Below are 71,721 nucleotides of genomic sequence, written 5' to 3'. Positions count from 1 at the left end.
AATACAATCGTATCTGCAATGTCCCTCTTGCCATATAGGGTAACATATTCAGCGGTTTGGGGGATACGGTTGTGAGTCTCCTTGGGGAGAGGGGCATTGTTCTGCCTACCATAGTTGTGCTTTTGCCTTTTTTCATGGGTCAGTATAAGAGGAGCCTCCTAACAGAAAATAAAAAGTGTTAGCCGGGATGTGGAGAAATTAGAACCCTTGTGCCCTGCTGGTGGGAATGTAGAATGGCACGGCAGCTATGGAAAACAATATGGCAGTGCCTCAAAAAATTAAAGATAGGATTTCTATATGATCTGGCAATTCCACCTCTGGGTATACACCCAAATGAGACGGAAGCAGGGACTTAGTCAGATGACCTGTAACCCCATGTTCACAGCAGCATTCTTCACAATAGCCGAAAGGAGGAATCAACCCAAGTGTCTATCAACAGATGATGGATAAACAAATGTGGAATACACAGACAGTGGAATGCTTGAAAAGAAGGAAATCCTGACAAATGCTACAACATGGCTAAACCTTGAGGACATTATGCTGAATGAAATAAGGCAGACACAAAAGAAGAGCTATTGTAAGATTCTACTTATATGAGATTCCTAGAGCAGTTAATTTCATAGAGACGGAAAGTAGAATGGTGGGCCTAGGGTAGTGGCTTGTGCCTATAATCTCAGCCCTTTGAGAGGCCAAGGGAAGAGGATTGCTTGAGGCTGAGAGTTTGAGGCCAGCATGGGCAACATAGTGAGAACCTCTCTCTACAAAAAATAAATTAAATTAAAAAAAAAGAAGTAGAATGGTGGTTGCCAGAGGCTAGGATAAGAGGAGAATAATCCTTTCCTCTTATCTCTATTTAGAGAATAGTCAAATCTCTAAAGTTACTGTTTAATGGGTAGAGTTTTTGTTTCCCAAGATGGAGGTGGAGTTCTGTAGATAGATGGAGAGTCTGGGTTTCCTAAGATGGGGAGAATTCTGTAGATAGATGGTGGTGATGGTTGCATAGTAATGTGAATGTGGCCAGGCGTGGTGGCTTATGTCTGTAATCCCAGCACTTTGGGAGGCCGAGGCAGGTGGATCACCTGAGGTCAAGGGTTTGAGACCAACATGGAGAAACCCCGTGTCTACAAAAAATACAAAAATTAGCCAGGCATGGTGGCACACGCCTATAATCCCAGCTATTCAGGAGGCTGAGGTGGGAGAATCGCTTGAACCCAGGAGGCAGAGGTTACAGTGAGCCAAGATCACATCACTGCACTCCAGCCTGGGCGACAGAGTGAGACTCTGTCTCAAAAAAAAAAAAAAAAGTGAATGTACTTAACGCTGCTGAACTGTACACTCAAAAGTGGTTGAGATAGTAAATTTTATGTTATGTATATTTTTTACCGCAATTAAAAAATGAAGAGTGACATATCAGCATTTGCATGTGCAGTATTGTTCATTTTTTTTGTTCAGTAAACTCTTTTTTAAAAACAATTATTTATTTACTATCATTTTTTAAGAGCTGGGGTCTTGCTTTGTTGCCCAGGCTGCAGTGCAGTGGCATGATCATAGTTCACGCTAGTCTAAAACTCCTGGACTCAAGTGATTCTCCTGCCTCAACCTCTCAAGTAGCTAGGACTACAGGCGTGCCACCATGCCCAGCACATTTTTCCTTTTCCAGTAGAGACAGAGACTCACTATGTTGCCCAGGGTGGTCTACAAACTCTGGGGCTGAAGCAATTGTCCCACCTCAGCCTCCCAGAGTGCTGGGATTACAAGCATGAGCTACCATACCTGGCCTCAATAAACTCTTATTAGTGAATAAACATTCTCCAGATCCTGTGTCAGGCACTGGGGCTCCCAAGAAGAATAAGACACTGTCCCTGTCCTCAGAGCTCATGGTTTCAGAGAGATGAGGCGCACAGCTAAGCAATGTATGCAACAGAGTGCTCTAGAGTATTCTGGGTGATAAAAGCCTATAGGTGACCCGAGGAATACAGGGGAGGGAGTGGCCGGTTCTTCTAGCGGGCTACAGGGCAAGTCCGAAGCCTTTCTGGAAAGTGTAACATGTGACCTGATTTCTCAAGCCTGAACAAGTAGTCACCAAGCTTTGGGGGTTGGGGAGGGAGAAATTTGAGCAATGCAGGGGCCTGACATGTCGTGGTGTGTTCATGGCTCTGCACTTGGTTCTTTGGGGCTCGAGGTGACAGAGGAAGCCTGGGCCAGCAGCGGATAGTGTAGAGAAGGAAGCAGAGGCCAGACCACAGGCGTCTCTGGCTGGATGAGGTGCTGGACACTCCCTGTAGGCCATGGGAATGGCCTGTAGGACAGATTCTGAGCAGGAGGGTGACAGGATCGCCTTCAAGTTAGAACCATCAATCGGCAACGCAAGACTACTTATCCGATTTATTCATTCTTGCTTCTAGACTATGTAGAAACTAGCAGAAAGCCTAAAAGTCTAGCGTTTTCAGGCCTATTTGGAGAGAATGATGGACATGGGTTTGTGAAATATCAAATGCTTATTCTGACCCAAATTGCTCATAATCAGAAGGGGTACTTTTTTATTTGTTTATTTTTTGTTTTGCGATAGGGTCTTACTCTGTTGCCCAGGCTGAGGTGCAGTGGCATGATCATAGCTCACCGCAGCCTTGAACTCCTGGGTTCAAGGGATCCTCCCAACTCAGCCTACTGAGCAGCTGGGACTACACTGCATGCCACCACACTTAGCTAATTTTGTATTTTTTAGTAGAGAGAGAGTCTCGCTATGTTGCCCAGACTGGTCTTGAACTCCCTGCCCCAAAGGATCCTCCCACCTTGGCCTCCCAGTGTGTTAGGATTATAGGCACGAGCCACTGCACTCAGTCAGAGGAGTATGAGTACTTAGATATTTGCACACAAATCTCAGTCTGACATAAGTCTGTAACTCCAGCAGCAAAAAAAAGTCTCTATTCTCTTTTCTTAGCAGTGTTTCAAATTGAGCCTTATTGATTATGACCTTGTAGTTTATCTTTCACATGTAGCTTTCTAATAAAAAATACTTATGTAATTGTCTTTACTTAATGTTCAAGAGTCTAGCATATTCTCCGTGAATCAGGAGACTAATATTTTATGCTGGCAGTGACGCAGAAACCTAGAGTTCATTGTCTGAGACTACAGCTTGTCCCAAAGATCTCCATGGAACATGAAGTAATCCCTATCAGCTACAACCAGAAAATCAGTTTCCCATGAAGTTAGAACAATACGGCTGGGTTCCAGGAGGTAAAGCATCCTGCAGCTTTGCTGGATGGTATTATTTCTGGTTTTCATCAGGCTGCAATGAATTTTCACTTGTTATAATAGGGAAGCCCATTTCCTGCAAAGAAATATCTTTCCTAGGGGTCTGTCTACTCTCTAGCTCACCACGTTCAGAAAGAACAAGAACTTTACAAGTGTTTACAAACATCGTCTTGTGTTAGGCAAGTATCAAAAAATCTTGTCTCTCACAGACATTTCGGGGAATCCACACAAATAACTCAGAAAGTCTGTTCATTGCAGAAAAGCCAGTATGAGTTTGCCTTTTTTTTTTTTTTTTTGAGACAAGGTCTTGCTCTGTCACCCAGGCTGGGGCTGGAGTGCAATGGCGCGATCACGGCTCACTGCAGCCTCGAATTCCTGGGCTCCAGTGATTCTCCCTCCTCAGCCTCCTGAGTAGCTGAGACCACAGGGACATGCCACCACATCCAGGTACTTTTTTAAAATTTATTTTTATTTTTATTTTTTTTGAGACAGAGTCTCGCTCTGTTGCCCAGGCTGGAGTTCAGTGGTGTGATCTCAGCCCACTGCAACTTTTGCCTCCTGGGTTCAAGCAATTCTCCTGCCTCAGCCTCTCGAGTAGCTGGGACTACAGGCGCACGCCACCTCGCCCAGCTAATCTTTGTATTTTTAGTAGAGACGAGGTTTCACCATGTTGGCCAGGCTGGTCTCGAACTCCTGACCTCAGGTGATCCACCTGCCTCGGCCTCCCAAAATGATGGGATTACAGGTGTGAGCCACCACGCCTGGCGAATACCCAGCTAATTTTTAAATTTTTTTGTAGAGACAGGGTCTCACCACGTTGCCCAGACTGGTCTCGAACTCCTGCGCTCAAGCCATCCTCCTGTCTTGGCTTCCCAAAGTGTTGGGATTACTGGTATAAGCCACTGCACCTGACCTATTCTGACTTTTGTGTGGCAGGAAGTGAAAAAGCTTAACAGGGCATTTCCTTTCGTGCTGCTCTGGCTGTGATGAGCATTTGCAGAATCCCTGGGCATTATTCTCATGGCGTTACTCTCTCACTAAAGAGCCTGAGGGCTCGAAGTCATTATCACTCAGTTCTCCCTGAAACTTCAAGTCAGCATCTCAGCTATTCTGTCAATATTGTGAGCAAAAACTAGTAGCCACACTTTCCAAGTGACAGAGAGGAAGTGTGAGCATGCCACTTCATTACATTTCGTCTCCGGTTGACAGAAGATTCTGACCATCCCTCTTGTTGTCTAGAACACTGGAGGGTGATTTTGTGTCTAAAGCACATGTGGCAATGTTTGAAGACATTTTCCATTGTCATGACTGGGGTTGAGGGAGCTACTGGCATCAGGTGAGTAGAGGCCAGGGATGTTGCTAAACATCCTACAATGCCCGGACAGCCTCCTTTCTGCAACAAAGAATTTTCCAGTCTAAAATGCCAGTGGTGTGAAGATTAAGAAATCCTGGTCTAGAACTAGAATCCAAATGCCCCAGTGCCGGCCATTTAGTTCTCTCAGAAAGCAGACTTTTCTGCCCACCCCAGTCATGTTCTCCTTTTGTAGTGATGGAAGTTACAACAAGATGCAAGACCAGATTACATTTTCCAGCCTTCTTTGCAGTTTAGTATGGCCATTTCACTAGTTCCCACCAATGGAACAAGACCTAAAGTGATGTGCGACACTCTGGCCAAGGCTTCTGAAAATTCCCTTTCTCCTTCTGCTGGCAAGATGTAGATGACAACTAGGCTTTATAGGAGAGCCATGATGGGAGCCTGGATCCCTGCATCACCTTATGGCAGAGAGCTGCCCACCAGCTGAAAACACATACTGCAGTCTCTTATGTGAGTGAGAAGTAAACTCCCGTGTTTGAGCCAATATACATCTTTAGGTCTACTTGTCACAGCAGCTTAGCTCACCCTAGCCAGTAAACAGCCAATCCCCAAAAGCCTATTTTGATGCTAGGAGCCTCAGGAAGCAGAGAGAGCTCTGAATGAGGCAAACATGGCAGGAATCTTTGCCCCTGAGGTTAGCTTGGGTCCCCTCTGCTAACTGGTAGGAGCAGTGCAAGCTCAAGCCTGCCATCGAGGGGCTCTTGCTTTGTTGAGTACAGCCTTGACTGCAGGAGTAGGTGGTGATGTGATCCCCACTCTGTGTGATTTCAGCTACGTCATCACGATTAGACACTTAGGCTACTCTGATGGTCCATTTTATGTGTCAGCTCAACTGGGCCACTAAAGGCCCAGATATCTGGTCAAACATTATTCTGCTGTGTCTGTGAAGGTGTTTCTGGATGAGGTTAGAATTTGAATCTGTAGACTGAGTGAGGCCAATTGTTCTCTCTGATGTGGGTGGGCTGCATCCCGTCAGTTGAAGGCCTGGGTAGTACATAAAGGCTGATTAATAGGAAACCCCTTCCTGCCTGACTGTGGGGACCAGGACATTGGTCTTTTTCTGTCTTTGGTCTCAAACAGAAACATCTGCTCTTCTTGGGTTTTGAGCCTGTGGCTTTCAGACTGGAATGTACACTCCTGGGTCTTCAACTTGCTGACTGCAGATCTGGGGAAGTTTCAGCCTCCATAATTGCACAGGCGAATTCCTTATAATAAATCTCTCTCTGTCTCTGGCTCTTTCTTTCTCTCCACACACACACACACACACACACACACACACACACACACACACACACACACGTACCCTGTTGGTTCTTTTCCTCTGGAGAACCCTAATATAGTTGCAAATTGCAGAAACTCACCTGAAAGCAGTTTAGGCAGAAAAGGAAGAGGCTCAGAGAACCAAAGCATAGGAAGTGATGGGGTGCAGCTGGCCACAGGGACAGCCGGACCAGCAGGGCACATTTTCTCCACCTCTTATCCCTACTGCTTTGGGTGTGTTGGCTTCATTCTCTCTTTCTGCAGTTAAGCCTCTTCACACAGCAGGGAAAAAGCATCGTCATCTCTGAGCTCGTATCCTCACAGCTGCTGGGTCAAAGAGGAAGCGTCCTCCCTGTCTCCCATTTGAAAATCCTGGGAGGGACTCGGGTTGAGCTTCCCTGCTGTGGCTGGAGCAGGCTGTGTTATCAGGAGAAATAAGGAATGGGCATAAACAACGGCTGTACATTGTTTCTTGTGTGTGCTCTGTGACATTGGGATATGGTCACTGTCCCCTTCCACTTCTGCTGGCTCATCTTTGCCTCCCATCCCTGCTACTTTGACCCAGGGACTCAAAGTGTAGCCTCAGGGAGCAAATCACAGAATTTTTTCCCAACAACCCCTCCCCCACCACTCCTACAGTGGCAGTGGTGGCTGTCCAAAACGTGACAGGAGAAAATTCTAACTGCAAAATGTGACAGATCCTACAACACGATGATACATGAGATCTGTCATTTAACTCAAGCTAGAAAATTTCAGAAGATACACTGACTGCCATACATCTTAACTAGTCCCTGTCCAGTTTCTATTGGCTACTGCTAGTTTATTTCTTTTATGTTTTTGAGACGGAGTCTCACTCTGTCACACAGGCTGGAGTGCAGTGGCACAATCTCAGCTCATTGCAACCCCCGCCTCATGGGTTCAAGGGGTCCTGCTCCCTCAGCCTCCTGAGTAGCTGGGATTACAGGTGTGTGCCACCATGTCCAGTTAATTTTTGTATATTTTTAGTAGAGATGGGGTTTCACCATGTTGGCCAGGCTGGTCTTGAACTCCTGACCTCAGGTCATCCACCTGCCTCAGCCTCCCAAAGTGTTGGGATTACAGGCATGAGCCACTGTGCCCGGCCCATACTAGTTTATTTCATTCATCATACTTATCATACTCTGTGATTCCTTGCTTGATGTGTTTACTTGTTTACTGTCCACCTCTCCTACCAGAATTAAGCTCCCTTAATTCTGGGCCAGGTTCCATCTGTCTTGGTTCTTGCAGTGTTTCCACACCTGGCACAGTGGTTGGCATACCCCTACTTGTGATGTGTGCAACAGAATATGCCTTTTGCCAATGCTTGGGATGTTGCTGGGGTTTTGCTGAGGTTTTCCACTTTTCTCTGCGCATGGTGACTTAAAGGTCTGCAGGCACTTCTCGGAATCTACTCTTACTTCCGCCATGCCTTGCAGAAGTTCCTTGAGGTCTCTGAGGCCTGAGCAGCTGTTTTCTTCTTATGTCTAGTGTAATCGTCCTCTACTTTCATATTCTTTTAGTCATTTCAGTGACAACTTGGAAGAGGGGATTCCTGGTACAATATCGGAAAGTCATAAAATGATACAGCAGTGATCGCTCTTTGGAGATGGTGCTCATAGTCTCACCTTCCAGGGGTTTTTCATTCATTCTACAAATATTTATTTATTGGCAGGGGCTCAGTTCACTCTCTTGGGCCACTCTCTTGGGCAAGTTCCAAGTCTTCATGTTGACCTGTCTACCGCATTTGCCATTGCGACTGCTCTTTCCTGTCTGGGGTTTTCTCCACCCTCTTGTTTCTCAATGCAGTAGGGGTCAAGACCCTGTTCTTTCCTAGTTTGCCTTCTTCCTCTTTGACATCACCTCTCTGTCTTCCTCAGAGATTCCCCGCCTTCCTTCGGTATACCACATGGCACATTGGCCCACTGATCTGCCCTTGTCCAGCTTCTTGTCCCAGGTGGTCTCCTTCAAGGCCTTTGGTTCAGTTTCCTTCCGCAGGGGCTGGTTCTCAATTGCGCGTGTGGAGTCAGAGCACACCCCTGTGCTTTAGCAATCACACCTCAAACTCAACACGTGCAGAGTGGAGGTTGCTTCCTCCCCACACCCTTGCTCCTCTCGCTTCTCTTTTCCTCAGCATTTCCCTGCTCCTCATCCAACTTGCAGCCAACTCTTGTGGATTCCACATTCCCAGCATCTCTGTGGGACCCTACCTCTCCATCCTGGCTACTCTTGCCTTAGTCCCAGTCAGAATCATGTTTTTTTTTTTTTTTCCCCAAGACAAAGTCTTGCTCTGTCACCCAGGCTGGAATGCAGTGGCGTGATCTTGGCTCACTACAACTTCCGCATCCTGGGTTCAAGCGATTCTCCTGCCCCAGCCTCCTGAGTAGCTGGGATTACAGGTGCGTGCCATCATGCTTGGCTAATTTTTGTATTTTTAGTAGAGACAGGGTTTCATCATGTTGGCCAGGCTGGTCTTGAACTCCTGACCTCATGATCCACCCACCTCGGCTCCCATTAGTGTTGGGATTACGGGCATGAGCCACCGTGTCTGACCCATGTTTAATGTCTGTCAGTGTGACCCCTATCTTCTTGCCTCCAGTTCTTCTCTCCTTTTAGCTCCTCCTTGCCTCCTTTAAATGATCTCTCTATAATACAGCATTGTATTATATCTGCAATACAGCATTGTATCTGACTTCATCCTTTATTTATTTTTTGAGATAGAGTCTTGCTTTTGTTGCCCAGGCTGGAGTGCAATGGCATACTCTAGGCTCACCGCAACCTCTGCCTCCCGAGTTCAAGTGATTCTCCTCCCTTAGTCTCCTGATGGCTGGGATTACAGGTGTCTGCCACCACCCCAGGCTAATTTTCATATTTTTAGTAGAGACAGGGTTTCGCCATGTTGGCCAGGCTGGTCTCGAACTCTTGACCTTGTGATCTGCCTGCCTCGGCTTCTCAAAGTGCTGGGATTACAGGTATGAGCTGCTGCGCCCAGCCTGACTTCATTCTTTCAATACCTCAATACCTTGAACGCTGGATTAAGTTCCAAATCCTTGTCACCAGAGGCCCTTCATGCCGGGCTGCTGCCCATCTCTCCAGCCTGCCCTCCATCCCTTGCACCCCTTACTCCAAGTCTGCAGAACTGTTTGAATGTGCCCAGTGTGCACTACTCTACCCTACCACACTGTGCTGCTTCCTTTTCACAAACACCTCTGTATTCGTTTGCTAGAACTGTCATAACAAAGTACCACAGCCCGGGTGGTTTAAACAACAGAAAGTTGTTTCTTCCCAATTCCAGAGGCTAGAAGTTCAACATCAAGGTGTTGGCAGGGTTGGTTCCTTCAGAGGCCTCTCTCCTTGCTTGTGGATGGCATCTTCGGCAGGGTTGGTTCCTTCAGAGGCCTCTCTCCTTGCTTGTGGATGGCATCTTCTCCCTGCATCTTCTCATGGTCATCCCTTTGTGGGTGTCTCTGTGGGTGTCTGTGTCCTAATCGTGTCTTATAAGGACACCAGTCCTACTGGACTAGGGCCCACCCTAATGACCTCATTTTGACTTAGTTACTTCTTTAAAGACCTATCTCCAAATACGGTCCTATTCTGAGGTTGTGGGTATTAGACTTCAATGAATAATTTTGGGGGGACCATAAGTCAGCCCATAACACTTCTCCCTCTGGCTAAAAATGAATGTCATTCTCACATGCAAAATACACTCACCCCATCCCAACAGTATCCAAATCTTAACTATTTGCAGCACCAACTTTTAAGTTCAAAATCTCATCTAAATCTCATCTCAACCCAGTATGGGTGAGACTCCAAGTATACTTCCTGGGGCAAAGTTTCTCTCCAGCTATGAAACTGAAACCGGACAACAAGCTACGTACCTACAAGACCTAGGGTTGGGGCCAGCATAGAAAGAAATTGGAAAGGAGAAAGGGGTCATATGTTAGGATACTTCAATGTATGCATTTTTGGGGTCAACTCAATGGAGAACAGCCTCCCTTGAGTGAACCTGGAAGACGCCGCTCACCATTTAATGTCCACTTATCAGGCTGCCCATTTGGGAGCCTCCTTCTCCCCTGTGCTCCTCCATATGCCACCCAATATATCTCTCCATCTCAGTGCCATAACACTCACCACATCCGTTTGATGGCTGACTCTCTTCCCTGCCAGACTACACATCTCACGACTTTCGGTACACGCTCCACGAGTGACTATTACGCACATAAACCCCATGACAGGGGCTTTGTTGTTTGGTACATGCTGTGTCCTCAGAGCCTAAAACAAGTCTGATAGATGGCAGTTATTCAACAAATATTTGTTGAATCGCGAGTGAATACAAATAAACACACACACCAAATGTGTATCATGCACACATTCTGGATTCTGATTTTCCAGGAGTCTGTGAATCTATGCAGTTTCTTCAAGGAGAGTCCAAGGGGACACCAACACACTCCTCCTTCCCCTCAATGGCCGGATACCAGCTGAGCAACCGTCAGATGTCTCCGGGTCTCCCGATGACTCACCGAGTGCTTTCTTTGGGAGGAGTGGGAGGAGAGGATGGCTGACAAAAATAACTGCGGGCACTTGAAGCGGCATCAAGCCTCTGTCGGCGGGGGAACAACGGGGGCGCATCTGAAGGTTTCTCCCAGGCAGGGCGGGCAGCTCTCTATTCTCCAGCACTGGAGGTTCTCCTATGTGTTTAGAGAATTAGACAGACGTAGAGTGAATGGAATAAAACAGGCATTGCTCCCAAGCAGTCAGCTGCTAGTGTCATATGTGAAATTCTGTACCAGCTGTGAAGGAAGCACACAGGAAGGGGGCTTAGTGAGCACTGTTAAAGTGATCATTCTGTGTGTCTGTCTTTTTTGTTCTTTAAAAAGGGCTTTATGCTTTGTACTTTATCTCATCTAATGATTACATCAATCAGGTCAGAAGGGCACTTTCACAGAAGAAAAAGGCTCAGAGAGAATCACTGACTTGCTGGAGAGGATCATTACAGCATGGTTCCCAACATGTGGTCCAAGGACCAGCAGTGTCACCACCACCTGTGAACTTGGTAGACACGCAAACTCTGGGCCCTTTCCAGGTTAGAAACTCTGGGGTGGGGCCCAGGAGCCCATTGTACAAGATCTCCAGGTGACTCAGATGCATACCTGAGTTTGAGAACCCCTGGCTTAGAGTCACACAGGCAGCAATTACAGATCCTGGATGAGAACCCAAGGACATCCTTGGGTACTATCCTTTAGCAAGTGACTTGCATGTTAGTAGCTGACAATATCTCTCTGGACAATCTATTGCGATATTAATTTACATTTTGCTTTTGCTTCTACTTCAGTTTATGAAGCCCTGCACAGTCCGGTGCTGGCTGCATCTCCAGTTCCCCTCCCGCTCACTGTGCTGGGGCCACACTGGCCTTCTCTCTGTTCTTTAGACACGGCATGCCCTTTTCTGTCAGGACCTTATCCTTGCTGGCTTGATTCTTCTCACTTTAAGTCTCAAGGCAGTCATCCCCTCTTCAGAGAGAACTTTAGGACATGCCTTAGTCGCATCATAGCACTCGACACCTCCCAAAGTTAACTTGTTTATTTTATTTTATTTTACTTTATTTTTGGAGACAGTCTCACTCTGTTGCCCAGCTGGAGTGCAGTGGCTCAATCTCGGCTCACTGCAACCTCTGCCTCTCGGATTCAAGCAGTTCTCCTGCCTCAGCCTCCCGAGTAGCTGAGACTACAGGCATATGCCTCTATGCCTGGCTATTTTTTTTTTTTTTTTGTATTTTAGTAGAGACGGGGTTTCATCTTGTTGCCCAGGCTGGTCTCAAACTCCTGAGCTCAGGCAATCCGCTCGCCTCCCAAAGTGCTAGGATTACAGGTGTGAGCCACCACGCCCGGCCACCTTCGTTGTTTATTAGAAAATAAATTCCCTGAGAGCAGGGTCCTGCTGGTCCTATCCAATATTGTGTTTCCAAAGTCTACTGCAGTACTTGGCATATAGTAGACACTCAACAAACACTTCCTGAAAAAATAAACCATGAACTAGAGGCAACTTGAAAGAAGGAAAAAGCCCTTTCCTCCATTCTTGAATCCTGTAAGAATGGCCAGTCTAGGCTGGCTCTCCTTTGGGGAAGAGGGCAGGAAGAAAAATTAACAGTTTCTTGGTTATCAGGGATGCCTAATGGAAGCTGCAGTTGCCACAGATGGCACGGGAGGGAAGTTGGGCTTAGATGGGAAGAGTGTGGCTTCCTTAAGACTTGCAAGGGGACAGCTCTCTCGGTTTTTTTTTTTTTTTTTTGGAGACAGAGTCTTGCTCTGTCACCCAGGCTAGAGTACAATGGTGTGATCTCGGCTCACCACAACCTCCGCCTCCCGGGTTCAAGCGATTCTCCTGCCTCAGCCTCCCAAGTAGCTGGGATTACAGGCATGAGCCACCACACTTGGCTAATTTTGTATTTTTAGTAGAGATGGGGTTTCTCCATGTTGGTCAGGCTGGTCTTGAACTCCTGACCTCAGATGATCTGCCCACCTTGGCCTCCCAAAGTGCTAGAATTACAGGCATGAGCCACCGCTCCTGGCCTCAGTCTTTTTTTTTATTGTGGTGAAAAACATGTAAGATAAAATCTACCCTCTTAACAAATTTGTAAGTGTAGAGTACAGGCTTGTTAACTTTAAAACTTTCTTATATTGTGTGACTGAAACTCCACATGCATTGAGCAGCAGCTCCCCATCAATCCCCCCCAAGGCCTGGTAACCGCCATTCGCCTTTCAACTTCTATGAGTTTTGTTTGTTTGTTTGTTTTGCTTTAGATACCTCATATAAATGGAATCATGCAGTATTTGTCCTTGTATGACTGGCTTATTTGACAACATAATGTCTTCAAGGTCCATCCATGCTATAGTATGTGTCAGAATTTATTTCCTTTTTAAGGCTGAATTATAGTCCTTTGAATGCATGAACCACACTTTCTTTGCCCATTCATCTATTAATGGACACGTGGGTCGCTTCTGGCTTTTGTCTACTGTGAATGATCCTATTTTGAACGTGGATATACAAATGTTTCATTAAGGCTTTGCTTTCTATTTTTTTGGGTATATACTCAGAAGTGGGAATGCTAGATCATTTGGTAATTCTATTTTTAATTTTTTGAAGAACCTCCGCTTTTTTATTTATGAGACAAGGTCTCACTCTGTTGCCCAATGACTTGATCATAGCTCAATATAGCCTTAAATTCCCAGGCTCAAGCCATCCTCCTACCTCAGATCCCCAAGTAGCTGGGACTACAGGTGTGTGCCACTACAACTGGCTAATTTTTTATTTTTTGTAAAGATATTTTTTGTAAAGATTCAGTCCAAGCTGGTCCTGAACTCCTGGGCTCAAGCAATCCTCCCACTTCAGCCTCCCAAAGTGCTGGGATTATAGACTGAGCCACCGTACCCAGTCCATACTGTTTTTATAGTGGCTGGGCCATATTGCAGTCTTACCAATGGTGCACAAGGGCTTCGATTTCTCCACATCCTCATTAACACTCATTTTATGATTTTTGTTTTGTTTTTTGATAATGGCTATCCTAACAGGTATGAGGTGATTTCTCATTGTCATCTTGATTTGCATTTCCCTGCTGATTAGTGATGTTGAGTATCTTTGGAGAAATGTCTGTTAAAGGTCTTTCCTCTTTTTTTTTTCTTTTTTGAGGTGAAATTTCACTCTTGTTGCCCAGGCTGGAGTGCAGTGGTGCAATCTCAGCTCACTGGAAGCCCCACCTCCTGGGTTCAAGCGATTCCTCTGCCTCTCTCCTGAGTAGCTGGGACTACAAGCACGTGCCACCATGCCTGGCTAATTTTTTTGTATTTTAGTGGAGACTGGGTTTCACCATGTTGGCCAGGATGGTCTTGATCTCCTGACCTCGTGATCTGCCCGCCTCGGCCTCCCAAAGTGCTGGGATTCTAGGCATGAGCCACCGCGCCCAGCCAGGTCTTTCCTCATTTTTAAGTTGGGTTGTTTGTTTTTGTGGCTATCTATTAAATTTTCTATCTGGCTTTCGATTCTGCCATTTACAGAGCACTGTACCTCAGGTACTATGGGAAGCCCTTAACACACACAATCTCATTTTATCCTTATAACAGCCTTGAAACATACATACAATAAGAATTCACATTTTAGAGATGAGGTATCAAAGCACAGGTAGGTTAAACTACATGCCCAAGGTCACATAGCTAGTAAGTGTCCAAGAGGGTCATCAGATCAGACCTATCTGATCCTAGCCCGGGTCATAATGTAGAAGCCGTCACCGCATCTCACCACCGTGCATGTTGATAGGGAGGCTGGGGCAGGGCCCTGTGGCAAGCCACAAGAGTCTCTTCTCTACAATCCAGTGTGCTGGGAAGACAACAGGTTGGAGGGTAGGATCCTGGGATCTGCTGATCTCAGTGCTGCTCCGACTAGCTGGGGAGATTCTGGCATAGTCGTCTCGTGACGCTTGGCCTTAGTGACAGCATTGAGTCAAGGGATGAGAAGATGTTTTGAAAAATTAGTGTGTCAGAAAGGAAGTACTGCTAGGAGTCCCAAGGCTGGTGCATACATCATGCCTGCATCTTCCCCCATCTCAGAACCCAGAGCCTGTCTCCTGGCTGGGGGCTGACAGAGGGTCCTGGCTGGCCAAAGTCTTGCTTTCTGGTGTGTCAAACACCCACAGGGTTGGAGCAGAGAGGATGGGGAGCCCGGTGCTGGCCTCCTTGTTGGGACTGGCCTCTGCTGTTCAGGGGTCTTCAGGAGGCAGAGGGATGGGGTGGAGGGGTTATGTGGATATAGGGAGTTGATGCTTCCAGGCCCCACTTCGCCATGGTAACCCATGAGACCGCAGGCAAGTTAAGCTCCAGGACATCTGATTAGCAGCAATTCTTTCCCTTCCCTGGATCCCTCTCCGCTTTGCCCCGTCTCACTCCACGTGAGTGCAACCCTTATCGCACCTCAGGAGAACACCTGTCTGCCTTGGAGGAGGCTCAACCTGAATCTGAGCCTGTCTGCTCTCTGAGTCCAAACTCTGAGTCCAAACTAATGTTTAACCAGGAAGTACATTTCAGTTAGGAAGACTCTTTACTTCACTGAAGATGTGGACATCGAAGTTCAGGGAGGGGAGAGAGATTTGCCAGACTTGACTGTTCTGCCATCTAGTGGTAGGATAAGAGGATTAGCTAGCATCCCCTTCAGCTGTGGCTGCCCTGGAGAGAACAGCAATTTTTTGGAGGATAAAAGAGGGAAGAGTGGTTTGGTAAATGCACCGTCATTATTTTAAGGCAGAACGCGTGGCAGTACACTGTCAGTTGCTTGAGATATCTAACCAATTGTTGGGCAAAAAGCAGTATAATGTTGGCACCTGTGAGAACGCTATAAGTTTTCTCTAAGGGGTCACCTTCAAATGCCATCAGAAGCGGGACTTTGGAAATGTTGAAGTTTGGAATTCATATCCTCATAAGTCACTGGTTCTTGCTAACTTATGTTGATGCATCACAGTAGAGGTGGATTCTAACGATTCACTCTAGGCCAGGCGCGGTAATTCACACCTGTAATCCTAGCAGTCTGGGAGGCCAAAGTGGGAGGATAACGTGACCCCAGGAGTCTGAGACCAGCCTGAGCAACATAGTGAGACCTCCTCTGTACTATTAAATAAAATTAGCTTGACGTGATGGCATGCACCTGTAGTCCCAGCTACTCAGAAGCCTGGGTGCTTGAGCCCAGGAGTTCAAGGTTGTGGTGAGCCGTGATTGCGCCACTGCACTCCAGCTGGGGCGACAGTGAGATACCCTGTCTTAAAAAAAATTAATTCTAGAGATGTGCTTTCTCTGATTTGATTTATTTGGGGGAAACAAGTAGCTCTGAAACTAAAAAACAGTTACAGTGAGGACTCTAGAAATTCCAAAAATGATTACTGAGATTGTTCTACTGTTTTCATGTATTGGGAGCTGTATTCCTGAAATTGATGCAATACGGAGATGTAGTGGAGAAGGGAAGCTGGGAGAGGGGGAAAGAGAAAGAGCTCAGGCTCCTCCAGAAATAATATTAATAATAATATTATCCTTCAGAGATGATAATAAAAACAGTAAGAATGACAGCTAACTATCAGTCAGGAGAGGTTAGGTTTTGTTATGACGCTATCCAAGATAAACAATGCTGACCGACACTGGTCAAAGTGGTGAGGACAGGTTTTATTCAGCAATACTATGGCAGCAAGGAATAGAGACCAGTGTGGATTGAACTCAACTTCTCCAAAACAAAAGGCTGGAAACTTTTAATCGTGGGGTGTGCTCAGGGAAAGGCACTAAATGTGTGAATGGGGTTCAGCCATGTCAGGCCACCTGGGTTTGTTGGCTGCTGTCTATCTGAAGGACACACACACTTCTCATGTCTTCGTGACCGGGGCAGTGGTGTAGGTTGAAGTGAGGTGCCCACAGTTAGGCCCTCAGCCTCCCCTAGAGACTACGAGAGACATAATTATCCCCCTGAAGCCTCACATTTTAAAGAGAAGACTCTCAGGTCCTGGAGGAAACAGTTTTGGGTGGTAGTTTTACATCCCAAAGAGCAGAGAAAGGCTTTATAATTGCAAGCTTTCTAGAGTGACGGCTCTACAGGCAGTTGAGGGGTGGTGGTGCAGAGCTCTATTTGCCTATTTCTTGGTACTGGCTAGATCAAACAGTCAATTCTCCTGGCAGCCTTGAGCTTTCTCAGGAAGGCCTTTCTTTTAATTAAAAAAAAAATTTGTTTGAGACAAGGTCTCACTCTGTTACCCAGCCTGAAGTGCAGTGGCATGATCATAGCTCACTGAAACCTTGACCTCCTGGGCTCAAGTGATCCTCCCTCCTCAGTCTCCCAAGTAGCTGAGACTAAAGGTGTGCATCACCACATCCATCTAATTAAATATTTTTTGGTAGACATAGGCTCTCCGTAGGTTGCCCAGGCTGGTCTTGAACTCCTGGGCTCAATGGCTCCTCCCATCTTGGCCTCACAAAGTGTTGGAATTAGAGGTGTGAGCCACCATGCCCGGCCATAGGCAGGCCTTTAGCTGGGGTTAGGGTCATCCTAGAGACAGGGCCTTATGCTTCTAGAAGCCATGCTAGAGTTCAGTCGTCTATTAGTGCAGAAGTTAGGATGGAGCCATTATATGCTGGGAGTTCCGCAGTTTTTGTTTGTTTCAGGGAAAACTTTTTAAAATTGTTTCAAAATATACAAGTCATAAAATTGATCATTTTAACCATTTTTAAACGCACAGTTCAGTGGCATTAAGTGCATTCACATTGTTGGGCAACCAACACCATCCTCCACCTTCAGAATGTTTTCATCTTCTCCAACTGAAACTACCCCTCAAATAATAACTCCCCATTCCTCTCTCCTGCCAGCCCCTAGTAAACAACATTTTATTTTTTGTTTTTATGAATTTCATTCCTCTATCTACCTTGTCTAAGTGGAATTACACAATATTTATCCTTTTGCAACTGGTTTATTGAACTCAGCATAATGTCCTCAAGTTTCATCCTCGTAGCACTTTCTTCAGTAGGCTAAGATTCCACTGTATGGGCTGGGCTCACGCCTGTAATCCCAGCACTTTGGAAGGCTGAGGTGGGCGAACTGCCTGTGGTCAGGAGTTTGAGACCAACCTGGCCAACATGGTGAAACCCCATCTCTATTAAAAATACAAAAATTAGCCAGATGTGGTGGCAGGTGCCTGTAGTCTCAGCTACTCAGGAGGCTGAGGCAGGAGAATTGCTTGAAAACGGAAGGCGGAGATTGTGCCACTGCAAGGAGATGTGACAGTTTCAGATTTGACTATGTTGGGATGATTCACCAAAGTGACTGGTTGTAGAGAACCGATCTCAAGACTGCAGGGAACCCACACTGGAAGATTAGATGATTAAAATGGCCAAAAAGGTAATGAGCAGAGGGACAGTGTTATAAGGAAATACAGACTAGGTAGAATAACAGAGTAGGAAAAGGTACAGAATTAGAGCAGAGAACAAACTCTCATCACTCTAAGCTTTGATTAGCGGGGTTAGGGTCATCCTAGAGACAGGGCCTTATGCTTCTAGAAGCCATGCTAGAGTTCAGTCGTCTATTAGTGTAGAAGTTAGGATGGAACCATTATATGCTAGGAGTTCTGCAGTTTTTGTTTGAAACCTTAATGAGCATCTTGCCTTTCAGTTGCTTTCCTGATTCATTTGTAGCAGCATTGCACACTGCTATAAAACTATTCTTTCTAGAGTACCAATTTCATTCCCAGGCACAGGGGATCATGCCTGTAATCCCAGCTACTTGGGAGGCCAAGGCAGGAGGATCGTTTGAGGCCAGGGATTAAAGACCAGTGTTGGTAACATAGTGAGACTCTGTCTTAAAAAAAAAAAGTGAAAAAAAAAGTTGCCATGTCTTTAGCTAAAACTTAAAGATTTTTAGGATAAAGAGTACTATATGTTGCATAAAGAATCAGTCATGGCTGGGCGCAGTGGCTCACGCCTGTAGTGCCAGCATTTTGGGAGGCCAAGGTGAGTGGATCACCTGAGGTTAGGAGTTTGAGACCATCCTGGCCAACATGGTGAAACCCCGTCTCTACTAAAAAATACAAAAATTAGCCAGGCGTGATGGCACGCTCCTGTAGTCCCAGCTACTCGGGAGGCTGAGGCAGGAGAATTACTTGAATCCGAGAGGCGGGGTTTGCAGTGAGCCGAGATTGCACCACTGCATTCCAGCCTGGGCAACAGAGTGAGACTCCGTCAAAAAAAAAAGAAAAAAGAAAGAAAGAAAGAGTCATAATACTTGAGTAGACATCTCTCCAAGGCATACAAATGGCCAAGAAACACATGAAAAGATGCCCAACATCATTAGTCATTAGAGAAAATGCAAATCAAAACCACAATGAGGAACCATTTTACACCCACAAGGATGGCTATAATAATTTTTTTAAAACAGTGCGAAATAACAAGTATTGGCAAGGTTGTTGAGAAATTGGAACCAGAAATGCATTGCTGGTGAGAATGTAAAATGGTGCAGCCACTGTGGAAATCGGTTTGGCATTTCCCCAGTAAGTTAAGCATAGTTATATGTCCCAGCAATTCTACTTGTAGGTATGTACCCAACAGAATTGAGAACACGTATCCAAACTAATTTTTTTTTTTTTGAGATAGAATCTCGCTCTGTCTACCAGGCTGGAGTACAGTGGCATTATCACTGTTCACTGCAGCCTTGACCTCCTAGTCTTCTTTTTTTTTTTTTTTTGAGATGGGGTTTTGCTCTTGTTGCCCAGACTGGAGTGCAATGGCGCAATCTCAGCTCACTACAACCTCCGCCTCCCGGGTTCAAGCTATTCTCCTGCCTCAGCCCCCAAGTAGCCTGGGTTTACAGGCATGCACCACCACTCCCGGCTAATTTTGTATTTTTAGTAGAGATGGGGTTTCTCCATGTTGGTCAGGCTGGTCTCCAACTCCCGACCTCAGGTGATCTGCCCACCTCGGCCTCCCAAAGTGCTGGGATTACAGGTGGGACCTCCTAGTCTTAAGCTATCCTTCCATCTCAGTCTCCCAAGTACTTGGGACTACAGACAGATGCCACCATGCCTGGCCAATTAATTTTTTTTTTTTGTAGATACAAGATCTTGCTATACTGCCAGGACTGGTCTCAAACTCCTGGGCTCAAGCAATCCTCCTGCCTCAGCCTCCTAGAGTACTGAGATTAGAGACATGAGCCACCATGCCCAGCCTGAACAAAAATTTGAATGTGAATTTTCATAGCAACGTTACTCATGATAGCCAAAAGGTGGAAAAACCCAAATGCTCACAAACTGATGGATAGATATAAGTAAAACACGGCATGTTCATACAATGGAATATTACTCAACAATAAAAAGGAATGAAGTGCTGATACATGTCACAACATGGATGAAGCTAAAAAATGTGCTAAGAGAATTAAGCTGGTCACAAAAAGCCACATATAATATGATTCCATATATATGAGATTCCCAGAATAGGTAAATTCATAGCGACAGAAAGCAGATTAGTGGTTGCCAGGGTCTGGGGGAGGGGAGACTAGGTAGTGACTCTCTAGTGTGTATGAGCCTTCTTTATGGGGTAATGAAAATGCTGTGGAACTAGGTAGTGGCAATGGTTGTTCAATATTGTGACTACACCAAAAACCACTTCATGGTATACCATTAAAATGGTTAAAGTGGTGCATTTTATGGTAGATGTATATAAACACACACACACACACACACACACACACACAAAGAAATAGTCATAACAGGTTTTTTTGAGCAGTTATCACCCGATAGATGATATCAGAAAAAATTAACATCACAGTATGATGGAAACTGGGACAGTTTCCTATTCTGGTTGATTGATTTCTGAGCACAGTTTTGATTACAAAACATTTCAAACATACAGAAACCTACAGAAAATAAGACACCCACACATCTGTCACATAGATGTAGCAGAGGTTAACATTTTGTCAGATTTGTTTTTGGTTAAAAAAATCGAACATTACAAATACAAGTTTAACCTGACACAGATACACACACATATAATAGATGCTAACAGCAGGATTATTTATCATAGTAAACTAAACAGTTGGCGACAAGCTAAGCAACCACTGGTAGGAGACGGGAATCTGTGATCCAAGTTGTTAAATAGGTTTCCTTAAGTGGGGGTGACAAGAAGCTGTGATGGTGAAATCACCGAGGGACTTTTATCTCTGGTTGGTTTGTTGGTTTGTTTGTTTGTTTGTTTTGAGACAGAGTCTTACTGTCACCCAGGCTGGAGTGCAGTGGTGTGATCTCGGCTCACTGCAACCTTTGCCTCTTGGTTTCAAGCTATTCTCCTGCCTCAGCCTCCTGAGTAGCTGGGATTACAGGTGCCCGCCACCACTCCTGGCTAATTTTTTTGGTATTTTTAGTAGAGATGGGGTTTCACCATGTTGTCCAGGCTGTTCTCGAACTCCTGACCTTTGGTAATCTGCCTGCCTCAGCCTCCCAAAGTGCTGGGATTACAGACGTGAGCCGCCACGCCCGGCCTGTCACTGTTTTGCTTTAAAAATTTCAATGATCATCCTTGACTACAAACTCCCACTTGTGTTGGTTTTCTAGGGCTGCAGCAACAAAGTGCCATAAACTGGGTGACTTAAAACAATAGAAATTTCTTCTCCCACCGTTTGGAAGCCAGAAGTCTGAAATCAAGGTATCAGCAGGGTTGGTTCTTCTGGAGGCTCCAAGGGAGAGGCTGCTCCATGCCTCCCTTCCAGCTTCTTGGGCTGCTAGCAACCCTTGGTGTGCCCAGGCTTGCTCCCCGGTCTTTGATCTCTGCTTCCATCCTTGCCTGGCCTTCTTTCTGCATGTCTTCATAGGGTGTTCTCATCTCTGTGCGTCTCTGTCCAAGTTCCCCTCATCTTACATGGACACTAGCCATTGGATTAGAGCCTACCCTAATTCAGCAAGACCTCATCTTAACTAGATTACGTCTCAAAGACCTGATTTCCAAGTAAGATCTGATTCACAGGTAAGGGGATCAGGACTGCAACATCATGTATCTTTTTGGGAGGACACAATTCAACCCACAGCAATCAGGTACAAACAGAAACAATAAAGATACTTCCGCGGATTAAATGTTAAAAAAGTCATTAGAAAATAGAGAGAAAAGAGAATGCAAGCAAAGCCAATTCAAAGAAAGAAATAAAAACGGAGAGGAGATGCAACGGGGAGATGTCGGTCACAGGGTGCAAACTGAGTCACAAAAGGAACCAGCTCTGGATCTCAGGTACAGCAAGGGCAGTGAGGGGTGTGTTCCTTAATTGGATTCTGGTAATCATGATACAATGTATATTGATCATCACATTGTACACTTTGGATATATGCAATCTTCATTTGACAATTAAATATTTTAAAATTAAAAAATTTAAAAAACAAGGCACATTCTGGACACTAAAATCCTGTTCCAGTAGGTACCATTCTTTCTGAATCCAGCTCCTTGAATTCCTTCCTGAATCCAGGAACGCCATGATCACAAGGTAGATTTTCCCGCAAATTTCTGTTTTCTGTTAAACTGACATGTGCCGTTTAAAGTTTCTCAAACTAGTCCTTCCTTGCTGGAAAGTCTCTTGTGCTTAAAACACTGGGAGGAGAGGAGCTATGGGAAATGAGAAAGGGGAGGGGACAATATATTAACGGTGAGACAGTTCTCTCTACATTGGGTGGACTATCAAGTGACGTCATCCCCTAGGCAGGTGGGAAGGACGGGAGTAGAGCCTAGAAGAGGCCACAGGACAAACACTGGGAGCTGCCCGCAGAGAACTGAGGACTGAAGCAGCCGTAAACGCTGAGTTCTGCAAGGGAGCGACCACAGAGTGAAAAGCGCAGAGGGTGCACCACAAAATCCTCAGGAGAACCTCGGAAAGGGGAACAGGGAAGAACTGACGTGAAGATGCCATACAAGGGGTGGAGATCAGAACTGGGCAGGTCTCCAAAGTGAGTGAAGGCAGGAGTGTCAGGGGAAGGGAAGTCCACACCGCATCCTACACACACGATGTCAACAAAGTCAGAGGGGAGGTGAGGAGGCAAAGACCCTAAAATGCCACTGGCTTCATCTGGAAGTTGGTGTTGATTAGAAGAGAGTACTTGGGTGGACTGAAGGAATTAGTGTTGAAAAGTAGAAAGAACTCCTATAATTTGATAAAGACTCTCTGCTTGACCAAACTTTTAGTCAGGCTCCTGAACCTTGTCCCGGGCTCATCTGTGCGCTTCCTTGTAAATCTAGTTTTAGCAAAGAACCCGGTCAAGTCAGTTTAGCCAGTGCCGCCGGCCTCTATGCTCTGATCACCTGGATGTCTGATCAGATTCCTCACTCTGCACCATCTCCCAGGTAATGTTGGGTCACCCTGGCCTGTCTTTAGCAAGAGTCCCGTTAGGTGCGGTTAGCCAGAATTCTCATTACCTGTAATGTTTCCTTTTAGTAATTTTCCACCCACTGACTGCCATCCTGCTCCTTGGTTATAAACTCCCGCTTGCCCAGGCAGTATTCAGAGTTGAGCCCAATCTCTCTCTCTCACCCACTCCAAGACCCCATCGAGTGGTCTCTATGCTCATCCAGATGGTCCTGAATAAAGTCTTCCTTACTGTGCGTTAACAAGTGTCATTGAATTATTTTTCCTTAACAACTTCAATATGAAAAAGACGACTCAATAGAAAGTTGGGCAAAGTATATAAAACAACACCTACAATAGACTTCTTTACAGAAGTTACAGTGAATAAACAGGAGCTATAGGAATCCACATGGATAAATCTGAAAAAGACAAGATAAGACAAATTGCAGAAAGAAATGTACAATCTGGTACTTAAAATGTTTTAATTTTCATTTTTTACTTAACAGGTGAAATTTCACATATTATTTGTATATACATACACATGTAGAAAAAGTATAAATACATTTTAAAAAATGGTTATACATACAGTAGAAGACAAGGGAATGAGATTCAGGAGAGGTTCACAGGGGATTTTAATTGTATCTACCATGTTTCAAAAACATTTGACATTTTATTAAGGATATTAGACATCATAAAATAAGCCAGCCTGCTATTGTTGGTATCTAATGAAAATCTCTTTCTTGGTCAGGCACGGTGGCTCATGCCTATAATCCCAGCACTTTGGGAGGCCGAGGGGGGCCGATCACTTGAGGCCAGGAGTTTGAGACCAGCCTGGCCAACATGACGAAACCCTGTCTCTACTAAAAATACAAAACTTAGCCAGGCAGCCGGGCATGGTGGTGCAGGCCTGTAAATCCCAGCTACTTGGAAGGCTGAGGGACAAGAATCGCTCGAACCTGGGAGGCAGACGTTGCAGTGAGCTGATATTGCACCACTGCACTTCAGCCTGGGCAGCAGAGAGAGACTCTGTCTCAAACAACAAACAAACAAACAAAAGAACTCTGTGCTGTGCCCCTTGAGCATTGCGTTGCTGCATTGCACCCCACCGACTCCACTATGTTGAAGAAATTCGACAAGAAGGACGAAGAGTCGGGTGGAGGCTCCAACCCATTCGAGCACCTTGAGAAGAGTACCGTACTCCAGGAGGCCGGTGTATTTAATGAAACTCCCATCAACCCTTGGAAATGTGTCCACATCCTCACCAAGATTCTTTATCCTATAAACCAGGGGGAGCACCTGGGGACCACGGAAGCGACCGAGGCCTTCTTTGCCATGAGCAAGCTCTTTCAGTCCAATGATCCCACACTCCATCGGATGTGCTACTTGACCATCAAGGAGATGTCTTGCATCGCAGAGGATGTCATCATTGTCGCCAGCAGCCTAACAAAATACATGACTGGGAAAGAGGACAACCACCGGGGCCCCGCTGTGCGAGCCCTCTGCCAGATCACTGATAGCACCATGCTGCAGGCTACTGAGTGCTACATGAAACAAGCCATTGTGGACAAGGTGCCCAGTGGCTCCAGCTCTGCCCTCATGTCGTCCCTGCACCTGCTGAAGTGCAGCTTTGATGTGGTCAAGCACTGGGTGAATGAGGCTCAGGAGGCGGCATCCGGTGATAAGATCATGGTCCAGTACCACGCCCTAGGGCTCCTGTACCGTGTGCGTAAGAATGACTACCTGGCCACCAATAAGATGATCATCAAGGTCACCTGGCACGGCCTTAAGTCTCCCTTTGCCTACTGCATGATGATCTGGGTGGCCAGCAAGCAGCTGGAAGAGGAGGATGGCAGCCGTGACAGCCCACTGTTTGACTTCATCGACAGCTGCTTGAGAAACAAGCACAAGATGGTGGTGTACAAAGCCGCCTTGGTCACTGTCAATCTGCCAGGCTGCAGTGCCAAAGAGCTGCCCCTTGCTGTGTCAGTGCTCCAGTTTTTCTGCAGCTCACCCAAGGCTGCTCTCCACTATGCTGCTGTTCCCACCCTCAGTAAGGTTGCCATGAAGCATCTGTCAGCTGTAACAGCTTGTAATCTGGATCTGGAGAACCTGGTCACAGACTGAAACCGCAGCCGTGCCATGCTGGCCATCACCACCCTCCTTAAGAGGGGCAGTGACAGCAGCATCGACCACCTCATGAAGCAGTTCTCCTCCTTCATGTCAGAGATCTTGGATGAATTCAAGGTGGTGGTTGTCCAGGCTATCAGTGCCCTGTGTCAGAAGTATCCTCGCAAACATGCCATCCTCATGAACTTCCTGTTCACCATGCTGTGGGAAGAGGGTGGTTTTGAGTACAAGCACACCACCGTGGACTGCATCATCAGCATCATTGAGGAGAACTCAGACAGCAAGGAGACAGGGCTGTCACATCTGTGTGAGTTCATCGAGGACTGGGAGTTCATAGTGCTGGCCACCCGTATTCTACATCTCCTGGGCCAGGAGGGGTCCAAGACCACCAATCCCTCAAAGTACATCCACTTCATCTATAACCGAGTAGTTTTGGAGCATGAGGAGGTCTGGGCAGGTGCTGTGAGGGCTCTGGCCAAGATTGGAGCCCAGAATGAAGAGATGTTACCCAGTATCTTGGTGTTGCTGAAGAGGTGTGTGATGGATGATGGCAATGAAGTAAGGGACCGAGCCACATTCTACCTAAATGTCCTGGAGCAGAAGCAGAAAGCCCTCAATGCAGGCTATATCCTAAATGGTCTGACTGTGTCCATCCTGGTCTGGAGAGGGCTCTGCAGCAGTACACTCTAGAACCATCAGAAAAACCTTTTGACCTCAAGTCTGTGCCCCTGGCCATGGCACCCACGGCAGAGCAGAGAACAGAAAGTACTCCCATCACAGCTGTCAAACAGCCTGAGAAAGTGGCAGCTACCAGGCAGGAGATCTTCAGGAGCAGTTGGCGGCGGTGCCAGAGTTCCGGGGACTTGGGCCCTTCTTCAAGTCCTCACCTGAGCCCGTGGCCCTCACTGAGTCAGAGACGGGGGTATGTCATCTGCTGCACCAAACACACCTTCACCAACCACATGGTGTTTCAGTTTGACTGCACAAACACAGTCAATGACCAGACCTTGGAGAATGTCACAGTGCAGATGGAGCCCACTGAGGTCTATGAGGTGCTCTGTTACTTGCCTACCCAGAGCCTGCCCTACAACCAGCCTGGGACCTGCTACACACTGGTGGCACTGCCCAAAGAAGATGCCACAACCTGCACATTCAGCTGCATGATGAAGCTCACTGTCAAGGACCGTGATCCCACCACTGGGGAGACGGATGATGAAGGCTATGAGGATGAGTATGTGCTGGAAGATCTGGAAGTTACTGTAGCTGATCACATTCAAAAGTCAGGAAACTGAACTTTGAAGCAGCCTGGGATGAGGTAAGGGATGAATTTGAGAAGGAAGAAACATTCAGCTTGTCTACCATCAAGGCACTTGAAGAGGCTGTGGGTAATATTATGAAGTTCTTGGGAATGAACCCTTGTGAGAGGTCAAAGTGCCGGGTAACAAGAACACCCACATGTTGCTCCTGGCTGGTGTGTTCCGGGGTGGTCATGACATCCTAGTGCACTCTCGGCTGCCGCTTTTGGACACAGTGACAACGCAGTTGACACCCAGAAGTTTGGAGGAGCTGCCAGTAGACATCATCTTGGCATCTGTGGGCTAAGGAGCCAGCCTGCATAGGACCTTATACCCTTCCCCAACACTATCTGGAAGTTGTGCCTTCCCCATGAAACCAGCAGAAACCCTTTCCCAAGCTTCTGTATTCAAAAACAGTTAGGAATCATTGCATGCATATATATATATTTTATTCTGCATGCATATATATATATTTTATTCTGCCCCCTACCCGGGACTACTTGGGGGTGACTTTTTTTTTTTTTTAAATAGGGGATAATTTTAGCTTGTCCTAAATCCTGCTATCCTCCCTTCCAGGAAAGTGACATCATGAATAAAACATTCTCAACTCCTCTTGAATTTATCCCCCAAGAAGCCATCTTATCCCTGTAATAAATCAACATGTATTTATTGGAAAAAAAAAAAAATTCCTGGCCAGGTGTGGTGGCTCACGCCTGTAATCCCAGCACTTTGGGAGGCCAAGGTGGGCGGATTACAAGGTCAGGAGATCGAGACCATCCTGGCTAACATGGTGAAACTGTCTCTACTAAAAATACAAAAAATCAGCCGGGCGTGGTGGCGGGCGCCTGTGGTCCCAGCTACTCGGGAGGCTGAGGCAGGAGAATGGTGTGAACTGCGGGGGGCAGCTCTTACAAGTTTAAATATCTGAAACATGAAAACCTGCAAATATCTACAGTAAGCCGAGATCGTGCCACTGCACTCCAGCCTGGGTGACAGAGCGAGACTCCGTTTCAAGAAAAAAGAAAAAGAAAAAAAAATTCCCTTTCTTACAGGCATAAAACTGGTAAAGCAGGGCTGGTGAGAGGCTACCTCCCAGCCCCGCCAGGAAATCCAAATACTTGCAATCCCATTTCTTGGTGTTTCTTAGAGTCAGTCCAAGGTCATCACATGTACTTCACCACCCCACCCCCTGTCATATACATTGAAATTAACAAAAAAGTTTTCATTTTGTTAATAAAGCCATGATTTTGAGTTTAAAAGTGAAAATTAGGCCAGGTGCAGTGGCTCGCACCTGTAATCCTAGCACTTTGGGAGACCAAGGCAGGAGAATCGCTTGAGCCCAGGAGTTCGAGACCAGCTTGGGCAACATGGCAAGACCCGGTATCTACAAAAAATACCAAAATTAGCCAGGCATGGTCGTGTGTGTTTGTAGTCTCGGCTGCTTGGGAGGCTGAGGTGGGAGGATCACTTGAGCCTGGGGAGTTTGAGGCTGCAGTGAGCTGTGATTGTGTCACTGAACTCCAGCCTGGGCAAAAGAGCAAGACTCTGTCTCAAAAAAAAAAAAAAAAAAAAAAAGTGAAAATTGTATTTTTTCTCTTCTTGGGCATCTTCAGCTATAACAGAAGAGAGAAGAGCTGACTTCTGGAATTAACTGAATGTGACAGGTCCAGGTTTAGATGCGTCTGGGCAGGTGTGGGGCTGTGCAGAGGCACACTGTGTTTAAATTTGTCTTGTTACATCTGGCTGACAGCCTGGCCAAAGCTACAACATTCTTGCTCACACAGGTCAAAAGTGACTGCATTACAGTCTCATTGCAATTTCTGCAGCCCTGAGGGCAGGCTGGAATATCCACCAGGGATGTTAGAGAAACTAGAAGGTGCTTTGTTCCTGGGGCTGGACTTTTCTACTGGCGTTAATATTCACAAACTCTGGAAATGAGACTGAATCAAATTTCCACATCCAAATCAAGTTAATTGTACTCCCTATTCTCTCTTACAATTTATCAGCAGCAAGCATTAGAGCTGTCAAATCTTTATCCACTTGATGGAAAAGACCAACAAAGCTGCTCTTTTTGAACATTGCTGATTTTTATTTGCTTTTACTTTTTCTAGTCATAACAAGACATTTTCTCAGAACGTCTTATACTTGATCAAAAGATTTGTACTGACTTACAGATGTGCTTTTCTCTTAGATGAAGTGAGATTGGATAAACAGTGTACTACTCCATTTTCTTTCAATTCTCCAGCATGAAGCCATTGAAAAATATGAAAATTGCATTTTTTTTTTTTTTTAAGATGGAGTCTTGCTCTGTTGCCCAGGCTGGAGTGCAGTGGTGCTATCTCGGCTCACTGCAAGCTCTGCCTCCCAGGTTCACACCATTCTCCTGCCTCAGCCTCCCGAGTAGCTGGGACTACAAGCGCCCGCCACCACGCCTGGCTAGTTTTTTGTATTTTTAGTAGAGATGGGATTTCACCGTGTTAGCCAGGATGGTCTTGATCTCTTGACCTCGTGATCCGCCTGCCTTGGCCTCCCAAAGTGCTTGGATTAGAGGTGTGAGCCACCGCACCTGGCTGAAAATTGCATTTTGAACATTCCCTTAATTTTCTTACAAGATTAACTATCTGAAACATGAAAAGCTGCAAATATCTACATTCATTGTACATCATAAATATTTTGTTACCCTTCAAGCTGCCATTTCTATGATGTTCATAAGAGGAATTCTCAGAGGATAGAAAATGATTAGAAAGTTTAAGCCAAGTTCAACATGAAAATGATTTGGCTTATTTTCCTTTAAACCTCGTGGCACCCAGGATACAGCTTCATGCTCACCTTGTTATTGTTCCTCACAAACCCACTGGTCACTCTGCTTCCTGCTCATTTTCTAGAGGATTTTGTTCACAAACCCCAAGCCTTAGCTTCATGCTCCATGAAGTCAATGTCCACTGGATGATCAGTTCCACTTGCCCTGCTGCTCTTTGAATCTCTCATCTCCACCCCTCCGCCCCACCCCCTCCACACACTGGCATCCCCATGCCTCACCAGCACCAGGACCTTTACCTCTAGAACATTCACCTTAGATATCTCTAACCACCACCAGTATGTCAGCTATTTGCTGGAGAACTCTGAATATTCAAATCCTTTTACCCCTGGGAGAGCTCTGCCCTGAGTGCACATGTTCCTGTTGCCAGAAAAGAGAGTCCCAATCCAGACCCCAAGAGCAGGTTCTTGGATTTCACGTAGAAAAGAATTCAGAGGGAGTCACAGAGCACGGTGAAAGAAGCGAGTTTATTGGTAACTACTCTGTTACAGAGTAGGGCATCCTCAGAAAGCAGGAGGAGGAATGCATCGTCCTTTGTTAGTGCTTCTACTTGTAAGAAGCTTCAAGGAGGCCAGGCACAGTGGCTCATGCCTGTAATCCCAGCACTTTGGGGACCAACGTGGGTGGATCACCTGAGGTCAGGAGTTCAAGACCAGGCTGGGCAACATGGTGAAATTCCGTCTCTACTAAAAATACAACAATTTAGCCGGGCATGGTGGTGTGCTCCTGTAGTCCCAGTTACTCCGGAGGCTGAGGCAGTTGAATCGCTTGAACCTGGGAGGCGGAGGTTGCAGTAAGCCAAGGTCACGTGCCACTGCACTCCAGCCTGGGCCACTGAGCAAGATTCTGTCTCAAAAAAAAAGAAAGAAAGAAAGAAAGAAAGAAAGAAAGAAAGAAAGAAAGAAAGAAAGAAAGAAAAAGAAAGAAACTACAAGGAGCTATGACTAAACTTGGAACGTGCCTATGTACTTACTAAAGGTAGGGACTATAGGCATTATCAATTTTACATGACCGTTATAATCCTTCAACCTAAGCCTGTTTGTTGGCATTATCTCCAAGTAAAGAGTGCTGCATTCTGGCCAGGCGGGTTGGCTCAGGCCTGTAATCCCAGCACTTTGGGAGGCCGAGTCAGGCAGATCACGAGGTCAGGAAGTCGAAACACGGTGAAACCCCGTCTCTACTAAAAGTACAAAAAATTAGCTGGGCGTGGTGGCGCACACCTGTAGTCCCAGCTACTGGGGAGGCTGAGGCAGGAGAATCGCTGGAATCCAGGAGACAGAGGTTGCAGTGAGCTGAGATCGCGCCACTGCACTCCAGTCTGGGTGACAGAGCAAGACTCTGCCTCAAAAAACAAACAAAAAAAGAGTGCTGCATTCTGAGGACATCTGGCAAGCTTGTCCAACCCATTTGATTTTGTTGTTGTGTTGTTCTGTTTTGTTTAGTTTTAGGCTTTCAGCAGCCTGAAACCATGGTTTTTAGTTTCTGTCTCTGGTGATAAGTGGAAAATAAGAATGAGGAAGGGGCTTTACCAGCCCAATCAGAAACAGAAACTAAGAACCCATGACTGGGCCAGGAGTAGTGGCTCACGCCTATAATCCCAGCGCTTTGGAAGGCCAAGGCGGGCAGATCATGAGGTCAGGAGATCGAGACCAGTCTGGCCAATATGGTGAAACCCATCTCTACTAAAAATACAAAAATCAGCCGTGTGTGGTGGCACACGCCTATAGTCTCAGCTACTTGGGAGGCTGAGGCAGAAGAATTGCTTAAATCCAGGAGGTGGAGGTTGCAGTGAGCCGAGATCACGCCACTGCACTCAGCCTGGGTAACAGAGCAAGACCCCGTGTTGCCCAGGCTGGAGTGCAGTGGTGTGATCATGGCTCACTGTAGCCTCAAACTCCTGGCTCAAGGGTTTCTCCTGCCTCAGCCTTTCAAGTAGCTAGGACTACAAGTGTAGGCCTGCATACCCAGCTAATTTTTTTTCGTTTTTTTCTTTTCTTTTTTTTGTAGAGATGGGGTCTTGCTATGTTACCCAGGCTGGTCATGAACTCCTGGCCTCAAGGGATCCTCCCACCTTGGCCTCCCAAAGTGCTGGGATTACAGATGTGAGCCACCATGCCTGCCCTAAACACATTCTTTAAACTGTGTATACTTTTAGTGATTTTTAAAATCTGTTTATTTTACCAATTACTGACAGAGATATGTTATCATATTATGATTCAGGATTTACTTTTCCTTTCAATTCTGACAGTTTCTGCTTTATATATTTTGAGATTAAGTTATTAGGTACCTTTTAAATGTACAGTTGTTATGATTATCTAGTGGATTAATGCTTGCATCATTATATTATTCTTCATTTCTAGTAATGCTTCTTGCCTTAAAATGTCTTTTGCATGATATTAATATAGCAACATTAACTTTCTGTTGATTAGGGTTTGTGTGGTATATCTTTTCTCCATACTTTCACTTTCTCCTTTTTGTGCCCTGAAATTTAAAGTGCATCTTTTGTAAACAAAGTTTTTAAAAATTCAGTCTGAAAATTTGATCTTCACTTAAAATATTTATCCATTTATGTTTAATATAATTACAAATGTGTCTGGGTTTAAGTCTATGTTCTTGCTATTTGTTTTCTATTTGTCTCACGTTATCTATGCTTCTTTCTCTCTCCTTACTTTCCACCTTTTGGAAATTCTCCAAATGTTTGTCATTAAAGGACCGCTTGGATACACTGTAAAACAACCAAACAATATAGTAATATGCAACTGTAAAAAGGAATGAGAAATATCTCTGTGATCCTTAGGATTTATTTTTATGTGGGAAAAACAAGATGGATGCATGAATAGTATGCTACAGTTTAAGAGAGAACGGAAGGGATAGAAATATATATGTACACATTTGTTTATGCTAAATAATGGAAGAATAAACCATAAAATTTAAAAGTGGTTAGCTATAGGGGAGGGAGTGAACCAGGTAGAGGGCATAGGAACAGAAGTTGGGTTTCTCTAGAGTACTTTGTTTTGTGGATTCTACTTTGATAGCATAAAAAACTTTACCTAATTATAAAACCAAAATATATTAAAGAAAAAGCAATCCATAAACCTAGAAAGTACAATGAAACAAAGGAACTTGTGTATATTAGTTTCTTGTGGCCACTGTACAAATCACCACAAACTTGGTGTCTTGGAACAGTTTCTCACAGTTTGGGAGGCAAGAAATCTGCAATCAGTTTCACTGGGCCAAAATCAAAATGTTGTCAGGGCCATGCTCCCTCCAAAAGCTCTAGGGTAAAATCTGTTCCTTGCCTCTTCTGGTTTCTGATTGCTGGCATTTCTTGGTTACTGACTGCATCACTCCAATATGTGCCTCTGAGGTCACATTATCATCTTCTCCCCTGTTAAATTTTCTTCTGCCTGTCTCTTACAATTATAATTTCATACAGAGCTCCCCAGGAAAAACAAGATAACCTCCCCATCTCAGGATCCCTAATTATTCACACCTAAAATCCATTCTGACATTATAAAGTAACATTCACAAGTTCTAAGGATTAGGACCTGGATATCTTTGGGGGCCATCATATGGTCTACTACACGGTGGAGTGGGTGTTATTAAGGAAGGAGACCACTACTACTGCTGCTGCCCTCCTCCCCCCACCTTGCCTAGTTCGCAAGACAGGAGGAGAGAAAAAGCAAAAAGTTAGAAAGAAACAAAAGTAAGATAAATAGCCAGACAACCCTGGCACCACCACCCGGCCCTAGGAATTAAAAAAAGGTAATAATAATAACATCAACCCCTGACCTAAACTACTTGTGTTATCTGTAAATTCCAGACACTGTATGAAAAAAGCACCGTACAACTTTTTGTTCTGTTAGCTGATGCATGTAGCCCCCGGTCACGTTTCCCATGCTTGCTCGATTTATCATGACCCTTTCATGTGGACCCCTTCAAGTTGTAAGCCTTTAAAAAGGCCAATAATTTATTTTTTGGGGAGCTTGGCTCTTAAGATGCAAATCTGCTGACGGTCCTGACTGAATAAAAAACCTCTTCCTTCTTTAATCAGGTGTCTGAGGAGTTTTGTCTGCGGCTCGTCCTGCTGCATTATAACACCCAGAGAAAAATTATTCCAAGTTACTTTAAGATTCATTGACTTGACTGTATATCTCTAGTAAAGTATACTCTAAGGACAGAAATAATTTTTTAAAAATCTTAAACTTTTCAATAATAATGGTGGTGGTACTATCATAATTGTTCTGAAACTTTAAAAAATGTGTGTATTGTTTGATAAAGTAAATGAGTAATTATATCGGCATAACTGATAATTTGGGTTTCCAACATTGGAGAATAGAGACACAGATGTAAGACTGATGAGGTTAAGTAAAAATCCTGTTGTTTGAATTTGAATTGGGAGTATCGGTTTGAACTGTAGCTCTATTTGGGAGAGGTCTAGACACATGACTTTTCAACAATGATGAGTACCACTTGCACCTAGATTGTGGTTTGCAAATACCAGCTCCCACTAAAAGGAACCAGGGTCTCCAGAAGAAATTATTAAATCTAGGTATGGGGCAAGAAGTGTGCCAGTTGAACCTGGTACACCTTATCATTTCAGAAAATAAAGAAGTATTGACAACTAGGGTTATGTTAAAGTCCTCAGGAATCAATCTAAAAAGCCTTCCATAGGTCAAAGATGGAACAATTTGAGCATCAATAGGAATAATAACTACAAGGATTTGAAACACATGTCACAGGAATTTGGTATATAACAACACTTAAGAAGCAAGCAAATAAACAACTAAATAAACAAAACCTCATTGGTCAGTTTTCGTATCCTAGGGAACAAATTATTATTTTGAAAGATGTTAAATAAAGGAATAAAGCAAGCATTTATTACTTTCCTATATAAACTGGTACCCATGGTAGACAACTAGTTGATGAGAGGAAGTTTCTCCTTGTAGGAATAATCCAATTTATAAGTGAATAATGAATGATAGGTTTAGAATATTACTATTTTGCAACTCCTAATGAACTAATGGATCTAGGTAATAATCTTTAATGGTTGTTTAATCTCAGAAAGAGAAACCCAGACATTATGTATTTTCTGATAAAACACAAATCTCCTATGAAATACTTTGGCCAAAAAATTAAACTTGAATCAGATCAAGCCTATTATCAGTTTATTTTTATTTATTTATTTTGCTATCAGTTTATAGAAAACACAGAGGGCAGAGAAGCATGAAATATAGCACCCTGACTAATCAGTGAAGTCCAGATTGCGGGAAACTCTACAGGATAAAATCTAGTTTCCCCAAGAAATATATTGAAAGAGATAAAAGAGAAATGCCAAGAGACTGAAGAAAGTGACTTAAGTGACATGTCAGTTAACTTTAAGCTGTAGAACTTATTTGGATCCTTATTTAAATAAACGGAAAACCCCCAAATTTCCATCAAGTAGGGAAATTCATTCACTTGATATTTGACATTGTGACTTGAAGAGATATAATAAAGATGTCACTCTGTTCGAAGAGTCTCCATCTTTAGAAATTGGTACCGAAATGTTTACGATTCTGAGTTGTGCTTCAAAATAATGGGGGCGGTGAGCGCCGCGGTGGAAGCGTGGCGGGGTGCAGGTTGGAAATGAGATCGGTAATTCCTCAGGCCGTCCACAGGTACATGACGGTTCATTTAGAGACCAATGAGAGCGAAAGGCTGCTGCCATCTCCTCGGAGGGACATGACGGTAGCGCTGTAACTGGGGACAAGGCATTTACTTCAAGAAATCTCGTCGACAAGTTCCTCGGGCCCCTGAAGCAGGGCTCCTGAGGCAGATGGGCCAGTGTGTGGGTGCGCACCCACACATTCCGCTGCCGATCTGCCCCCTGGGGTGGGAAGATCTTACAAACTGCGTGTCTCTCCCACTTAAATTAGTAGTCAGCCTGAAATAAACCCGCCCTCACCACAACACCGCCACCGAGACCGGCAGTGCCTGCCTCAGCATCCGCCACGCCTCCTAGTACCCCGGCAGGGTGCGTGCGCGCTCTCGGGGACAGGGGTCTCCAGCCGAGCGAGTGCGAAGCAGGGCCACGGCGCCTGCGTGGAGCGGCGCCTGCGCAGCGGAGGCTGTGGACCCCATTTCCCAGGAACACTGCGTTCCTGGCCCCGCCCAGTGTCCCAGAGTCCCTTTCGAGCCGGAAGCTGGGCTCCTCCCTACGTCTCTTTCTGGGTAGCGGAGCTGTTGTTTCTGAAACCTGAGGGAGTCGTAGTTCAGGGAGGGGCAGCTCTTGCACCTAGGGCCGTTAAGAACGAGTTTTAGGTTCGAATCCCATCTTATGGAAGGTGGTATTGGTCCCTTGGGTGTCCTACCCGTCTCAGCCAAACTGCGGGCCATTTCGTGGGGTTGGCAAGGGGAGTTACCCCGCCAGTCGGTAGACTCGCGGCCCCTCGGAGGCGGGAGGAAGTCGAGCATCGACAGGAGCTGGGGTGCAGGGAGGAGTCTCAGTTAAGAATGAAAAGGGTGGCCAATGGTGGGCCAGGCGCAGTGGCTCACGCCTGTAATCGCGGCACTTTGGGAGCCCCAGGTGGGCGGATCACGAGGTTAGGAGATAAGAGACCAGCCTGGCCAACATGGTGAAACCTCGTCTGTACTACTAAAAATTCAAAAATTAGCTGGGCGTGCTGGCGCGCGCCTGTAGTCCCAGCTACTCGGGAGGCTAAGGCAGAAGAATCGCTTGAACCCGGGAGGCAAAGGTTGCAGTGAGCCGAGATTGCGCTACTGCCCTCCGGCCTGGGCGACAGAGCGAGATTCCATCTCAAAAAAAAAAAAAAAAAAAAAAAAAAAAGAATGAAAAGGGGACTCGCTTCCGAGAAGCTGCCCTCTCTGCAAACTTAAGGGACTGAAGTTAGGGAGAGGAAAGGGATACACATCTGTTAGTGCGAGTTGCATGTCTTGTTAGTGCGAACTTAAACCCAAGTTTCCTTTCGGAAGACTTTGGTGAAAGAGTACAGGAACACCAGCCACTCCAGAAAGAGAAGACCGCTCCTCTTGAACCCGCCCATTTAACTCTTCCCACAGGCTCTGCGTTCCGCATACCTCCACCCTGATTTTAGACAGTTAAAGGCGCACAATCAAGGAATGTCGACAGAGGGCGTCCTTGCTCTAAGTAGCATTGTCCCCCTGCTTCCTGAGCGGAGATGATTCTTCTCTGAACCTGGACTTCTGGCGTTGTGCCTCTATCCATTTCCCTGCTTCAAAGCTCTCCTAATTGACTTTGTTTTCGGACGCTTCCCCACTTTACCCTCCAGGAGTGTTGCTTCTTTTATTTCTTTGCTTTGCTGTTGCTTCTTTGCTTGGATGGTTGTTTGGCTTAGTAAATAGACCTAGACCCCACCCCATGGTGTAGAAGCAGTTGGTGGACTTCTACAAAGGGCCAGATAGTACACATTTTAGGCTTTGCAATCTCCTTATGGTTGTAAGTTCGGCTGTTGTAGCACAAAAGCAGCCTTGGACAGTAAACAAATAGGTGTGGCTGTGTTCCAACAAAACTTCATTGAAATTTGAATTTCACTGTAAATTTCACGTGTCATGAGATTTTTTTTTTAACCATTTAAAAATGTAAAAAATAATGTGTGTGTCTGTGTGTTTTAGCTTGGGCCGCCAGCTAGCAGTAGTTTGCCAATTCTTGGTAGAGAAACAGAGCAGTCTCCACCTAGATCTGGGAATTCTGGGAGAGAGGTCCTTGCCAAAATAACAGTTCATGGCCTGCTTTTCTAGATCTGGGAGTGAGTAGGACTACTACTAGACTCTCATTTGACCTCTCCTTTGGGAATTGCAGGGTATATAGTGCCCACTGATTGGTGGGAATTTTGTCAAGGTGGGTCTGATAATCTGTGGCTTCTTTCCCTTCCCAGCTCTTTAGAGTCTTTCTTTTTCATCGTTCTCTCCCTCTCTCTTTTTAGAGATGTGTTCTTGCCATGTTGCCCAGGCTGAGCACAGTGACTATTCACAGGCCGGATCTAGTGCACTGCAGTCTTGAACTCCTGGCTTACAGTCCTGCTGGTTTCTGAGAAGCAGGGGAAGAAATGGCCACCATGCTCTGCAGCTAGGTCTCAGGTAGGTTTGGGCCGTCTCTCTTTTCTGGTTTCTAGGCTTATCTCAACTCAGCATGCACCTCTCCCTAGAAAGGTGCATCCTGAGTTGAGATAAGTATTCATCCTGGTCGCAAGATGAATACTTTTCATTCTTCCACTACATAATCATTTTAAAGTTGTTTCATCTATGATGAGTATTCTGTGTCCTAGAAGAGAGCTGGTACCTGGGTCAGTCCCTTTCCAGTCTGGAGTCTAACACGTACAGATTAAATGAATGTGAAAATATAAAAATGCTTTGTAATTACAAAGCACTCTACAAATACAAATGTTGCAGTAAAGAAAAAAAGTATGGTTGACATCTTTCTCTATCCTGGAAAGTACAAATCTATCTTTTTTGAATACTTAGCACTTCTCTGAACTACTGTATCTTGCCAGCACTTTGCACAGTGCATATTAGAATGATTCATTCAGTTAATATTTATTGAGTGCCTACTTGCCTACTGTGCATCTCTTAGTGCCTTTCTGGTTTTTTTTTTTTTTGAGACGGAATCTCGCTCTGTCACCCCAGGCTGGAGTGCGGTGGCGTGATCTTGGCTCACTGCAACCTCCGCCTCCCGGGTTCAAGTGATTCTCTTGCCTCAGCCTCCTGAGTAGCTGGGACTACAGGCGCGTTGCACTGTGCCCAGCTAATTTTTGTATTTTTAGTAGGGACGGGTTTTGCCATGTTGGCCAGGCTGGTCTCGAACTCCTGATCTCAGGTGATCCACCCGCCTCGGCCTTCCACAGTGGTAGGATTATAGGCATGAGCCACCAAACCCGCCCCCTTTCTGGTTCTTAAGTGAATCTTCGCCATTACTGTTTTCTTTTGGTTTGAGAAAGGGCAGGACCAGAAATTGGCCTTCTCAGCATCCTTGATCACTTCCATTTTAGTGGCACCAGAGTCCCCTTAGCAGGTGGGACTTCCTAGGACCCTAGTGTAAGGTATTATAGAGTTGGCTCTTGGCCCTTGGTATGCACATGTTCTGCATTTCTTTTTTCTTTTTTTTCTTTTTTTTTGAGATGGAGTCTTGCTCTGTCGCCAGGCTGAGTGCAGCGGCACGATCTTGGCTCACTGCAACCTCCGCCTTCCAGGTTCAAGCGATTCCCCTGCTTCAACCTCCCAAGTAGCTAGGACTACAGGTGCATGCCAGCATGCCCGGCTAATTTTTTGTATTTTAGTAGAGATGGGGTTTCACCATGTTAGCCAGGATGGTCTCAATCTCCTGACCTCGTGATCTGCCCACCTCTGCCTCCCAAAGTGCTGGGATTACAGGCGTGAGCCACCATGCCTGGCTATGTTCTGTGTTTCCCCCAACCACAGATTGGAAATATTGAGCAGAAAACCCTCAAAATAATGCAATAAAAATTTAAAACTACTGTGTAACAACTATTTACATGGTATTTACATTGTATTAGGTATTACAAGTAATCTAGAGATGATTTAAAGTATTTGGGAGAATGTACATCAGTTATATGCAAATGCTATGCCATTTTTTATATCAGGTACTTGAGCATCCAAGGATTTTGGTATCCATGGGCGTCCTGGAACCAATCCTGGAACCAATACTGAGGGATGGCTCTACTTTAATGTAAAATATAGTGCTCAGCATGAATATTCCAGGTATAGTTTAAAATCAGTTTACAGTGGAGATCATTCCTTTTCAACTTCTGGATGCAGATCTTATTTTGGTATGGCCCAAAATTGTTCTTCAGGAAAAAGCCTCTACTCTTGTAGGCATGAAACAGCCAACTTTATTGTAAGACCAATAGGACTAAGATGATTATTGGTGAATAAGAGAGTGGCTCCTAGCTCCCCTGTCAAAGTTATAATGAATTTAGAGAGAAGAGGTGTGGGGATGAAAACAATTTAGTTTTAGGTTAAACCACATAAGGTACTTATGAGATAGTTCTGGGTGATCACTGACTATATGGCTTTGAAACTTGGGATAGATCTGAGTGAAAAATTGGTAGTGGGCGGTGCATCCTGAATTGAGATGTTCGTATTTAAACATTTGAATTTAAGAAACTGTATGGGAGGGGACCTCCTCTTTTGGCTTTGGAGGCCCCCCTACCCCATCTCTGTACAGGGGAGCTGCTTATTTCTTCCTTCTCCCTTCTTTCTTGCCCCTCTTGCCTATTAAGCTCTCCACCCCTTAAAACCACTCCATGTGTGTCCGTGTCATTTCATCTAAACCGGCATGAGGACCAAGAACCCTGGTATTCCTCCACTCATCAGAGCCATATCATTTTGGTGCATTGGCCGGGAAAGGAAATTCAATCATGAGACTGGTGAATATGGAGCGGATTTCAACTTTAAATCCGTCCTTTAATCTCAAGGCTCTCTTCCAGCTACCCTGTCGCCAAACTTTCTTTCTCTTTCTATCCGTGGTCTCTCTCTCTGTGTGTGTCTAAATGGGCAGGATTCTGTTAGAAAAGATCGTGAATCAAGGCAGGCAGTGACTCAATAAATGTCTCTCTACGTTTTATCTGGCAAGCACATGGTATTTCTAAGCCACCTAGTAGAAATCAGGCTCTAGACCTCTTCTAAGAACCGTAAGTTTCTACTTTTTAACAGGAGGAGGATGTCTTTCGTAGCCAAATTTTAGTCTCAATATTGTCCCGCTGGCAGGAAGATGGCCATTCAGTTCCTATGTTCCTTTAAGCCACCATTCTGGCTCCTACTAAGACAGTACTTAATTAGTAAGGGGATTTTAAGTCCAGAAGTTAACCGGAACCATTCTTCTATGGGTAAATGCTTTAGCATGGGCTATAATAGCAGGATATACGGTTCAATCCAGCACGCCCCCTCCCTTAAAGGGGCTTTTCCTAATTACATGGTTTTTCTTGAAATCCATTTTTTGGGAGGCCACACAAGTCTAGGAGGTCAAAGGGAAATAAAAGGCAGAAAACTGATTGCTTGGAAACAGCGTGACTAAGGCCCCAAACTCAGATCCTCTGGTGCCATGGCTTGGAGGGTTACACCTGCAGTCATGGGTGGCATATTTAAATGGGTGCTGGGAATCCAGGAACGAAGGAGAGAAAATAGTTGGGAGACACCTCCTACTGCTTTCTTCTCCATTCTCGATCTCATACCAAAAGGAAGGAGACTAAAAGGATGCTTTTATTCTCACTTCTCTTTCTAGATGGGTAACAGATCGTCTTCAACATGCACTCCCCTTGGGTGTATTTTGAAGCACTGGGACTCTTTCGACCTTGAAACTTTGAAGAAAAAGTGGCTTATTTTCTTTTGCAGTCATATTGGGCAGGCCCAGGGAAAACAGTTCTCCCCAAATTAAAAAAGTAACTTTCAGGGAAGTCATCTGAGGGTCCCCCTTATTTGGGGCCCCTTCAAGTTCCCTTCTCATTGCAGGACCTTTGGCAAGTAAAGGGAGACTTAGGCCAATTTTCTGACGACCTTAATAAGTACACAGAACCTTTCCAAAATTTAACTCAGGTATTTAACCTCTCGTGAAGGGATGTTATGTTGCTGCTAAGGCAAACCCTCACTGTAGCTAAACCAGGCAGCTCTGCAAGCAGAAGAAAATTTTGGAGATAAGCAATATGTCTCCTATAGTAGAACAAAAGGGAAAAGAAAAAATTGGGAAGGCAAAGGGGAAACACCATTCCCAATAGGAAAAGAGGCAATACCTCCTGACAACCCTAATTGGAACTCCTTTCTGTGGTGGTTTTCCTTCTTCCGCAGTTTAAAATGGCTTCTATCTCTTTTATAATGTTCTTCCAACATGGAAAAGGTTAATTTTCCAAACCTTAAAAAGCTTGGCGTAGAGTTGAGCTAGGGGGAAGGAAACCCAGAAGCCTGATATGCTGGCAAAAGGGTAAAATCTTCTTACCGGTTGGGCTTTTGGCTTCTCTCTTCCTGTGGAAACTGGAAAAGGGATAATAAAGGGATAATAAAAGGGATAATAAAGATGATTGTTTATGTTTTCTTTAAATTTATAATCAATGAAAAAGGATTTGTGAGGTTGGTCTTAAGCTGTAAACAATCTGCTCTGCTTTGTATATCTTTCTGTATGGTTCTGTTAAAGAAAAGGTATCTTGGCCGGGCCTGATGGCTCACGCCTGTAATCCCAGCACTATGGGAGGCCGAGGTGGGTAGATCACGAGGTCAGGAGATTGAGACCATCTAACACGGTGAAACCCCGTCTCTACTAAAAAAAAATCACAAAAAATTAGCTGGGCCTGGTGGCAGGCACCTGTAGTCCCAGCTACTCGGGAGGCTGAGGCAGGAGAATGGCATGAACCTGGGAGGCAGGGCTTGCAGTGAGCCGAGATCACACTACTGCACTCCAGCCTGGGCGACAGAGCGAGATTCCGTCTCAAAAAAAAAAAAAAAAGAAAGAAAGAAAAGGTATCTTAGGTCAGGATGCAGGCCGAGAACCCCACAAGCCTGCTGTTCAAACCAGCCCAGCAAAGCGTCAACTGGCAAACTTGGCTACAGGCCTCCATCTTGTTTCATGTCATGGGAACATAATCTGTAGCCGCATGGCAATACTTTTAGTCTCCGCCATTTTACAATGGTGGCTGTCTTCTTGTGCTAAATGAGATACGCCAGTTTGTCAGTCTGGGCTGTGTCAGCTGATCCATCAAGGGCAGGGTTTACAAAACATCTTAAGCACTGATCATGAGAGCAGTTTAGGGAGGGCCAAAATCTTGTAGCCTCCAGCTACATGGCTCTTGGGCCATGGTTTCTAATCCTGTAGCTAGTTTCTTGGTCTGGTCCCCAAGCAAGAGGGAAGTATATCTTGAGAAGCAGCTGTTATCGTCTTTGTTTTAGACTATCAACTGTAAACCAGGCTCCTCCCAAAGTTGGTTCAGCCTATGCCCAGGGATGGGCAAGGACAGCTTGGGGGCTGTAAACAAAATGGAGTTGTTTGGGTCAGATCTCTTCCACTGTCTCAGTCACAATTTTGCAGTGACAGTTGTAAAAGCTGCCTGTCCGGGTGGATCACGAGGTCAGGAGTTCAAGACCAGCCTGGTCAACATGATGACATCACATCTCTACTAAAAATACAAAAATTAGCTGGGCGTGGTGGCATACAACTGTAGTCCTAGCTATTCGGGAAGCTGAGGCAGGAGAACTGCTTGAACCCAGGAGGCAGAGGTTGCAGTGAGCCGAGATTATGCCATTACACTCCAGCCTGGGTGACAGCGAGACTCTGTCTTAAAAAAAAAAAAGCTGCCTGTCGCTTCTTTAAAAATACCTTTTACACTCCTGGTTAAGTCATAACCTAATTAAAGCTCTTTAGTTTCACCTGTGAGGTTACTTATTGTAAAGTTCAAAAGCCAAAAATCTTAACTGCTTGGTGTGACTAAAGTCAAGTAGCAAGGGATTTAAAATAATTTTCTTAAAGAGTGCTCAGCTTAATTAAAAGTGGATATTCAAGTTATAGGTACATTAAAAGGCCTTTATGTTTTTTCTCTTCTTGAATCTTGTTTTTCTGGAAAAAGGCTCATCTCAGTCGACTGAATTATTTTTCTCCATTTTTTGTTTTACTACTCTTAATGCATGCATACAAGGCCCTAAGATAACTTCTGGTAGCATGGGACTCCTTGGGAAAAACAGAGGAGGCGCCACAGACCCCGTTTTGGGAAAAAACCCCTCTGTTTTCCTCATGAAACCCCAGGAATTAAAAGCAAATAGTTCCTTCTCAAAATCAAAGGCTCTGTTCTGTTTTGCATTGTATTATCTGATGGTTTTGAGTTTTTGGGGTATCAGAAATTACTTTGCATTATGAGAAAACTTTGGTGTGTAATAATTAAGTAGAAAATACACTGTAAGGGATGGCTAATAGTAGTTATTAATCAGGGATGCTCTTGGCCACCTGGAAGATAAGGAAACATCCTCACCCCGCACTGGGAGATAAGACTCCCATCAGGGATGGGCTAATTACAAAATAAGCTAATTGGCTTTGGGTTGCCTCGCACTGCAATGCATGGTAGAAGCACTACAGCATCTTCTCCCATAGTATCTACATGGTCTTTTCATAAATTAAGCATTAAAATAAAAGCATAGCAAGGAGTTCTTAAGACACCAATCTGTCACTTAGTAAAAGGGTTATAAAAGGTTTGTAAAGATTTCACCTTGGCTGGGTGTGGTGGCTCACACCTGTAATCCCAGCACTTTGGGAGGCCGAGGCAGGCAGATCATCTGAGGTCAGGAGTTTGAGACCAGGCTGACAAACATGGAGAAACCCCATTTCTACTAAAGGTACAAAATTAGCCAGGGGTGGTGGTACATGCCTGTAATCCCAGCTACTTGGGAGGCTGAGGCAGGAGAATCGCTTGAACCTAGGAGGTGGAGGTTGTGGTGAGCTGAGGTTGCAGTGAGCCAAGATTTCGGTGAGCCGAGATCATGCCATTGCACTCTAGCCTGGGCAACAAGAATGAAACTCCATCTCAAAAAAAAAAGATTACAGATTTCACCTCATGGTCAAATTGATTAGGATTAGATGGAATAATCTATAAGGTTTCATGTAAACAAATTGGGGTTAACATTAATAAACTAATGCAAGGGTAAAATTTTGCTTTGAACGAGATTTTCATTTCATAAAAAGGCTAATGAAAGGTTTTTGCCTTGAGTCATCATTTTGGCAAAATAATTTATGGCAATCTGGAAATTGTCCTTCCTGATGCCTGGCTCTTTGGATGGCTCAGAGGGCTCCTGAAACATTCAGAAAAGAGGTAAACAGGATTATTTGACATGTGTAGTCACATGAGATTGCCAAAATGATGTCCAATCTTATTTAAGTTATATTTTGGTGAATAATACTAATATATGTTCCAGAATTGTATGGGATTTCTAAGATTCTAATGTCTAAGTATGTGCTATCAATCATAATTAAGGGTAAAGTTATTGTAAACCATGAAGATAAATAAACTTCTTTGTCAGTCATGTTTTTAACTATCCTGAGAATTTTGTCATTTGCAGACAATTGTTGTCTTGCTTTGTTCCTTCTCAAAAAATAGTTTATAATCAAGCTCTGTCAAGGAGTTTAACAGGTATTCTCAAATGCAGGTTTTTAATAGCTTTATTTTTATTTATTTATTTATTTTTTTTGAGACGGAGTCTCACTCTGTCGCCCAGGCTGGAGTGCAGTGGCGCGATCTCGGCTCACTGTAAGCTCCACCTCCCGGGTTCACGCCATTCTCCCGCCTCAGCCTCCGAGTAGCTGGGACTACAGGCGCCCGCCACCACGCCCGGCTAGTTTTTTGTATTTTTAGTAGAGACGGGGTTTCACCATGTTAGCCAGGATGGTCTCGATCTCCTGACCTCGTGATCCACCCGTCTCGGCCTCCCAAAGTGCTGGGATTACAGGCTTGAGCCACCGCGCCCGGCCTTTAATAGCTTTAAAGATTGTAACACTGGAATAGAGAAGAATGTACGGGACTCATAAAGAAGTAACATGTTCACAAATATCAAGCAAAACAAGAGTTAACTAAATGGACTGCACTCAGAAAGTTAAAGCAGACTTTTTAACTTTGCTTGGAATATTGCTGATCCTTGTTTTGTTTTTCAGAGTCAAAGTTTTAAACTATTTATGGCCTTTAATAATTGAGTAAGGTATACTCCTGTGAACAAAATTTGGAGCGTGTTTATTTTTCTCTGCCTGGTTCCTCTAGAATTTGGAGACTAGTTGTAAGTACTCTTAACTTATGGCAATATAGCTGTTTGCATCAGTGCAGTAAGAATCCATTTTTCTTTGTCAACAGGACACAATTGGAAAAACTGGTTATTTTAACCAAGGCTTTGACTGAAAACGATGTGTTTCTTTTTAAGGAAAGAAGCTTGACATGCAGAGCCAATAAAGGCCCGTTGGGGAGAACTGGCCTCATACCTTGTCTGCACAGTCCCCACACAGGATTCCTAACATGTGGTCAGTAAAGAATGTCACTTTCTAACAGGTCTGGGAGCTCCGAGTTTATCTTGGGACCTCAGGAGGAGGGGATCACCCAACTCACAGGTATTTGAGGATACAAACCCATGGCTGGGCTTGGCTTTAAAAGGTATTATCTGAGATTCCTTGTGGAACAGTTTCATCAAAGCCAATCCAAAAGGCCTGTATAGAAATAACCTTTCTCACTGCACTTTACGCAAATAATCAGGCCATGTATAGGACTAAAGTTTACGGACAACACACACGGTCCTATCATAATTTGTTTTTATCAAAAGTGAGGACTGGAGAGAAAAATTATGCTCCAAAGTTTATCATACATTTCTCCAAAGCTTAGCATACATTTCTCATTAAATCCTAGTCTCATTGTTTTTAAACTTTTTGCCTACATTTTGTACTAACCCTGCTTATTCCTCTGAATCAAGTGGTAATCCCCTCCAGTTTGGAAGAAATAAAAAGGGATAGGTAATGTAAAAATCTGAATCAATATGCTAGTTCTGGGCAATTATCCTGCAAATTCTGCCAGGTAATGAAAGTGAGTATGATGCCCATAACCCAGAGGTTTTTTTTGTTTGGGAAAATAAAACCAAGGCTTCATAGACTACCAAAGGAAAATTCTGTATCTTGGCAAGTAAAATTTTACATGGAAATTATCTACTACACCATACTTGTGGAAGTTGCTATACTCACTCTACTATTTGCAATAGGGTTATACATGGTAGCACCTTCTAACTGAAATATTGGACAGAGTTTCCATTGCTGTTGTATTTTGCTTAATTATCCTTATAGCAGGGATAATAGTTAACTACTGACAAAAAGGAAGCATGAAAGTTTTACTATCACTGAGTATGCTAGGACTTTTTTTTTTTTTTTTTTTTTTGAGATGGAGTCTCACTTTGTTGCCCAAGCTGGAGTGCAGTGACGCACTCTTGGCTCACTGCAAGCTCCATCTCCTGGGTTCACGCCATTCTCCTGCCTCAGCCTCCCGAATAGCTGGGACTACAGGCACCCGCCATCATGCCTAATTTTTTTGTATTTTTAGTAGACGGGGTTTCACTGTGTTAGCCAGGATGGTCTTGATCTCCTGACCTCATGATCCACCCGCCTTGGCCTCCCAAAGTGCTGGGATTACAGGTATAAGCCACTGCGCCCGGCCTCTGCTAGGACTTTTTATTGGGTTTAGTAATGATTAACACCTCTAGTAGAGGAAAATCTACAGGTACTTAAAAACTAAATCAAAATTATTAACAGGCTCAGGGAAAATGCCAGCTTCAGCCCTGCGTGGCTACAGTCCCTCTTTAATGAATTCCATTCCTCTTTATGGAATTGGTTAGCCCCTTTATCAAGCCCTCTCTTGCTTATATGTCTTGTATTGATATTTGGACCCTGTACACTCAATACTATAACTCAAACTCTTTCTTCTCACCTTGAAGCAGTCAAACTCTAAATGATGCTGCAAACTGAACCACATATAGACACGCCAGTCTCCAGAGGACCCTTAAGTTGACCCCAGGAGGAGCCCTCGCTGCTGGTCCCCATTTGACTTCCTGCTGAAAAGCAGGAAGTAGCCAGAAAGAGTCGTAGCCCAAAACCCCCTAACAGCAGTTAGTGTCATATCGCCACAGGGAGGAATGTGGTAGGAGTTACTAAGAAATTATTTTAGGCAGATAGAGAGGTAAAGGGGTCCTTGGGAAGTTCTAGTTTTTTAAAGCATCTCCAGAAAAGATTCTTGTAAAGCCCAGGCTCTTACAGTCAGGCTGTCAACCTTTGATATGCAAATGCAGACCATTTGAAACTGGGTCAAGGCAACATGGTGATTCCCACAGCCTTCTTGCCCTTGCCCCACATGTTCCTGGCAACATGGCCACCCCCACCTATCCCCACGTGTGTAGAACATCATGGCGCCCTGTATTTGCATATTAAAAGACTAGGGTGGGAGGGCCAGCTCTTTCTCTGGCTATGTAAAGACATGCCTAGTCAAACCAATCCCCTGAGCCCTATGCAATTCAAACACTGTGTTCTCCAGCCTTTGCATATATACCTAGCTGGTGTCCATGGCAGGTGGGGACCTTCTCTTTTGGCTTTGGAGCCCCTTCTCCTTCTGTCTCTGTACAGGGGAGCTGCTTTTCTTCCTTCTCCCTTCCTTCTAGCCCCTTCTTGCCTATTAAACTCTCTGCTCCTTAAAACAAAAAACAAAACAAACAAAAAACAAACAGAAAGAAACTATGGGAAATAAGACAAAAACAGATTTAAAAAACTTTCAGTGCTCTAATCTCATAAAAATACATAATTTTATAAAATTGTAGGTACATATTCTTTGTACTCAGAATTTCCATTCAACATTATTTTACAAGAAGAACTCAATTAATTTTAAGTGCTGGAGCTATGCTGTTCCAATCCTTATTCTGTCATTATATGACGTATGACCTCAAGCAAGATACTTCAGCATCATGGGCTTCACTTTCCCCATTCATACAGGGTGTGGGGCCCGATGGTGCTTACACACTTACACATTTGTATGTATCACTGTTGTGCACATGCTTGCCATTTTTAATGGTTACAGTGTTCTAAGGAGCTAATACTTATGAAAGGTAGAGCCATAGGGAGAATAACAGAAACAGAGGAGTAAGAATACATTTACGGGCACATGCAAGTGAACTGACACCAGAAGACAAAGAATGAAACGTAACAGCCTTAAAGTTTTAGAGACCAAATAAAGGTTTAGTAAGAAAAACTAGTACTTAGATTTGCATGAAACAGATCCTTAGGATTAATATTCAGATCTTACTAGAAATCTGCCTTAAGAGATGTGATAGGAAAGGAGGGCTATTAGCTTATAAATACCATAAGTTATCAAGACATGTGATAGTTAAAACACAACAGATTAGGTATACATCTAGTTGCTCTCTTAATTGCCCTCAACCCACTTGGCAGATTAACTGACAAGCTCTATTCCCTTGTAAATTTCCTGATGGCCTTGTCACAGGCCTCTTGCAGCTAATTTGCTGCTTTCTAGCATACATAACATGGAAGTGTTCTCTCCAATTTAGGTGCATGCTTAACAAGATTTAGTTGTTTGCGCCTGAAAGTTTATCCCAGTTATATAATTATATCCCTCATCACACAGACATTATATAACTGATGGCATGAGTGAAGAGTTGTCTTTATGAAAACCAACTTGAATGATTGGAAAGAATTGCCAGTGACACTCCAGGAGCAGTGAGAATGCCTAGTGCCCAGATCTTGGTGTCTAAATAGCTACCTATTAGAAGGAGCCAGGGATTCTTGGAAAAAGGTTTCATTCCATGCCTGGGGTATTGAAAATGCAAGGTCAACTTGAGATATCTTGTGTTAGAAGGCAATCAAGTGTCCAAAGACTAGAGAGTGAATGTCAAAAGGACACAAGAGCTACTTGAAGGGCTCCACCTGGCCAAATTTGGGACAATCTGAACATCAGAAACAATGATCATAAATGACTGTTAACACATTGAATCATTTGTTATCACTGCAGATGAGAGCATCAAACTCTTTACTGGTAATTAAACTCCTACACTGGTAATTAAGGCAAAATAATTGAGCCTGACTCTGCCTCTAGTGCATTCCTAGTTGATGAGGGAAGGTTATACAAGAATGCCACTCAACAAATGTAGAGTGGTAGAATTAGAAAATTGTCATTTTGCAAACACTGATGAGACAATGGATTCAGGCAAGGATCATCGTTGGTTACTTTTTACCAGGTAAAAAGTTGTTGGCAATCAAAATGTCCATATGCTGCCAGTGTCAGTACACAGACTAACTGTAATAGGAAAAACTATCTTTATGTTGGGAAGATCTGGTGACCTCAAATGAGTGATCCATTGATAGTGACTCAACCTGATATTAATGAGACTTTTGATATGATGCACTATGAAATACATTTGTGAGATGTTATCATTAAAAATGTTTAAACAACCCAATCAAGCCTTTTGCCCTAACTTCTAATTTATGGAAACTACAGGGGATACCAGAACAACCCACATGTAAATAGTCAGTTGAATCCTGAACGTGAGACATTTTTCAAGACAACTGACCTGCTCTCTTAAAGAAGAAGTACCAAAGTGGGGACTGTTCTAGATAGATGAAACAGATTTAATAATCAATACTATGTGTGAAAACTGACTGGATCAACAGAGGAAATTTAAACACAGACTAGGTGTTCAGATATTAGGGAATTACTGTTCTTTTTTTTTTTTTTTAAAGGTATGTAAATGTATTGTGGTTATGTAAAAGACCATCCTTATTTTTATGCAATGCATGCTTAAGTGTTTAGCGATGAAATGTAATGTCTGTAAGTTCCTTTCCAATGTTTGGTTAAAAAAAATATGGCAAAATGTTAGTTTTAAAATCTAGGTGGGTATACAGTTCACTTTATTATTTTTAAACCTTTCTGTATATTTGAAAACTCATAATAAAAAGTTCCGGAAAATAAAGCTATTTGCTAAAAACTGTTGAATAATTTGTGGGTCAGACAACTGTAAAAGTGGGAAAAATACACAAAAATCTAGAGTTCTCCACTATTACTAGTCTGTTATTTTGTAAGGGCATCAATTGCCTCTGTTTATCAGTGGAAGACTTTATAAATGCATTATTTACATAAAACATACAAAGGCAGGAAATACAGAGTAATGCAAAGGAAGGTGCTATGGACTGTCACATGCCACATGCTCAACCAAGGGAAATAAGTGCTGTGTGAGGGATGAAGCAGCATCAAAAAAATAAGGTCAAACAACTGTTATTTAAAAAAACATAGCTATATAAGCACAGTTTGAGTATTCTGCAACCTGTACTTTGTGCAGGATGATACTATGAAATCAAGGTTAACTAATGTAAGGGAAATGGAAATCAAGTTTTTTAAAGAAAACATTCAACAATATAGCCTTTAGGATGCTAGCATCCCGGGTCTTTCCTTCAGTACCTGTTTGTAGGATGGTTTTATAAACAGTAATGTCCAAAGGAAGTTGCATGGTTAATACAAGCTTAAATTGATATTTATAGTACCAGAATTGATATCAATTTCCCCTCATTTAGCTCAGGAAAACTTCCTGTACAAGGATGTCCCATGAAATCTGATTCACTACTTTTAAGCAGTTCCCAAGTAAATGTTATTTGTTGAACATTTCTTTGATATATGCACAAAAGTATTTTTAGTTATGCCAACTTTCACTCCATGCCAGTCAATTCTACTTTATTACTGAAATCTAATTTATATAATTTATTCATTAATTCAACCATGTATTGACTATGCACTATTATGCAAGGGACTGGAGAAACAAATATGAGCACAATGAAATCTCAGTTATCAGAATATGGCCTTATATTCTGGTAGTGGAATGCTGTAAATATGAAATACAATAGTATTTTTATCTATTCCTATTTGCATTTCTGCCAGTTTTCCTTTTAAGACCCACAAATCCAGTTATCATTGTTTAATGATTACTGCATCAGTGCTTTTGCCAATTAAATTTTTTCCTGACATGTTAAGAGTAACCTCTATTTTACTTGCATGTATGAGGGAGTGTCAGGCTTCCAATTATTCCTTAAAAATCAGTCACTTTGTTTTTAGTTTCTTCTAATATTCAGGCTGAATTCTTTTTTATTTAGCCACTCATTTTATAGGCAAAGCAAGTCTAATTACATTTCATGTTATAGCAATTATCTATGTATTTTTTTCCTCACTCCATTAAAATTTCACCTTTTCCCCTAACCCACATTCTGCAGTGAACTCAAATCTCATCTCCATTATTTATTTTTTCTCACATTATTTATATAGCTACACTATTACTTCCACTTCCTTCTCTTGGGATGTAGGTAGCATTTGGCAACCCATTTTAGCAGGTTGCTTATGCTCATCCCATGACCAAATATCACATCCTCACTCTCTCATTGCTCTGGAAATCTTTCTGTTGTGTAAACCACCTGTGATTTTCAGCACTGTAACAAGCCTTGAAAGGATCCAATTAGGAAGTCTGGGACCTAGGCATAGTAGACACTCAAGAAATGTGTTTAAGTGGAAGAAATGAACTTTCCATAGTAAAACAGTCACAGAGAAATCTAAAGTATAAATTTAGGAGTCAGATGAAAAAAATGCGAACTGTATACCTTATACCTACTTTTTTCCTTCAGGATGACCTTGAATGTCAAAACCTAGTAAAATCAAGGCTAATGTGTATTAAAAATTCATTTAAGCTTGGAGCATGTAATTTTTGCCTGTTTAACTAAATCTCTACACATCTAATGTTATATACACATTAGTTTCTATCATATCTTTCATTAAGCTTCTCTTTAATATTTCGATATGTGAGGGAAGGTGTAACCAAACAGTGGTCATATAGAAATCTTTAAAATACTTTGAACTGTTTTTTTCAAACCTACTGGCTCCATATGGCAGTTATGGCATAACAGGAGAAGGGGAAGTAAAAAAGGGAAAGGAATCCTTTACATATTTTAAGGCTTCAAAGCTGGGAATAAAAGGCCTGAAAGCAGCTTTCTCTTTTCTGTAATTTTAAGATCACTCTCTGGTGTGAAATCTCTACTTGATGGACACCTTCCCAAGTTACATTCATAAGGCCTCATCAGGATGTACAGTTGACCCTTGAACAACACATTTGAACTGTACAGATCCATGTATACTGGAATTTTTTTTTTTCAACTGAACAGAGTTTGAAAGCACATTATTCAGGGATGGGAAACCTGCGTAGATGTAGGGTTTTTCATATACACAGGTTCCACCAGGCTGACCGTGCAACTTGAGTATGGGTAGATTTTGGTGTACATGGGTGGTCCTGGAACCAATCCCCCGAGTATACTGAGGGATGACTGTACTTGAAATAAAGAGTTGATGAGTTATGTTTCTGAACACCCTTCACAGGGTTTCTTTCTGTAATGAATTAAACTCATATCAAATAAAGGTTAAGAAGTCAAGTTTCCTTCTTAAATTTCACATTAAATCTAAATAGGTTATATCCCTACCACTACTTCTGATACTTCTGCTGAGTGGTATCTAACATATTGCACTTCTTCGGATTTCTTCTGAATATTCTGACACACAGAATGCACAAAATAAAATTGAAATGAAGTTGTAAAACCTATTTGAAGTTTCCCTTATCCATTAATTACGATGTTTGGCACCTGTATGAACACGTTGATGCTGAATAAGGTTTGTACTCTGGGTGAAGGTTTTACCACATGTACGACATGCATAGGGTTTCTCTCCTGTGTGAATTCTCTGGTGTTGAATAAGGCATGTTCTCTGGCTAAAATCCTTATCACATTCATTACATTTATAGGGTCTCTCTCCAGTATGAGTTCTCTGATGTTGATTAAGCGATGAGGAATAAATGAAAGCTTTCCCACATTCATTACATTTATAGGGTTTCTCTCCAGTATGAATCCTTTGATGCTGAGTAAGATTTGCACCTTGTCTATATGCTTTCCCACATATATTGCATTTAAAGGGTTTTTCTCCATTATGAATCCTCTGATGTTGAGTAAGGTGCACACTCTGGCTGAATGCTTTCCCACACACACTGCATTTATATGGTTTCTCTCCAGTATGTGTTCTATGATGTTGAGTAAGATTTGCACTCTGGCTGAAGGCTTTCCCACATATATTACATATATAGGATTTCTCTCCAGTGTGAGTGGTTTGATGTTGAATAAGGGTTGAGGAATGAGCAAAGGCTTTTCCACATTCATTACATTTATAACACTTCTCTCCAGAATGAATTCTCTGATGTCGAATAAGGTAAGTACTCTGACTAAACACTTTCCAACATTCATTGCATTTATATGGTTTCTTCCCAGTATGTATTTTTTGATGCTGAAGAAGGTGTGTACTCTGACTGAAAGTCTTCCCACATTCATTGCATATATAAGGTTTTTCTCCAGTATGAACTCTCTGATGATTAATCAGTGATGAACTGTGACTGAAGGTTTTACCACATTCCAAGCATTTATATGGTTTCTCTCCAGTATGTGTCCTTTGATGGATGGTAAGGTGTGCACGCTGACTAAAGTCTTTCCCACAGTCATCACACTTATAGGGTTTCTCTCCAGTATGAATTCTCTGATGTATAGTAAGGTGTGCACGCTGGCTGAAGGCTTTACCACACTGGTGGCATTCATATGGTTTTTCTCCAGTGTGCATTCTCTGATGTGCAATGAGGGATGAAATATGCCTAAACTCCTTCCCACATTCTTCACATTCATACGATTTCTCTTTGGCATGGGTACTTTGGTGTTTCAGGAGGGAAGGGTATTTCCTAAATTTTTTCCCACACACATTACACTTGTAAGGCTTCTCTCCAGGAAGTATTTTCCTATGTACAATACCATATGAGACATGATTGAAGGTTGCCCTGCCTTCATTATACACAGAAGTTTTATTATCTAATTGGGTATCAAACTGTACAATTAGGTTTGAATGCTTTTCAAAATTATTTCTATATATATCATATTTACTAAGACATTCTTCTGTAGGATCATCTTCTTGTGAAAGGACTGACTTCAAACTGAAACCTCTTTCATTAGTGTGAAATTTCCAGAAGCCACCTGTTGCTCGCCTCTGTAATCTATCATTGTAGTCATATGAGTCTTCTAATTTGATGGTCTGGGTTTCTTCCTTTGTGAGTTTAGACATATTCTCCACTGGAGTACATGCTTGAACTTTAGTTTCCCATTCTGAAATAAAAAAAATATAAAAAGTCTTTATTTTGAGAGAGGAAACTGCCAAAATAGAAACAAAATAATAAACATAGATAAAATGCCCAAAGAGAACAGCTCTGAAAACGTCATCATCATGGCCTTTCAAATTTGGGAAAGGAGACAAAAAGGGCAAAAAAAAGGGAGACTAAGTTGTTGAAAACAGACAGGTTCTTCATATTCAACATGGACACAGAGGGAATAAAACAGATTAAGTCAGGTGACAGAGCTAAGAGAAACCAAAACAGTGATAACACTGTGTGGGATAACTTGGGATGGCTTCATGGATTAATTTATGTAATGGGTTCATAAAGTAGACATGCTGACTCTCATCACTCTCTCTTCCAATCTGCTCTGCACAATTCCACATAATATTCCTAAAGCAATTTCACCAAGTGCTTTCTATGCTCAAATATCTCTAGTAAATCTCCCATAGCCTAAAACAATGGTTTTCAAGGTAGTCCTCCCACTAGCAGCATAAGCATCACTATCATCAAGAAATGTGTTAACATTGTTGGGTCTCACCCAGACATACTGAATCAGAAACTCTGGCAGTAGAGCTGAGTAATCTATTTTATTAAACCCAGCAGTTTTGCTACCTACCAAAGTTTAAGGACTAGTGGCTTAAACTATAAAAGTGAAAAAGTTTAGAATACCTCCACTTGGCATTCAATCCCAGAATAACTAAGCCCTTTCTATTCTATTCTGTCTCCTACTACAACTCATGTTCAGCTTAATTTAAAGTTATCCGCTATTTTTTTTTTTTTTTTTTTTTTTTTGGAGACAGACTCTGTGCCATCTTGGCTTACTGCAACCTCTGCCTCCCAGGTTCACGTAATTTTCGTGCCTCAGACTCCTGAATAGCTGGGATTACAGGCAGTAACCACCATGCCCAGCTAATTTTTGTATTTTTAATAGAGACACGGTTTCACCATGTTGGCCAGGCTGGCCTCAAACTCCTGGCCTCAGGTGGTCTGCCTGCCTCAGCCTCCCAAAGTGCTAGGGTTACAGGTATGGGCTGCCACACTCGGCCTAAAGTTATCCACTACGCTTCATAATATTCTCTAGATGCCATGCTAATCCTAGACTCTAGGCCTTCTCTTACGATGCCTTCTCCACCTATTAAAAAAGCTGTTTATAGTCCAACTCATATTTCTCTCTACAATGCTTCTTTGAATTTAAAATACAGATTAGAGGCCAAGCTCTGTGGCTTTCTCCTGTAATCCCAGCACTTTGGGAGGCCAAGGCAGGTGGATCACTTGAGGTCAGGAGTTCGAGACCAGCCTGGCCATCATGGCGAAATTCTATCTCTACTAAAAATAGAAAAATTTAGACAGATGTGGTGGTGTGCGCCTGTAGTCCCAGCTACCTGGGAGGCTAAGGCATGAGAATTGCTTGAGCCTGGGAGGTGGAGGTTGCAGTGAGCCATGATCGCCCCACTGCACTCTAGCCTGGATGACAGAGCAAGATCCTGTCTTCAAAAAAATAAAATAAAATATAGATTAGGTTGAATCATATAGGAAATTGCCTTTTTTTATAAGTCAAAATGGCTGAATGTCAGTAACCCTATATGGTTCAACCTAATATAGTATTGGGCTCATGACAGAACTTGGCTTTATATGAGTACAGTCATGGATTGCTTAACAATGAGGATACGTTCTGAGAAATGCGGTGTTGGGTCAATTTCATCCCTGTGTGAACATCATAGGGTATACTTATATGAACCTAGATGATATACATATATTTTCTTTTTTTAAACATGGAAAGCTAAATGTACCAGCACTATTACTGAATATCAATAATTTCCCCTACTTGATCTGCAATACAAATATCAAGTGCTTATATATCAGGCTTCTATATATGCTCCATTGTTGTCTTATGGGACCACTGTCATACATGCAATTTGTTGTTGACCAAAAAATCATTATGCAGCACATGACTGTAATTCACAATTCTGTACATTTCTTATATTTCCAACCTAGGTGCAAATTCTGGAAATAGTTTATCCTTCTTACACATTTCCTTTAAAAATGGCCCAAGACTCTGGATATGGTGGCGACTCAACTGAAATGGTAAAATAAATGACATTAACATGTAAAAAGGTGAACTCAAATCAAAGTGTACACAGATGTGCATGCATACACATAACCAAACACACACACACCAAACCAAACCAAACCAAAAAGGTTGACCCTCAATCGAACCTGGCTGTAATAAGGCAGTCAAATGTGTATTTGTTGCTGCCTATTAAGTTTCTTGTATAATTATTTAACACAAAATTTAAGTTACAACCTCTATCCTTTGAAACCAGGTGGGAAACATATAACTTGCAAATATCAAGAATTACATAATGTAATTTAATCAAATACAGAATTTATAATATAGCAAAAATGGTACTAAATATTTCAGAAACTTTCTAAGAGGCAAATCACAGTATAATACCTTTACAAATATATCTATTCAATTGAGTAATATGCAGTAATTGAAAATGACAGCTACATCATCAGTAAGGGACTAGTTATTAATAGAATAAGGGATAACAGAATATTGATAACTGATAATTAGGTAGGTCTAGGTACATTGACATGAAAAAGTGTGCAGGATACATTAAGTGAAAAAAAAAGCAGGTGTGTAAAAAAATGTAGAGCAACATCCTGTGTAAAGATATGCTATTTGTGTTACACACAGATAGACACACACACACCACCCCCCCCCAACACACACACGTAATCTAAGGGGAGAAGGTCCTGGTCATGACTGAGGAGAGAGGTACACTTAATATTTGCTTCCTTGTACTGCTTGAATTTACAAACGACTTTTTTTACTTTTATTCAAATACAAAATCATAGTTTATATAAGAAAATGTTTAGGAGTAATGTTAAATGAAAAAGAGTATCATAACAAGCATGAAAACACATCAGAAGTGGAAAAAAAATTACCAAAATGCTAATAATGATATAGGTTTTCGTTTCTAGTTTCTAATTTTCAATAAATTTGCTATATTACTTTTGTTGCTATTTATTACTAGTAAGTAGTTATATTCCATTCCAGTAGGTGTAGCAAAATAAAAAGTAATAAAGAAACATAGAAAATAGTTATATTACTTTCATGAAAGAAAAAAATTTATAAACCAACTTTCTCAAACCAGGATTTGTTATTCCCCTCCCCAGAAGAAAATGAGAATGTGGATGGACTGTACAAGTAGGTGTGTATACACACAAAAAAGAGATGAGATAATACCAGAAGCTGAATTCAACTTCTGTGTAATCAGTATCAGTCTATGACAGATTGTACATACAACTGAAAAGTACTAAAGTTATAATTAACAAACTTAAAGTGAAAGACTGAATAATGACCAGGAATAAGTTGCTACTATAAACACACTTTTTTTTTTGATATGGAGTTTTGCTTTCGTTGCCCAGGTTGGAGTGCAATGGTGCGATCTCGGCTCACCACAACCTCCACCTCCCGGGTTCAAGCGATTCTCTTGCCTCAGCCTCCTGAGTAGCTGCGATTACAGGCATGTGCCACTACGCCTGGCTAATTTTGTATTTTTAGTAGATAGGGTTTCTCCACGTTGGTCAGGCTGGTCTTGAACTCCTGACCTCAGGTGATCCACCCGCCTCAGCCTCTCAAAGTGCTGGGATTACAGGCAAGAGTCACTGCGCCCGGCTGATAAATGCACATTTTTAAACAAATTAGTTTACCAAAACTTCTGAAACAGATCATTAAGCAGGGTTTAAATACATGTTTATCACTAAAACCAGAAAGGATTGGTTAGAAGTGTTATCCCTTGGTTAATAAGGACAAACAGTGGTATAATATTTCCAAACAGAGGAGATTAATGTTGACTCAGGTAATCAAGGAAAGCTTCAGTGGGAGAAGTGTGATTTGAAATGAGCCTCAAAGAATGGCAAAGTACTGTATAAACATAAAGAACTATAAACCATAAAATATAAACATAAAGAACTATAAAAGATCTGAGACAGTAATGGCCATCAAACCAATACTACTATTCTGTTTGTTAATTATCAAAGTTTCCATTTCCTGAAGTATGACTAACCTACTTCCTGAAGTACCCTAACTAAAGGTAGATTCAACTTACTATATATCTCTGAGCTGGCAAGAAAGCAAAATCCTCACAGGCCAAAAATTAAGTAAAAGCAGGAAGGCAAGAAGTGAGTAATAGCTGAAGTTGACTGCCTGAGATAGCTCTTCAATCATGTTTGATGACCTTAAGCTTCCATTCTGAGGGTACAAGGGATTCTGGGGCTAGAAGACAAAGGCTGGGGCCCAGCCAAGGAGAGGAGGCTGACAGGAGTCCCTTGAACAGAGGACTACACACTATGTAAGAACAGGCTAGGCTAAAAAAACAAAACCCCAAAACCTCACTGTCCAGAAGGAAAAAAGGAACTGTCTTTCTCAGTCTTGGTGCTCTTTGGAGGGAGAAAAATCCCCCCCTCTCCAAATGCATAACCATACATTGCCCTTTCTTGAGTATTCAGAGCCCAAATTTGTGCTCTCTGATGATCTAAAAAACTCTTCATGTTGAGAAGTGACTTCAGACTGCAAGTATCTCCCAGAAGACTATCCTGACTCTAATCCAGGCTTATTTCCATACTCTGTATGTTTTCTCAGTGCCTAGAGTGTGCAGAATGTGTTCCCCAGAGAATTTAGTGTGCTGTAGGTGTATTTTGTATTTTGCCAACTAAGGCATATAAGGCGATAAATTATAGAGAATAATTAGCTTTTAAAGTTTATGACCCTTAAAATACCTAATGACCAAAGTTAGTTTTTTAAAAAAGTGAAACAATTCACTCTAAGGTAGCATTTTTTTTTTTTTTTTTTTTGAGACAGAGTATTACTCTCTCACCCAGTGGGAATGCAGTGGTGCGACCTTGGCTCACTGCAGCCTTGATCTCCCGGGCTCAAGTTATCCTCTCACTTCAGTCTCCCTGAAGCTGGGACTATAGTCATGAATCACCACGACCAGTTAATTAAAAAAATTTTTTTTAGTAGAGACAGGTCTCACTATGTTGCCCAGGGTGGTCTCAAATTCCTGAGTTCAAGCGATCTGCCTGCCTCAGCCTCCCAAAGTGTTGGGGTTACAGGTGTGAGCCACTGTGCCTGGCCATATCATATCTGTCATTATTATTTAATTCACTGTTGTATACTAGCATCCATATTGGTGGATATATAAGAAGTCAGTGTCTTAGATTTAAAAAATGGAATAATGGCTGGGCGCCATGGCTCACACCTGTAATCTCAGCACTGGAGGCCAAGACAGGTGGATCGCTTGAGCCCAGAAATTGAGACCAGTCTGGGAAACATAGCAAGACCCTGCTCTGCAAAAAATACAAAAATTATCTGGGCATGGTGGCACACACCTGTACTCCCAGCTACTCAGGAGGCTGAGGTGGAAGGATCGCTTGAATGCAGGAGATAGAGGTTGCAGTGAGCCATGGTCATACCATTGCACTCCAGCTTGGGTGACAGAGTGAGACTCTGTCTCAACAACAGCAATAAAATAAAATAAAATAATAAAATAAAATAAAAAATGGAATAACAAAGCAAGATGCAAGAATATACATAGTATACTTCTTTCGTATACAAAAGAAGATAATATATTAATAATTTATTTTTGCAAAGAGAAACATAGGAAGGATACACCAGAAACTGATGATCATGGTTACCTATAGGGAGTAGGTGGAAAGAGAGCAGAAGGAAAGGAAATGTATACCTTTCTATATAGTTTTTGAGTTATCAGCCATGTTACTGTTTTCGCATACTCAAAAATGTAAATTAAAAATAATTTTAAAAAGCAAGAAAACACTATCCTTAGTGGTATATATTCTAAGGACAAAAAGGACTTCAAAGAAATCTTGAACTTTCTAGACTGTTTGTTATAGTGATGTAAATTTGAAACTATTTTTGTGTGTAACATATGATACAGCAAATAAGTAAATATGCTGATGTTGGAAACTAGGTTATTCACTGCATGAGACAGGAGATACAAAATGGAAAATGGGAATATATAAAATGGAATATCCTTGTTGTGTTAGATTTGAATTGGAGTTTAAGTATGAACTCCTGACTTAAAAGAACTAACACACATGTACACATGCATAAACACACACAAACACACACACACACACAAACTTCCTAGCTCTATCCACTGAACAGTAGCAATGATACCATTAAACAGTGAATACACTTATGGCCCAGATCTTGGTTTCTAAGTACCATTCCCTACTAAAATGAATCAGGATTCCTTGGAGAAATCCCAAGTCTAAGGTGAGCATAAGGTGAGCCTAAAGAACATCTGGTTGTGCCAGAAAGCAAGGAAATGGATGAAGACTAATTGGGACATGTCAAAAAGATGCTGGACTTTCTTTGATGCTAGAGTGCCCAAATTTGGAACAATTGAGCATCAAAAACACAAAACAAAATGTAAAAACTGGAATTAATGGACTAATAATACATAAATATACATACATATATATATATTTTTCCTTTTTCTTTTTTGAAATGGAGTCTCGCTCTGTTGCCCAGGCTAGAGTGCAGTGCCACAATCTTGGCTCCCTGCAATCTCCACCTCCCGAGTTCAAGCGGGATTCTCCTTCCTCAGCATCCCCAGTAGCTGGGACTACAGGCACGCACCACCATGCCCAGCTAATTTTTGTATTATTATTATTATTATTTTTAGTAGAGACAGGGTTTTACCATGTTGACCAGGCTGGTCTCAAACTCCTGACCTCAAGTGATCCACCTACCTTGGCCTCCTAAAGTGCTGAGATTACAGGAGTGAGCCACCGTGCCTGGCCAACTAATCATATATTGAATTTTAAAAATTTCCATTAGTCCACAGTGGTATATACATAAAAATGGGGTGAGGGAAGGAGAGCTATTCTTTTTTGTTTTTTTTGAGATGGAGTCTAGCTCTGTTGCCTAGGCTGGAGTGCAGTGGCACAATCTTGGCTCACTGCAACCTCCGCCTCCTGGGTTCAAGTGATTCTCCTGCCTCAGCCTCCCAAGTAGCTGGGATTACAGGCACCCGCCACCACACCCAGGTAATTTTTGTATTTTCAGTAGATACAGAGTTTCACTGTGTTGGCCAGGCTGGTCTCGAACTCCTGACTTCGTGATCCGCCCACCTTGGCCTCCTAAAGTGCTGGGATTACAGGCGTACCCGGCCAAAATAGCTATTCTTTAATGAAGAATGCTGTTAATCATTTAGAAAAGATGACTGAATTAGAAAATCACCATTTTGCAGCTGGGCATGGTGGCTCACGCCTGTAATCTCAGTACTTTGGGAGGCCAAGGCAGGTGGATCACCTGAAGTCAGGAGTTTGAGACCAGCCTGGCCAACATGGTGACACCCTGTCTCTACTAAAAATACAAAAACTAGCTGGGTGTGGTGGCACATGCTTCTAACCCCAGCTACTCTGGAAGCTGAGGCAGGAGAATTGCTTGAACCCAGGAGGCAGAGGTTGCAGTGAGAGGCGATCACGCCATTGCACTCCAGCCTGGGCAACAAGAGTGAAACTCCATCTCAAAAACAACAAAAACGAAAATCACCATTTGCAACCAGCAATATAACAATGCAAAGATAATCAAATGGATGCTAAAAATTTTAAGTAAAAGATTATCGAGGAATAGTCATGTGACCTCAAAGTATCACTCCACAGATTACTTATTAATCATAAAGAATGCACCTTTAAAAAGGAGAGATCCTGTAGACACCACCTTAACCAAACTGAGCATCACCAATGATGAGATGAATTACCACTATGTACCTCCTGAGGAAATGCAATGGAAGATACATATCACCTTTCAAATATTCTTGGTAAAATCTTTAAACTGACTAATCTTTAGGAAACAATGAGGCAAATCTAAACTGTAGGTCATTAAAAAAAACTGGCTTGGATCCTTTAAAAAATGTCAATATCATGAAAGACTTTTTTTAAAAAAGAAAAAAGGCTGGGGAACATTTCTCTATTAAAAGGTACTAAAGATACGAGATAAACAAGTGGAACATGTGATTCCTGACTGGATCCTGTATTGGGGAGAAAAATATCTATAAAGGATGTTTTTGGGACAGTTGGGAAAAATCTGAATATTTGACTATACATTTGATGACACTATTATATAAATGTTAAATATCTAGAGTGAGAGAATGGTATCATGCTTATGTAGAAGAATGTTCATGTTCTTAGAAGGTATTTAGGGGTTGTCATGATGTCTATTAAAATGGCTCAGTGCAAAAACCTTTGTAGAGAGATAGAGCAAAAGTGGCTAAACGATGATAATTAGTGATTCCAAGTAGACAGTACATAAGTGATTAATGTAATGTGCCTGTGTAGGTTTGAAATTGTTTAAAATGAAGTTACTGTGGAGGGAATAAGCAAGGAGTGAGAATGAAAAAGTCCATGACTAAGGAACAAGTTCAATAATAAAAATATGATGCAGATATAAAAAGAGAAATGAGGAAGCTCTTTACATACTCATTTGGAAGGCTTTTCAAGATATACTTTTAAGTTAAAAAAGCAAGGTACAAAACAGTATGTATAGTATGCTACCATTCATATTAAAAATGGAGAAAAACTATTTTTATATTGACTTTACATGCAAAAAACTCAAAGCAAAATAAACATCTCTAACAACTGTTTATTGCCACACTTTTATCCTGGAGACAACAGTTGTTCAAACTTTATTACCTGACTTCTACTTATGTGGGAGGACAGACTTCTACAGGAAAACAGTGGTTCATGGACATGCTCTAATGACAGCGGTCACATGCTAGGGAGATGTAGGAACTGGGTGAATGTGGTATTCAGGTGGGTAATTTATATATATATTTTTATATATATTTTGCTTTATACATTTTTAAAAATTGTGAATCGTGAATATATTATCTTTAAAGTAATTCGAAAATAAAAAAGAAAGGGATGATTTAGAAAAGTGAAGGCAGGGGGATGTAGGGATTTGTCAGTGAACAGAATAAAAGAAACTCAAAAAGAAGAAGGTTTAACATTTAAATTTTTAGGGGGCATTCATGCATGTTTAAATCTAGAGGAAGGGGAACATGGCACAATGAAAGCCCTAGACAAAGCCCTAAGAGATGAGACCTAGAGGTCATGTAGAAGGATAAAATGAGAAGAGACACGGGAAAAGTGTGTTAATAGTGATCTTAGGAAGCTCTTCCTGAAGAGGCCTCTGTAAAGAAGCAACACCAAACAGCTCAGTGTTCTTCACAGGCTAGAAAGCCTTTGCAAAAAGTGACCTGGTCATATTTAAAATGCATATCTCACCACACTTAGGATATAGATTCTTAAATGCAAAGAAGCTCATGTGCTTTCTGTTTCTCACCTGGACTAGGGCCTTCTAAAATTTCTTTTATCACCATCCATGGTTCTTCCAACATGGGAATCACAGTTGGTCTGTACACTGTAAGTCCTGTTCAGGAGGAATATAATGAATTTTATCCTGGAGATAAACAGTTGCTCCAAGTTTTATTACCAGACTTCTACCTATCTGAGAGAACAGACCTCTGTAGGAGAACAATAGTTCATGGACATGATCTAATAAGAGAATTAGGCTGTTGGTTGTTATCCTTTTCCGAGACAGGATAACAATTTCCTGCCACTTAAGAGGATATGTGAAGGAAGAAACCTTCCTTTAGAGTAGCAAAGGCTGGGCAAGGCAGCATCGGGTGGCAGCACTATGAAGCTGTGCATCAGTTGCTAATGTTCTCTCACTTAAAAACCTTTCATTTGAGAAACGGGAGTAAAACAGTCACTCTTGTGCTTGAATGAGATAAGAACATTTATTTCTAGACCCCATTTTTAGCCAAGCATGTCTGAGGGCCAACCCATTTTTAACAACGGGTGTAAGAAAGAGACCCGGGGGGACAGGCTGAGAGGAGGAGGGGTAGAGATGATCCTTACCCAGAGAAACCATGTTCCAATAGTTCTGTAGTGTCACAGTCTTGTATAATTCCTTCTGCACAGGACGCATTAACTCCCAGTCCTCCTGGGTGATGTCTACAGCCACATCTTTGAATGTCATCGATTCCTAAAATATCAAGTGTAACTTAACTCAGTTCAAGAACTAATGGCAAAGGGGACACGGATGACACTGGGTGTATGTATGCTGGGGGAGTGTCACAGAATTTTAAGCTTTAGTAGGATCCTAGAAGTTGTCTAGTCAAAACCCTTCCCCGACATATGGACAGCCCCACAGCATCTCTCCATGACCCTAAACGGAAGTTTGAAAATAGATCAGAATTTATTTTCACTTGGCACTCGTGCATGCATTGGTGGCAGCTCCATTTTACAAAGAAAAAGTTTATTATTAATATTTTTAAAAGAGACAGGGTCCACTCTGTTGCATGTGCTGGACTAGTGCATGCATTGGTGGCAGCTCCATTTTTAAAAGGAAAAGGTTTATTATTATTATTTTTTAAAAGAGACAGGGTCTCGCCTGGTCACCTGGGCTGGAGTGCAATGGTCCAACCATTGTTCACTGCAGCCCCGAACTCCTGGGCAGAAGTGATCCTCTCACCTCACCCTCCCGAGTAGGTGGGACTACAGGCACACACCACCACAGTTGGCTAATTTTTAAATTGTTTTGTAGAGATGGGGTTTTGCTATGCTGCCCAGGCTGGTCTCAAACTCCTGAACTCAAGCGATCCTTCACCTCAGCTCCCCAAAGTGTTGAGATTACAGAAGTGATCCACCATGCCTGACTTGAGTTTTAAATTTTAAACACAGATGACACAGAGTTGAATGGTTTTGCTTTTCAAGCTATGCTTTAAGAATAAATCCAACATATTATAATTAAAATGTTAAGATATTTTTATGTGTTCTATAGTTAAATTCAGTCTTTCTTTTAAAAAATGTAACAGATGCCAATAATCACAGTGTTGAACTGCTGCACTGTTAAATACATTTCACAATCTGGTAAGGTTAGTGCCTTTCTTGTTTGCTCTTCTTTTGTTAAAAAGATAGTATTATCTTACATGTTTCTTTTTTATTTATTTTTTTTTGAGACAGAGTCTTGCTCTGTTGCCCAGGCTGGAGTGCAGTGACCTCCCGAGTAGCTGGGATTACAGGCGCATGCCACCATGCCCAGCTAATTTTTGTATTTTTAGTAGAGACAGGGTTTTGCCATGTTGGCCAGGCTGGTCTCCAAACTCCTGACCTCAGGTGATCCAGCTGCCTCCGCCTCCCAAAGTGCTGGGATGACAGGTGTGAGCCACTGCGCCTGGCCATGTGTTTATTTTTGCATATAATTGTATCTTTAAAAAATAATATTGGAGGCTAGGTGCAGTGGCTCATACCTATAATCCCAACACTTTGGGAAGCCAAGGCAGGAGGATCACTTTGAGGCCAGAAGTTTAAGACCAGCCTGGGCAATTTAGTGAGATCCTATCTCTTAAAAATTTTTTTCTTTTAAATCATATTGGGATTTAAAACTTGTATTAAGTTTATAACTTAGGGAGAACTGGTGACTTTATAATATTTAAGGTTTCTTTCATGTTCCACAAAATATTAGACATGAAAGTACTGCAATATTTATACTATGCTTAGTTTTAGATATTTTAAATTTTTTGGGGGGGTGTGATACTGGAAGCATTTTTTTCATTTTATCATTTATCTCATTTTTATGTGTATATGTTGATATATATGTATGTATATATGTGATTAATTTTTGCATGTCATTTTCTGTAGTCATTTTATCCAGTTTTTCTATTAGTGTTTCTAACAGTTTTTCCCTTGATTTTGTTAGGTTTTCCAGGTAAATGTTCACATCATCAATGAATAATCATTTTAACTTGGTTACCAAAGGCTTTCCAATTTCAGAAAGACCAGTTATATTTTTACAGTAAATCTTTCTCTTAAGGTAGCTTGAGTTACTATTCTTTAAAATAATACAGACTCATGGCCGGGCACGGTGGCTCACATCTGTAATCCCAGCACTTTGGGAGGTCAACGCGGGTGGATCACCTGAGGTCAGGAGTTCAAGACCAGCATGGCCAACATGGCGAATCCCTGTCTCTACTAAAATACAAAAATACAAAATACAAAAATTAGGCAGGCATGTTGGCGCGCACCTGTAACCCCAGCTACTCCAGAGGCTGTGGCATGAGAATCACTTGAACCCAGGAGGTAGAGGTTGCAGTGGACCAAGATCGCACCACCGCACTTCAGCCTGGGCAACAAAGTGCGATTCTGTCTCAAAAAATATACATAAATTCATGATCAACAATAATATGACAGAATGCATGGCCTTTAACTACTTGTTAATGAGGAAAAATAATAGTAACAATCATCTATTAATTGTTTAATCCAGGCTAACTACAAGTCTCATAATATTTAATACTCACAATCTAAGAGGTAAATGCTATTTATGAGAGTAGAATAACTCAGGCTAAGAGAGGTTAAGTATCTTGTCCCAAATTGCAGTTCCAGTGGTAGAGCCAGGAACCAAAACCTAAATCCATCTGGCTGTGGAGATCAATCCTGTATCCTCTATGTGATATTGCTGACAAAGTCAAAGTAAGGAAAGACATATGGGAAGGGAAGGGAATGGAAGCCCCTTTTCTTTATAGTACATTCACCTACCTTAACAGACCAAGATAACATAGGAGAGAAACTGGAGCTTAAGTCCTTGATAGAGCTTCTGGGGGCACAGTAGTTATAGGGCCAGGTCAGAAAATGTCCTCACACACTAAGAAGGCATCTTAAAATCAGAAAACACAGTCACACTCACTTTGGTCACCAAGTCATTTAGCCATCCTGCCTGGAAAGCATGTTTTCCTCTGGGGTCTTCCTCTGGGGTATCTTGGGAAAGGGTAGAGTTTTGAGGAGCTAGAGAAGAGAAAGAGGTCATGAGGGAGATTAGTCCTTTTTGAATAGACTAGGAAACCCCTCACCAAATAGATGCCTACACTTTCTTAAATTGAGAAGTAAGAAGGAAATAAAAAACAGCACTCCTACTTCAAAGCATCAGACGAAAGGGCCAATGACTTGTCCTAAGACATCAAAACACACTTCAAAAACAAGCTTGCTCTAAAAATCTTAAAGAGTATGAACAAAATTCACATTTTAACTAAATCCTTACAGAATATTAATTTTGTGAGTTATCTCTTAATAAGGGAATGTTCTCTAGACCCTTTCTTCCTTTTTTGGAAGTATTTTATTGTAAAATTCAATTCACAAAGCAAATGATTAGTAGAATGGTGCAAACCTCTGCAGGTACTTTCTGAGGGCTCACACAGTGGTAATTTGGTTGTGTCTGGTCATTCTTTCAAGACATTTTTCCTGGGGGTTTAGATAATGTGTGTTTGCTCCCAAGCAATCTGGAAGGAGAACATCATGGATGGAGCTCATGTTAAAGCCTTGTTCTCACTCACTAACCTTTGTTCTCCCCAATTTCTTTCTTTTTAAAAAATGCATCCTGGCCCTCTCAGTGTTCTCCCCAATTTCTTTAAAGGAGCTGCTCAGATGTGCTAGTTGTCTTCTTTAACCACCCAGGGATTCCTCCCCTCTCTGCTCTATGATTCTCACCTTCCTCTTCTAGAATCTGAGTCAAATCCTCCACCAGAGTCACTGCTTCCTCGCTGCTCTCTGGATACTGGGACTTTACCCAAGTCCTAACCTCACCAGGCAGGATGGTCAGGAATTGCTCCAGCACCAGCAGCTCCAAAATTTGTTCCTTTGAGTGAATCTCAGGTCTCAGCCACTTAAGGCAGAGCTCTCGGAGTTGACTCAATGCCTTTCGAGGACCAGCCAGGTCTGGGTATGGAAAATTCCTAAAATTCTGTCGACAGGTCTCAGTGTCACGCAAGAATCTCGAAGTAAGGATTTCCTTCTCAACATTGTAGGGTCCACTCTGAGCCTTGTCTGACTTCCACCTTAGAAGGATTTGGGAACGTGAAGAATTGTTCATCCTCTTGCTTGAGGCTAACATTGCTACAGACAGGAGAGTCAATCTGGCAATATCCTTTATTTCTCCAGTAGTGAGCCAACTGCTTGAAGTCTCATGCTAGAGTCACAAGGACACTATATCAAAGGCTGCTGCAGCCGAGGGCAGAACAGAATCAAGGAAGAGTTAGCAGCCTTAGTGACAAATTCTGAGCCCAGAACTTGCAGGGATGGATAAAAGACCCTGAAACACAAGCATGGACCACAAGGTCAAGAATCCCTGGTGTACTCTACTATACATATACACACACAGAAACAGACTCGCAGTGTGCATAGATGAACACGCGTAGCTTTACCTTGTCTTCCTCCCCTATATCCTTAGACTTGTAAGGGAACTGCAATCTGCTTGGGGTTGGTGGGGGATGGAGCTGCTATTAAAAAGGTAGTGTCAGAGGCAATGACTCAAAGAATCTAAGCAAAACGACAGATTAAACCTCTAACCTGTTGAAACAAAAATTAAACATTTTTATAGAGAAAATAGTTTCACTATTTTAGTCACTGATGTTACAGAAGCTGTAATGACTGAACTGGCTCTCAACAACAACAGAGCGAATCTGTTACTTGGAAGAAACGAGGAGAATTTCTTCTTAATACAGTGCTCAAGGTTCCCAAGGGAACTGTCAGGGGAAAGGGCGAGCCATTTCTCTGCTTTGCATGTTAATGCCAGCCGATTCTAGCCTTTCACTATCAGAGGGCTGGGAAGACCAGCGGGTTGGACTGGAAAAGAGTGAAGAGGTTGGTGTGACTTGAAGTCCTTTAAGTGCTTCTACAGGAGACAGTTCTTTAAGGATATATTGGAAACAAGGATTCTCGAAGGAAACCTTAGAACCGGCCTGATCTGGAGGAGAACCGACACCACCTGTCCCCAGGCTCCAGCTCCGAGCCCTGCTCAGACACAGTCGTGCCGCCAAACACAACTGTTTACAAGGCCCTGCAGAGAAGATGCGACAGCCTTGCCTTGCCTCCTGTCGCCTCCCCTTCCCGGCCAAGTCCCTCTGCCTCTTACTCCTCTTCAGCCGCAGGGTCGAGGGCGAGGGCAGCGGGGGAGTCGGGGACCCTGCGACGCGCAACGCTGGGACTGGGCCCACAGCAGCCTCCACCCCGTCTTTGCCCTCCCGCAGGCCACGAGCACGGGAGCCCGCGCGTGGACGGGATAGGGCTGTCACTGACCGCGCCGACACTCGCGCGCTGCGCCCGGACATCAATACCTGTCGCTGGGACCCGGCCGACGGGCAGCCGTAGCGGCCCTAAGGCCACAGGCAACAATGGCGACGCTGGCACAGGCGCCTGCGTGGCGGGCTCAGTACTGAGCGGCAGCGGGTCCTCGGGCTCCGCCAGTTCCCTTCCCTGCAAAGCACAGAGTGTCCCGGCCAGGAGCTGCACGTTCCAGCCCGGTCCTGAGAAGCCCGGCCCAGAAGCCTCGGCGCCTCTGCCTCGCCGCGACCTCGCCTCGGCGTCACTGCGCATGTGCACCAGGAGAACGCTGCGCGCCCGCAGAGCCAATCGGAGCCCGAGTTTCGGCCTCCCCCTCCCGCGCCTCTGGCCCTGGACCTGTCTCCATGGCAACCTCCTCCACCCATCGCTCTGACTTGCTTGTCAGCCTGCGAGGTTCCGAAGGGAACTTCAAAGTTTCCCCGGGCAGACGCAGGTCTGGTAGACGTCTTAAGAGGCCAGGGAGGTGCCAGTAGCTGGAGGAACGCAGGGAGTTGAAGCCCCGCGCCAATTACCCAGAGAAAACCGGGTGCCAGATTTCCTAGAGGAAAAATGGGCAGGGAAGATGTGGGTCTGAAGGCAGAAAGACTTAACGTGCGGTTTCGGGCTTTACTGTGCATACATATTAACTGTTAAAGGTTCTCATTTCCTCCTCAGGAATTTGATTCTGAGACTTTCAGATTGGGGGAAAAAACCCATGTTATTTCTTTCTTTTTTCTTTTGAGACGGAGTCTCGCTCTGTCCGCCAGGCTGGAGTGCAATGGTGCGAGCTTGGCTCACTGCAACCTCTGCCTCCTGGGCTCAAGCGATTCTCCTGTTTCAGCCTCCCGAGTAGCTGTTATTTCTAAGAGACACAAACAAAAATACATAAAACACTGTAAAAATAAAATGACAGAAAAACATATTCAAGGTGTTCCCGTTATCTACTGTTCTATTAACAAACCACCCCAAAACTTAGTGGTTTTGAAGAACAATCACCTTATTATGCTCATAAATTTCGTGATGAGGAATTTAAAAGGGGAACTGAGTGGGTGGGCCTTTGCCTCATTATGTGTGTAGCCTCCGTTGGGATGATTTGATGGCTGGGAGGGACCGCTACCAACATGGCTTTTCCACTCACATGTCTACTGCTTGGGAGGAGTTGGGCTAAAATATGAGCTTGGCTTGTATTTCACCAGAGAGCCTCAATGTGGTCTCTCCAGTATAAAGGACTGAGGCAGCTGGACTTATTACATGGCGGCTCTGGGCTCTAAGAGTGAGCATTCCAGTAAACAAGAGAGAAGCGCCATGGCCAATTATAACATGGCCTTGGAAGTCACCTAGCACCAATTCTGTCAGACTCTTGGTCAAAGCAGTCACAAACCTACACAGAACCAAATGGAAGCAGAATCCTGTGGGGCTGGGGGAGGACTGTCAAAGAGTCTTAATATCACCACACCAGGAAAATTTTAACAAAAAGAACGTTGGGCCGGGCACGGTGGCTCACGCCTGTAATCCCAGCACTTTGGGAGGCCGAGGCGGGTGGATCACCTGAAGTCAGGAGTTTGAGACCAGCCTGGCCAACGTGGTGAAACCCCGTCTCTACTAAAAGTACAAAAATTAACCTGGCATGGTGGCACACGCCTGTAATCCCAGCTACCCAGGAGGCTGAGGCAGGAGAATCGCTTGAACTCGGGAAGCGGAGGTTGCAGTGAGCCGACATTGTGCCACTGCACTCCATGTACTCCAGCCTGGGTGACAAGAGCCCGACTCCATCTCAAAAAAAAAAAAAAAAAAGAAAAAAAGAAACTTGGGGAGTGTGATGGTCTTTTGATGTGTCAACTTGACTAGGCTACAAGTCTCTTGCTATTCAAGTAAACACGAATCTAGGTGTTGCTGTAAAGGCATTTTGTAGATGAGATTGAAGCCCATGAACCCAGTTGGACTAAGTAGTATGGGAGATTATCCTCGATAATTTGGGTGGGCCTGATTCAATCAGTTAAAAGGCCTTCAAAAAAGAACTGAGGTTTCCCTGATGCAGAAGAAACTCCATCAGCATACCACAGCTTCCAGCCTGCCCTTCCTGATGGGGTGCTCTTATGGACTTTGGACTCGTCTAGTCACCCCCTCAATCGAGTAAGCCAACTCCTTGCCACAAGTATCTTAAATATCTACTGGTTCCGCTTTTCTGGTTGAACCCTGACTGATACACATAATGATTCTAATATCTGATAAGCTAGAACTTGAGAAGATCACAAGGGAATAAGTAAGAGTGTTTGATGGAAAAGACATATTTATAATAAATATACAGTATGTCCCTAACAATAGGCCTCAAAATCATGATGTTGGGAGGAAAACATAACCAACAACTGAAGCTGGAAATTTAATACACCCTGTAGTGCACACTGTGGTGCTGCCGGGATCCTCCTTCAGGGTGGAGGCATCCATCCCCGCAGCTGCTGGGTGAGTGGCTGCTGATGGCTCACAGCTAAATACTTCCTTGGGAGTTGTCCTAACTGCAGGGGGCTGCCTCTCACAAGTCACATCTTCTCCCTGGGGGAAGTCCATATCCAAAGACTGCTCAGTGCAGGCCTCAAAGACCTGGCCCCCTGTCTTCAACTTGCAGCCTCTATAAAGGGCCATCTTGGCTTAAGAGTTCCCTGTGAGACCAACTGAGGCCTCTGTTGCAATCACAAGCATTTAAACCTATTACTCTGTCCAATTCTCCTTATACACTCCTGTGCAGG

General features: G+C 43.2%; 1 protein-coding gene, 2 long non-coding RNA genes and 1 pseudogene across 6 annotated transcripts; 2 read left to right on the top strand and 2 right to left on the bottom strand.

The window, feature by feature from the left end:
* Positions 1-23,869: 23,869 nt before the first annotated feature.
* On the top strand, positions 23,870-26,543 carry LOC114673237 (coatomer subunit gamma-1 pseudogene; annotated as a pseudogene).
* A 7,629-nt stretch (positions 26,544-34,172) lies between these two features.
* Positions 34,173-35,484, bottom strand: LOC114673064 (uncharacterized). The gene is made up of 2 exons (XR_003723631.2): positions 35,380-35,484; positions 34,173-34,768 (listed from the first exon to the last, which is right to left on the bottom strand). It is a non-coding gene; the product is annotated as an uncharacterized LOC114673064 (long non-coding RNA).
* Positions 34,762-49,527, top strand: LOC106993908 (uncharacterized). The gene is made up of 3 exons (XR_003723630.2): positions 34,762-35,329; positions 36,973-37,126; positions 49,054-49,527. It is a non-coding gene; the product is annotated as an uncharacterized LOC106993908 (long non-coding RNA).
* A 726-nt stretch (positions 49,528-50,253) lies between these two features.
* ZNF287 (zinc finger protein 287) lies at positions 50,254-69,321 on the bottom strand. Of its 4 annotated transcripts, XM_077968584.1 has the most exons (7): positions 68,992-69,244; positions 68,080-68,224; positions 67,367-67,967; positions 66,570-66,667; positions 63,743-63,869; positions 63,165-63,251; positions 50,254-53,774 (listed from the first exon to the last, which is right to left on the bottom strand). In XM_077968584.1, exons 3-7 carry the CDS (start codon positions 67,767-67,769, stop codon positions 52,204-52,206), a joined length of 2,286 nt encoding a protein of 761 aa, XP_077824710.1. In that variant the 5' UTR covers positions 67,770-67,967; positions 68,080-68,224; positions 68,992-69,244; the 3' UTR covers positions 50,254-52,203. The 4 variants fall into 4 exon arrangements, with proteins under 4 accessions (XP_077824710.1, XP_077824712.1, XP_077824711.1 ...); XM_077968586.1 differs by lacking the exon at positions 68,080-68,224 and having other exon boundaries at positions 67,367-67,713; NM_001266709.1 differs by lacking the exon at positions 68,080-68,224 and having other exon boundaries at positions 52,015-53,774; positions 68,992-69,208.
* Positions 69,322-71,721: the final 2,400 nt, after the last annotated feature.

The sequence above is a fragment of the Macaca mulatta genome, chromosome 16 (genome assembly GCF_049350105.2).
Source record: "Macaca mulatta isolate MMU2019108-1 chromosome 16, T2T-MMU8v2.0, whole genome shotgun sequence".
In the NCBI taxonomy this organism is placed as follows: Eukaryota; Metazoa; Chordata; class Mammalia; order Primates; family Cercopithecidae; genus Macaca; species Macaca mulatta.
This window is presented reverse-complemented; position numbering and strand designations above follow the sequence as displayed.

Excerpts from the sequence above, each read along its gene's own strand:
- ZNF287 (XM_077968584.1), bottom strand. The coding sequence starts at position 67,769 with ATGTTAGCCTCAAGCAAGAGGATGAACAATTCTTCACGTTCCCAAATC. Across the intron at positions 66,668-67,366 it reads TCAGATTCTAGAAGAGGAAG|CTCCTCAAAACTCTACCCTT; the intron begins GTGAGAATCATA and ends TCTCTTCTCTAG. Across the intron at positions 63,870-66,569 it reads TAAATGACTTGGTGACCAAA|GAATCGATGACATTCAAAGA; the intron begins GTGAGTGTGACT and ends TTGATATTTTAG.